Source organism: Passer montanus, unplaced genomic scaffold, assembly GCF_014805655.1.
Source record: "Passer montanus isolate IOZ18808 unplaced genomic scaffold, ASM1480565v1 scaffold17, whole genome shotgun sequence".
Classification (NCBI taxonomy): domain Eukaryota; kingdom Metazoa; phylum Chordata; class Aves; order Passeriformes; family Passeridae; genus Passer; species Passer montanus.
Genome location: NW_024364270.1, coordinates 1,660,513 through 1,732,601, shown reverse-complemented (window position 1 = coordinate 1,732,601; position 72,089 = coordinate 1,660,513). Strand labels below are relative to the sequence as shown.

Below are 72,089 nucleotides of genomic sequence, written 5' to 3'. Positions count from 1 at the left end.
TACAGGGAATTGGTGTATTTATTGCAAGTCTATGAATTTTTCATACTGGACTAAGCACATCACTAGGTACTGTACCTATTCTGTTCCACAGACAAATACAGAAAAGCTCCAAAATACAAGATCAGAGGGCTCTAACTGAATCCTGCACAGCTGCAGGCTCTCAGGTCCCAGAGGTGCTGGCAGTGGCACTAGGTGCATGCCTTGTGATGGTGTCCTCTGTGTGAGTGTGAGAGAAGTAGTGGCAACCTTTCACAGTAGCTCCCATCTAGAGCACTGAGGTCTGGCTGCTCCTAGGTAAAAACCCTGTCCCTATCAGGATTGTTTGACCTTTAAACAGATGCTGGCAAGGTTACTCCACAGTTTTCTGTAGTTCCTTGAAAACCTGCTCTTCTCTCCCCCAAAACACTGTATGCATTTCCTCGCACAAGAAGAGATGTGACTTCTGAGCACACACCACTCAGATGGCTCACAAGTCACCTGAAATATAAAGAGATAGTGTAGCACAAAAGACAATGTCTATCTCTGGGAAAATCTGACTCATGTCGCACATTTCAAACTTAGTTAAGAAAGTGCTCAAAGGGACAGAGATGCAAAATTAAATCTTGATGTAACACAATTAATTGTATTATACCATCTCAATTTCTTTCTTTGTTACCATGATAAATACACCTGATGTGAGAATGGTTGTTCTGCCAGTGATATGATACATGAGCAAAATAAATGATGGTTCACCAAGTAACATCACTGCCTGGATGCTGACCAGTGTCTCCTGTGCCACCCAGATTCCTTCAGTTCTAGTGTACAACAAACTTCACAAGGCATGGCTTGCTATTGCATGCTAAGACTTTTCTGACTTTTCTTTTTTCTTTAGCATTGACAGCAGAATTTATGGAAATTTTTAAAAGAAAGGGATTAGCCTCCTGTGAAACACAGATTATTTCCTCTCTTGTTAATATGCACTGCCCTCTTGTGATAAAATATATTTTTGGTGTTCTCTCAATGTTCCGTTCTTGTTTTCACTTTTTATACTTTTCTGCTTTTTTAATTTTTCTGGTTTGGGTTCCTCCTCCCGTCCCCAGAGCTTTCTTTGAGGCTTTTTTCCTATGGCAGAAATAATTTATCTTAACTTTAGAAGGATGAAAGGAAAACAACACAAAACTTGATCAAAATATTCTTAGCCAATATTTCACTCTTTCATTTAATTTAACTATGCTCTTTAATTTAATTTATCTACACAGTTAATATCTTCCCAGGTTATTTTACTGAACATACAAGAATCAGACAGGTATGTAGGCTGCAAATACTGTAGTATGTAAATGTAGACTGGAAAGGATGAGGAAAATACATAGCAGTTCATTGCAAAAGCAGTCTTGGAAGAAAGAAGTCCAGTGTGCTCTTAATTGCATGATCACTGTCCTAACAACCTGAAGAAATGGCAAGGGAGAGCTACTTACTGCTGCAAACCTGATCTCAAAAACTAAACAGAGGAAAAGGCTGTTTCCCAGAGCTAAGGAGGCAGGCAAAGCCAGCTACTTGAATACGATGGATGAAAGGCCATCACTGCCTGGGAGGGGAGGGAGGAGGCAAAACCCTTCAGAAACAGGAGAAAAGGCAGCATGACACACTACCCCTGGAGCCAAGGAGATGGCACAGAGGAAAGCCCAAAGAGACACTTTCAGTTAAGTGCTGGTTGGAAAAAGTTGCCTCCTCCTGTGTTTTGGACAATGCACATCAAAGATACCCAACCATAATCCTCCTGTCCTCTGTATGGAAACAACGCACAAGGACTGTCAATGATTCCTACCTGCTTACTGTCTGTCTCACTTACTTGCTTACTTACTGTCTTGACACACAGGTATAAATGAATTTGTAGAATTAGCTGCCAGATCAGTGGGAAATCTTCCTACGCAGCTCCACAGAGGAATGGAAAAAAATAGTATGTGGTACTGTGAGATGTGCTGAAGAGAGAAGAAGGGACAGGCTTTGAGAGCACAGAGCTGACAGAAAACCTGAACCTTGGCCTTTTCTAACATCTGATTGATGGACTTCACAGCCTTAAGTATTTCTGGGATTCCTTTAATGCAAAAACTACTTTTATATGAGAACTCTCCCTAAGCTGATTCAAGCCACAAGCTCAGTTTTCATTCTGTACTGCAAATCACAAGACAACAGAACTTGCCAAAGAAAAACTGATTCTTTAATTTACAATGGCAAAATAGAGAATATTTTTCCTGAACTTATTTTCATAAGAGCAAATAATGTTAACAAAAACATCTAAGGATGCAGATCCCAAGGCAAGCATCACACCCAGGAAAATAGCAGCTAAACTGTAACAGAAATTCTCTGAGGGGAAGTATCAGGTTATCACAAATGGAGATCCAGCCGTCAAGAATAAGCAAATAATCCTGTGAAAATCTCCAAGTCTCCATGCTTGAATATAGTGTGCTTGGCTGCTTAGTTTAACCCAAGTTCTCCAAAGCCAAGTGAATGTTACTGTTCAGTTCAGGCCCTTAGATGCTGAAGGGCTCAAAATACATTGGTCAGTGTCAAGAAAAGGAGCAGCAGCCTTAAGCATTTCAGTGCTGTCTATCCCTGATGTATTCTAGCAATCTGCTTGCTAGGCTACAGGTTGGGAAGGGGAGCATGAACTTCTGGGAAAGTGGCTGTGCACAACACTGCACTTCAACCCCAGCACCTGGAGTTAGCTGGCCACACTCAGTCAGTATTTTTCTGTCAGATTTTATTTTCATTCAGGCATTTCTCCTCCCTCTTTTCTGCATTTCTTGGACAAGATCCTCTCAAGGTATTTGCAGGAGTCACTGTTTGGAAACTCCTTATCACAAGTGCTGAGAAAAATGTGGAAGATACCTACATAGTAAGGACTTGAGCATATCATACCTCATAGTCTGCATATTTCCATCCCTCCCACCAGCTGTTACCTTAGGGCTTGTTCAGGACCACAGCATTCTAACTGTGCTGAGGAATGTACTTAAGATGAGCCTGGGAGATCTGCTTTGTTCTTGGCCCCTTGAATCTCCTATGTTTTGGGACTCAATGTCCTTGTAAATGTGAACACGGATCTAGGTTAATGACATAAGGTAGGAGGAACTAAAGAACATAAGAGAAAGAGGCAGCCAACACCCCTTGAGCTATAAAGACTTAACAGTGAGTAAATGACAAATGTTGTGGAGTTTCACTCCAATAAAACATTCAAGAAATACTTGAACTGTGTGTGAACTTCATACTTTTGAATTTTAGAACTGCCCCAGAATGGTCGTGAGAAAAATCTCGCTCCAGAAATTCCTGTTCCTTCCTGCTTTCATTAGTGTAGATAGGCTTTCTGTGGTATTTTGGCACATCAGCAGTTTACTGTGAAGTTAAAGACTCTTGCTTTTGCTCCAAATCCTCAGCAAAGCTGAACTGAAGCAAGATGAAAATAGCTAAATGTGTTTTCCTCCCTAATTTTCAAGGCATGTTGTAAAATAAAACACTCAAACTGGTGAACGCTCAAAATCTCATTCCTGTGAGGTTCTCTAAATGGGAGAAAAATAAGACATAAACAAGAATTTCTCATTCAGGAAGACACACATCTGGGCAGCTGGCCACCAGAAACAACTTCAGTGCAAGGAGCACCAGAAGCAACCACCCCTCTCCCAGTTTGCTCAGCTTTCGGGCTGCCACTGGCCTTGTCTCACCTGCTGCCTCCCAGACTCACTGCAGGAGGGGCAGATCTGGCTGGTAGACAGATCTCTGTGCTGGGGACCTCAACAGTGGGGCTGGCTTTCCCACAGACCCTGGGGTGTTCCATGTTCCCCTGCCCACACACAGCAAGCTGCTTCCTGTCCCCAAAGCCTGGGCATGACGTGCTGTCATGGGAAAGAGAGCTTGGGAGAGGTTGGCCATGCCACCTCAGAAACTGCCCCTGCGTGTGCAGTGGAGCAGAAGGTGCTTCTATTTTAATTTCTCTGACAGCTTATAAAACAAAGCTGCATATTTGACCAGAAATAAATTCAAGAGAAAACTCCCAACTAGCCCCATCAGAGACTGTTTGTGATGTAAATGCAGCCTGGAAACATGGAAATAGGTCCAGGCATTTCCCTTAACACACCTGTTTGCAAGACTCCTGGTAGCTTTTTTCAGTGTCAATATTAGCACTGCCTTGGTATTCCTATAATCAGCAAAGAGTTTATGGCTGATTAAATGGGAAAATACCACTTCCTTCTCTAGAGTGAGCTAGGAAACACTAATTTCTTCCCCATTAATTTCTGATGGCTTTGTAGAAAAGCATGTCTCTTAAGAGCTCAGCTGAGTTCATTATTCTGAGCAGACCTGCAGTGAGGCAGAGCTGCCCAGTGCCAAGCACAGACCTGCCCCAATTACCCTGGCAGATGTCACCTCACAAGAGGAGTTGGGCAGTGATTATGGCCCTGCAGAGGGCACAGGTGCTTTTGTGGGTCAGTTAGAAATTCATAAAGCACAGTTAAATAAGTGAGGCAGCAGGCTTGAGTAAATGAGAGTCTCATGACAAAATCACCCAGTCATTTGGCAGCTCAGTGAGTAAAAATAATGAAAAGTCCTCATCCAAAAGCGCAGAAAGAACATTCTGGCTTCTGTTCAAGTTTTGGTTCTACTTTCCAGAAACACTCTAGCTAAAACATTTGGACAGACATCTGGAAGTTGGGAGAGCTGGTGACTCTTTGCTGCTCTTTGCTGGTTTTGCTGGCGGGGCACAAGCCCTGCAACCCGGGGCACCTGCTTGTGTGCATTGGTGCCAGCCTTGGTGCTCAGAAAGGGCAGCTCACATTCATTCCAACATCTGGACTCAGTTCTCTCTTAAATCCCACCTTCTCTGAGCCATGACACAAGCCTGGGGCTGGGTATGGCCAGGACAGTGGGGTAGGTGGATTGCTGGCCTCCAGGGGCTGTTCCCACCTACGTCCCAGCGTGTTGAATCTTGCTCCCCCATCATTATTGGGTGCTTTTACAGAGCTCTTCCACGCGACATTCACCTGCTGCTCTTCTGGTCTGTGCTTTCTCTTCCCTCCAGCACGAGGCAACAGACCCACCATGCATGGGAGCATCACAACTGTTCAAGTGTCCTCTTTTTCCTCCACAAACACTGTTTTCCTTCCTTGCTTTCTCTACAGCAGACACCCAGAGCACTGGTGCCTTTGAAGAGCAGCAGAGATGCCATTAGGCAGCTGGTGCCATTGCAGCAGGCCGTGTCTGCTCAGCTGCCATGGGCAGCACAGGTATTGCCTGAGCATCAGCCTGCAGGCAGCTTCAGCCAAACACCCAGGCAGGGGCTGGCCCTGGAATTCTGCCTGGTGCAGGGCAGGCAGATCAGATGCCACTGCTGTGTCCAGGGTCAGTTGTGCTTGTTGGGAATGCCAGTGTTCCCCCAGATTACTATGCCCTGCCGTGGGGGAGTGGGTGACAGTTGGCATCCTTGTGCCGTGAAGGGTGACACGGAGGCAGAGTGTGGTGGTGGTTCTCCTGCCCTGCTTGCTCTCATGTGACTGGTGACTTCCCACACCACCTCATCCCACTGCTTTCCTCCAGGCTGCACAAAATGTTGGGTTTGACACGCACAGGCTCCCTGTGCCACCCCCTGGCACACGGGCAAAGTGCGTGTCACGGGGTGAGTCACTGCATGGAGTTTCAAGCAAAACTTTTTTTGTGGTTGGGTGTACGAAGAGACTAACTCAGACCTGGGGTTTTTCTGATGGAGTTCCCTCCCTGGATTTGTGGGCAGAGGGATGCACATATGTCCCACCACACCCGCCTCTCTGGCTGCCTCTGCCCTCCCTTGTCACAGGCTCCACGGTATTTGCATTGACCTTTCCACCAGCCCCAGGGCATGGAGAGTGAAAAATATTTCTTGAGACAGCCTTTCCTTTGCACACTGCAGCGTGCCCTCTGGAGACCTATGATCTTCTCTGAAGCATTTCTCTTCTCCCATGATGAGAAGAGGCAGAGTGACGTGTGGGGTTGCTCACACCTCTTCCGTCATCTTTCCATTTTTTAACGTTGCATGTGTTTCCTGGGCTTGTCGGCATTTTCCTATGAGTAAGCTGTTACCACACACACCCAAGATGTTTTCTGCTCATGCCCAGAATGGAAAAGGGGCACTGACACATAACACATGGGTGCAGTGGCAGGAAGGTGTCAGAGATGGTTTCTAAAAGCTGTGGTGAACGAACTTGCGAACTTTGCATGCCCAAAGCAAGAGGATAAAAGTGAGAAACCCCTGCTGGCCCCAGATAAGTCTTACCAGTACTGAACCACATTGAGCTTTATTCCTATAAATCCGTGTCAAATTATGAGCTGAGCTTACCCCATCACTACCTGTTATCTTCTACTTGTTAACCACTTCAAATATCATGTTTTTTACACAGTAAAAAGCCATGAGCAATCTTTTTTAAAAATAGATGCCCACCGTCAATCTAGGAGCATGTGTCAAGGACACTGTACAGTTTTTAGTGTCCACTTTCACATGGACATAGCTTTCACTGTGATCTGTTTTCTGCTTCTGCTAGAAATCTATGGACTTCAATAAGGATAAACTAGCACCATTAATAAAAAGTGAAGCAAGCAGAGCTGCTTCATTGTCAACTATATTTACATATTTTATTAAAACCTGCAGAATTAAAAATTCTCCCCTAATACATCAGGGAAAAAAAAAGACATACCTTTCAAATACAAAGAGTGACAATCTATGTGCATCCATACCATTATTTCAAATAAGAAAAAAAAAAATTCAAATAAAACCCAACAACAACAACAAGCTGGTTAAATAATTAACAAAGTTTATGTACCAACTGGTGCTCTTACCAAGCAGTGATGATGACCCACAGGTGTCATCAGTTGCTGTCAAGGGTTGTCATCATATGTGCAATTAGCAAGAATTTCCATTAACACCCCTATTCAAGACCAGATTTGGCTGACCCAGGCACTGTCAGAGGCACACAGATTACCTGCTAAGCAAAAACCTTCAGTTCCAGCAGGAGCTGGTGAGCCTGGCTTTTGCACCCTTATGCATCAGGGCAGATTCTGTCCCAAGTGCTGCAGTGGAGACTTCCATGCTCTGTAAGTGTCAGGGCGTCTCATGGTTCTTCAGTTCTGGATAAGGACAGCAATAACCATAAATCAGGATAGAAATGGGTTTCCATTAACTTTTAATTGAGGTTGTGTAACAACAAAAAATATTTTAGGGAAAGTAATACAGTCTCCTGATGAGATTACATATGAAAGTCATCAAAGACTGCACTGCTACACCTTCATTCACATGCTGCTACAGGCTTGTTGCCCCTCAAGACTGTGGGAGGAAAAAGGAAAATATCAGAACAGAAAGTCTTAGAGGCACAAGATAATAATTTATATTCTATTTAAGCTTGAATTCTGGCCAGAAAGAAGTTATCAAAGTGAGGCTTCTGTAATGGTTTTGCAAGCAATGACTATATCAACCACTTCTTAGATCATGAATAAATCATGGTCAGATAGGTGTGTGATGAATCCTTGAGGAAACAGGATTATCCTTAGTGGCTACATTTAGGTTAAGAGAGCACAAGCAAGATTTGTCTTTAGTCTTCTTAAACTTTATTATATTACCTCTTTATATCTTGACAACTTTCTCTGTCCAGATACACCCAATGCAACAATGTGTAATGGTAGAAAAGACAGCTTAAGGGTCCACCTGGAGAGCATCTTGCTTGTGGAAGTGGCCATCAGCAAAAATACAAAGTAGAGTAAAAAAATAGGGAAAGGACAGGAGTGTTTTCCACCCTTGATGTCCACAGGCTTCTGTTGTGGCTGTTGCTTTTCCACACCGAGGAAGCTCTGAGGCTTCAGCTCTCCATCAGTGGAAGCTACTCTTTATCTTTGTAGAGGATGCTTCTAGTCATCCTTTTTATTTTTCTTTCTGGTGTGAGATGACATAACCAGAGCTGCAAAAAGATTTTGAGGTACACATACACTGCGGACTTATTCACAGGTTAAGTGATGAGCTTCCTTTTGTGCTCTGCATTTTCTTAACAACTCCTACCATTTAATTTGCCTTTTAACAGCTTCTGATTGTTGACAGATATTTTTAGACAACTTTCCACACTGGTGACAAAGCTACTTTCCTGAGCAGTAGCAAGGAAGACCTGTCATTTCATACATCTTTTTTTGTCCTAAGCACGTTGTTCTGTGCTTATCAACCTTTTTTATTGCTTATCAGCTTTTTCATTTATTGCCCTGTCACTCAACACCATGAAGTAGTTTTGCAGGTCTCCAAAGTCAGTTTCAGGTTTAAGTATCCTGAATAATTTAGTGTCATCTGCAATTTTTGTCACCCACTCCCCCCCTGTGTCCAGATCAGTTCACATTTCAGAAATGATGTAGTAAATATCTGTAGAGTTGCACAGATAGGACCATTTCCCAATGGTCATTTCATTAGGAAAAATTACCACTCTACCTCCAGCCACCAGTTTCTGAAGTCCTGGGAGACCAATATTTTAGCCCTGAGTAAGGGTTTTGAGGGCAGTGTCTGGGTTGCCTTTATTGCACAGTATGACCCAGGTCATAAGGGTTCCTGCTGGCATGGTGAAATACCTAACTTTGTTGTTTCAGGCAGCTCGAAAGACCCATGGCTCTGTTTGAATTGGGCACAGTGAGAATGGCTGCAGACACATGCCTTTAAAAGCCAGGCTGCCTGCTGCACAGCCCTCCCATGGCTGGAAGCTCACTCATCTCCATCGCGGGATGAATGCACGTACGTGTGCATGTTGGTGCGAGCAGGGTGCAGAGTCATTGATCTGATTTCATACAGAGATCTTGAGCACTGGAAAAATACCTGATCTGAAGTGTCAGGCTGCTTGTTTAAGCGGCAGATTTGCCTGAGTCAGCACAGCAGGCTTGAGTCTTTCATGCACAGCTAAGCAGCTTCTTCTGGTTGCGAATCAATTCCGCTCACCTTCAATAGGAACTGGTGATTTCTATCATTTGTTCTCAGAGCCATGGAGAAGTTGTAGGGGTTTTTTTTTCTTTCTTTTCTTCTGTTTGATTCAGTGTTAGTCTATTTCTCAGGAAGATGCCTATAAAAATGAGGACTTGCATTTTGAGTTATTAGCACTTGTGTTTGCCTTTCACTTTGTAAAAAACAGACTTTCTTTGCAAAATATGGGGAAAAACTGTATAAAAAAACAGGAAGTGCCTTCAGACTGCTCACCCAAACATCACCAGGCAGCGAGGTATCAAGGATCAGAACTTTTCTATCCATTCAAGGCTTTTCCTGACACTGTACATTCAATCTGGCTTTGGTAATCAGGCCAGGTGTGGATTTAGTGCCCTGTGAGCACACTGGGGCAGAGCACAGCACATCCTGCTGGTGGTCCACAGGTGACTGCAAGGTCCCCGTGCAGGAAGGGAGGTGAAGACACAAGTGTGTGCTGCTAATTCAAGGCTGTGAGAGCTTTGTGCACACACTTTGGGCTGGATGGGAAGCAGCCTTCCCGTGGCATCCCGGAAATAAAGCAGGGTGCTCTTGCACGGGGCTGGAAGATGGTTAGTGCTGGGTGGTAGCTCCTGGCCCTACTGCAGTTTACCCTCTCGCTCAGTGTGTGCACAGATGCCTTCTCTGTAATGATGCCCTTTGGGCCTCATTTGGTGAGATGTTTTCACCTCCTCTGACTTCAGGGCCGAGCACCTCTGGAAAAACAAATCATGCATAATATTTTGGCTGTCTTACAGATGATGTAAAATGTGCTTTTATTTCATCATATGGAAAACTTCACTCCTGTTCTCCATCTTTCCTCACTGACTTGTCCTGGCCACCATACCCTGTGAGAAGGGCTGTGTACCCCTGGGAGTACACAGACAGCTCTTGCTCCACACAGCTCCACAGTGGGTAGAGAGAATCTCACAGAGGACAGGTCTGCTACAGTGCTTATACCTTCCTTAGGAGAAAAAATATACTGTTGCTGGAGACCCCCTTTATCTTTAGTTTTACACTTTCATTCTGATAAAGGAATTGGGAATTATATATGCAGCCACTGGCAAATAAGTTAAAGCATGAGCTGAAACATTAACGGAGATGAGGTTCCACTGATAGGCAACTGAAAATAAGCATCCTGACAGATGGTGCCAATTGATTTAACTGCAGCTGCAGTGCTTAACAGGGTAGAAAATGCAAGTAAAAATCTAATGGGAGGCCTGCCCTAGTTAAATCAGCCTCTTATTTAACTTACCAGTAGTAATAATGGAACATCACTGTTAATAAATTCCAATTAAACAAACGGTGGAAAGAATTATCTGTTTTTCAAGCTTTCCAAGCAAAGCTAGTAAAACTGTCATCCTTAAAAATTTTTAAGAATATATGTATGAAAATAAGTGCACACACATTTGTATACACCTAGAATATACATACTGATATGTAATAGATATCAGTATGTTGTATATTTAACATACATATAGCACCTACCATACATATGTTATACTGCCATTATTGTATTATCAATATGCATTGATGTATAGAGATAGATTTCATTCATATTGATTTAAATGTACATAAAAGTCTATCCAAAAATGCAAGAGAAAGCAACATTGCTATTTCAAATCACGTGGAGGGAAGGAACAGAAAGGATGGCAGAGGAAAGGAGGAAAGATGGGGAGAGGCTAGAGGCAGCTGAGGTGAAAGCCTGGCATAGATCCTTGCAGCTTCTCTTCATCCTCTGGAAATGATAACACAAGGTTGTTTTCCTCTCTATGCTTCCCTCCAAGCTGCTATTCTGTCCTGCTCACAGCCAGCTGTGCTGTGATGCATCCTTGAAGGGTGCAGACGGATCATGGTCAGGAGGTGCTGTGAATGGAGTTATCTTCAGTGTGATGCCACAAAGGGACAGGATTTTCATCCCCTTGTGCCACAGTGCCAGTGCTGGGCCTCCACAAGCCCAGAGAGGACAGAGCCATTGGCTCTTCAGCAGCCACTGTGTCTCCATCATGCAGTCCAAGGCATAGAGACCTCCGAGAGCACAGGAGTCCATCACTTTGCTGTACACTGGGATGCATCTTGGCTTGATGATCCCACTAAAGACTGTCTTATGGCAGTTTCATGTGGGTTACCAAGTTCACACGTGCAGCCATTTGAAAGCCTGATTCATTTATCCACAATTCATTCCAGAATGCTCTTTGCTGGAAGGTTATATTTTAGCAGCTCTCTAAAATTAGCCCAACTTGACCGGCCAATAATTCACTCTTAATATCAAGCTCCCAGGTTAGAGGAACTAAGAATATTTTTTCTTTCAGGCAGCTTTGCCCTTCTACACACAGAGCAATTTTTCTATTTGAGCCTGTGATCATGCAAGAAAGATTTCTGATGTCCTGTGAAAATCATATTAATAGAGTAAACTGGGGGGAAAACAATCTTCTTGCCACATCATTGGCTTCAATATTTACATACTACTGTAGCAAGATTCATAAAAGAACAGAGCACAGAGAAGAAAACCCTCACATGATTGCTCTGGCTTTTCCATAGGAGTGCTGCAAGAGGTGATCTGAAAAGCAAGCAACGAGAGCAGAGCCTGGCTCACATGTGTTTCTGGTCTCCTGTGAACAGCAATCCAGTGCCTCTGCTTTGGGTTTTCAGGGGCAAAGCTCCACAGCCATTCATAATGTCAGGAAGCTGCAAAGGAAGTCTAGGGCAAAAATGATTGTTGTTACTAATCGACTGATGTCTATGGCACTCAAAGGAAATCTAATCATTGTGTGTCCAGCAGCACTCCCAAGCAGGGGTGTTTCAGAGGATGTGCCATCACCTGCAGCACATCACAGAGTTTGCTTTAATCTACACCCTCCACTGCTATAGCTTAAAAAATGAACCTATTTAAAGAGAATAAAAGGTAGAAATTTCGCTCTGCCTCACTTTGCAGTGTGCTTTTGCCTTCAGAAAAACATCACCTGCTGGACAGTGACTTCCTCCTGTAGTGAGAGAACATGGGGTCCTGGTGAGGTGCCATGACCTAAGGGTTAGTCTAGAGAGTGTGACCACAAGGCCAGAGGATTTCACAGTACTCGAGAACATGGAGGCCTTTTCCTCTTAATCTTTCTACTTAGTTACAGATTACCACAAATACCACAAAAATCACCAATAATGCCTATGATTAATAATGCAAATATGAATGAATATATATATATTATGTCTCAAGCTATTATGTATTATTAGCATCAATCAATTACAGTGTCAATCAATACCATGGTATCAATCAATGATGGTATGAATTAATAGTGTAGCACAATCAATAACAAGCACAACCAAGTAGTTCTGTACTCTTACCTATTACCACAACCTGTCACTAGAAAACAATGAGTATACATACTGATATATATAACATCAGTAGGAAGCAAATTAGATTCCAGAAGGAAATCTCAAAAGGGGAAGGACAAATCAGTCAGTGGGGGGGGATTACACCCCCAGCTCTCCCCAAAAGAGGGGATGACAGACTGAGCTGAAAGCTTAACAGAGATACTCACTTCCTGGGGTCAGCCAGGGGTCAGCAGAACGTCTGTGGTGACAGCCCAAGATCCTGTAGAAAGTTTGTGTGGGATTCTACTGGAAAGCTTGGAGTGACACAGGACCTCAGTTTTGGATAAAATAAACACATATTTTTAATAACATATGGACATAAGAGGGCATAGGACATCCTACTTCACGCAGTCAATAGATGCTGTTAATGTCTGGTTTCACCTGTAACAGCCAATACATTATGATGTTTTGCTGCTCTTTATTTATGCAATTTTATTTTCCCAGACTGTTTTCCACTGTGTTTTCCCAGACTGTTTTTCTCAGGTGATAAGTTGGTTTTACCCTCATTTTTTCTGCTTATTTACAATATTTCAGGATGTCTTCAGTGCTTAGGCACTCTGGCTGCACTTTTCACAGAGTCTTCTTGTTTACAAGCCCCATCCTTAGAGGGGATCCTGTTCTTCAGTAGTGCCAGGCTGGCTATCCTTTCTCTGTCAGTACTTTTCAGCAGATGATTTCTTCTCTTCAGTAATTTTCCTCTTCTAACCAGACCACCTTTACGACTGATCACATTATGGGGCTGGCCTGGGAGAAGACTGAAATGCTTACCAGGCTGTGAGGTACCTACCAAGCAAGCTGAATGTGGGATAAGGAATACCCTGAGCCATTTCACAGCTGCAGCACTGCTGGTGAAGCCTGGTGGCCAATATTGCTCTCCCTGATACCCAGCTCCTCTGTAGTGGGTTTCTCTTCTCTTCCAAGCCCTCATGCTTCAAAAAGGCCCTGCCCTCCCTTCAAGTCTGGATAAAATTGGTCATGAGTGCTAAAATTACTATGAGAACAAAAGAGAAACTGACCAATGGGATAGATGTAAGCTTTGTTTCCCTAGGAAAGTGAACCTAGGAACAGAGCAGGAGCTATGAGTGACATGCTTAATGGTGGAAAACAGTCTTTAATTTTAAAATTACAATGATGTCAAAAAATACAGCACTCTGTAATTGAGGCTTCCCTAAATTTCAACAAGCCACACCAGCATTTTGTTCTGTGCTTTTATCTCATGACTGTAATTGCTCCTGGTGGAATGTAGTGAGTTCTGTGTGCTGTGAGAAGCCAAAAGAGAGAACTTGGGGCTTTGGGCAAAGAGTTCCACCCTCCATTCCTGGGCCCATTGCAGGCTGTTACTTGCCCTCTCTGTGTCCTCTCTGTGTTTCTCTGAGTGCAAAATTGTCACCAGACCTGATGCTCAGTGCCAATAAACCACATTTCTCTGTAAGAGATTTGTGTAGGGACCAGGACAGGCTCTATGTACACTGCATGAATGGGGAGGATGGGAGTGTGTTGTTTTCTCAGCTCACCAGCAAATGCAGCCAGGCTTTGTGTGAGAAGATCATAACTGACTTTTGGATACAGATTAGGAGGAAAATAGCTCCTTTTAAAAAAGGGGACATCAGGAATGAAGAGTTGGGGGGAGACATCCTAGGCAAAATGCACCCAAGTGACCCTTAGGCAATCAAGTTAAACACATCCCTGATCTGAGGAGCTGAAGATTAGCCTACAGAGATGGTCAACTTATGTTTAGTCAATAAATAATGGCGATGATAAATAATTTTTTGTTATTAATTCAATAAAAAACGTTTTTGTCTGCAGACTTGTATCCTGGCACATCTGAAGCAACCGTGGTGTTTACCTCAAGCAGCCAGAGGAAGTGAGCTGGGTTTTCTTGTCCTTGTCTTTACCCCAAACCATTTCACACCTTCTCAAACACGTCTGCCCGGAGCTGCTGAGGGTGAGCAAGAGGCCATCACTCACACAGGGCAGACTGCAGGAGCACACATGGCCCAGGTTTGGGTAATACCCATGGTGAATGCAGACATCTGAAAATTGCCTGTGGGCTAGGCAGCCCAAATTATGGGGACAAACCCACACTTTGCATGAGCAGGATGAACTGGACAAGGAAGTCCTTGAGTCTGAGCACCCAAAGCACTCAGGCTGTTCTTCTCAAGGTCACCCCAGTGCTGCAGTAGCACAGGGGGTCTTGATGTCAGAGTCTGCAGAATGTGCAGCATTTTATTTGAGATTTCTCCCCCTGGCTGGCTCTGTTTAGTGTGACAGAGGCAAATTTGCCTGTGTTCAGACAAATTTTGAGGATTGTATGTGCTCAGGAACAGCTGGAAAACCAGTGATTTACAGTAACTGGGCATGGTAGCTCACAAAGGAAAACATATCCCTCCTCTGAGTATGTGCTATGGATTTCTGCAAATTAAAAAAAAAACACCCGTCTTGAAGATCATCCAGTGTCCTACAACCAGCACTGAAGAAAACTGGATCCAACAGAGCCCTTCTCCACACTGGTACCCACACTGGTTTTAAGGTACTGTTTTATGTTGTGGACTGTTCAGGCTTGGCCTGTGAGATGTGCAGCCCTTATCAAAATTTTGTGGTCCTCTTGGTAGGGCTTTCAAAAGGATGATACACAGAAAACCTTACAAACATTTAGAGAATGACTTGGAGTGTTTTTGATGGGGTTTCCAGTTCCTAAAAATGTTTTGTACGGGTTTGCTATAAATGACTTGGGGGGATTTACTCTGACAACTTCCAGTGAGATTTATTCTTTGCAAAGGGCAGACCAAAACATTTCCTGCAAAGGCATTATTTTTGAAGATAAACTGGAACTTTATTTAAATAAAATTTCCAAAAAATACATATTTTCTTTGAACATTGCTGTTTTCCTTGAAACAGTGATGCTAGAAAGCCCCCAAATTTTCAGCAGTTTTTGATGAGGAAGACTCGTTACCAGCTGCTAAAAAAACAAATAGCTTTTTAACATTTTGAACGGAGTTTTCATCAAAAGGCAATGTTTCCTATAGAAAATTCTAATTAAAGTGATGTTCATTTTTTGTCAGACCTGTCTGCAGAAACTCTCTCTTTCCTGTATGTCACAATCTCTATATTCCCCAGCTGGGAGAGTGTGTTAGAAAACCCCAGCCAGCACTTTGCAGAGACCCAGCCTCTGCACAGGATTAATCAAGGTGGAGCCCGGCACAGACCTGACAGTTTGTGGTTTTTGTGTGAGTTAGTGGCCTCACAAAGCGACACCTGCAACTTCAACAATCTACCTCATCTCCTTCAAGGCTTTTCTGCTAAATGGAGTTATTTTCAGGGTTATCCCATCCGTTTGGTCACCTCCAAGCCAAGGACTTCAGCCCTGGTACATTCAATAGTCAGGCATCTCTACTTGTGCCATCTTTGCTTCAATCAGTTAATAAAATTAGTAATAATCAGTTAATGTGTATAAAACAACCACAGAAATGAACCTCTGCAAATATACAGGGCATCATTTCCTTTAATTTCTTTATTATAGCTTATTGCAATTTGCATGCATTTTGTCTCCATAAATTAATCTGATATTACTGTCACATGTTGCTCATATTTAGCAACAATGCATCCATTTCCAGCTAGCTGTGTCCAGCTCAGCAGACTTCCAAATTTCTGCCATAAATTAACTGGATGGTAGAATGTATATTGCATCTTACAAGGTGGAGAAAATTCCCCAGGCATTTGTTGGCATGAGTCATGCTTCTCATGGAAAAGTGCAGTATATAGAAAATAATGAAGAAATGAGGATTCAATTAATATTGAATTTTTTGAAAATGCCACTGCTAATGATAATACAAACAGTATCATTAAGGTTGGTAGGATCAAAAGGAGACCTGGAAACACTCCCAACCCCAGGACTGCTACGGAGTTAATAGTCTATAATAGAATCTATTCATGCTCCTAGATTAGTCTGTCAAAGACAATTAATCAAAATACAATAAGCTTTTCTTCCCAAAATAGAAATGTATACACAGTTAATGAGACAGTTGCATCACTGAAATTTCACAGAAGTTTTCGTCTTCTATTTTGCTGAAGTTACAGGTTGAGGCCTGGGACATAAGGCCTGGACAAGCAAATTTATGAAGTGTGAAAGGCCACTTGAAGGAAAAAGCCATAAATCCACTTTTATATGAACCTGAAACCATATACAACCATTCAGTAAAAATACTGATACTTACAGAGGCTGCATTTACTTATACACTTTTTATCCTTTGGAATGTGTTTGACAAAAGCAATAAACATGCAGGGGTGTATTGTACTGCCATCATTCAAACATGTGTAATCTCATTGACTTTATTGGAACTGTATCAATATCATTGAGGGCAGAGTTTTCACCTTTCAGGAATCTCATTTTGAGGATAATTGGAAGTATCTCTGAATAGAAGGAAAGGGTTTTTTCACTAGAATCTATTTTTGATACAAAAGTACTACTTTATAGTCTGTAGCTGGTTTTGCTATTGCTCCCTTTCTTATGCAAAGCAAATTTATAGGCACTTTTTATGAAAAGGAACCACAATGGAGTCAATTTTATAGCAAGAAATAATAGAGATAAATATTTCTTTCAGTGCTGACTCAGAGACAGTATCACCCCATTGGTAGTTAACTTACACAGGTTTGATAAAGAGAGTTTTACCTCACCCTCTCTTAAAAGATCAGGTGAATATGAATCACTTATTTGATCACCTTTATTCCTAATCATGCTTGATTCATTTAACTGGAAGAGACCCCAAAGGCAGGAGTCAGGCTGTGGGGTGGTGCAGCATGGCTGTGCCTCCCTTCCTGGCACCAAGTTTGCAGTTCCATCCTCCTCGGGGTCCCTGTGGTGGCAGTGCCAGATGTGTGGCTTGCAGCTGGAAGCAAGTGCTGCTTCATGTCCCACAGGCAGCTCCATTTCCCAGCGCTGCCTCCTCCGCCTTGTGTTGCTCTCAAACCATGATCTTCTATGCCTTGAAAGCCTGAAATTTACTTTTTGATTTTGTAGTGGAAATGAATGTTTAAATGTCAGGAACACCTCTGGACTGAAAATCATAGATTCTGTCTCTCTGTGGCACAGAAGTTGACTACGAACATAAACGGGCCATGTGCCAGTTTCTGCACTGACGCACATGCCAATAAATTATATGGCTGGATCATGCTTTTGCAGATGATTTTGCATTTAGTTATAGTCCCAGAAGTTCATGTTCATTGTCTGAGGGTTTTGGAACATAAAGAGAGGACTATAATAGAGGGTTTGATCCTGCCAAATTTTAAAGTATGCTTTCTCCCTTTCAAAGGTGCTGCCTTTCCACCAGCTTAACATTTTTTTGGTGCTTGTTCTCTGATGACAGGCAGTCTTACTGCCTCTGAATACTTGTCACTGCCATGCAAAGCCATTTGCCATGCAGCTACATCTCCCCTCTGCCTTTTCTCTTACCTCGCAGGGAAGCACAATGGGAGACACTTGGAGACAGTACAAAATTGCAGTTGAGGCATTTGTTTCTTATTATATTTGCCCTTCCCAGGAACACAAGTGGCAGCTTGCCATGAATTAGGTCTGCTCAATAATTCAGTCCCCGAGTAATCAGAAGACAGCAGTCAGAGCTGTGATGGATAACAACATGTCAGTGCTGGGTCTCCCCAGCCTATCACCAGCCCCTGTGACCATCAGTCACGATATTCTACTTACCTGCATACCTCCACTGACAAACTTGCATTAAACTCATGGTTCATTTCCTGTCAGCAGATCCTCCATGACCTGGGTTCTGCAGAGATGTGCCAATTGGTTCTTCTTAGGCAAGAGCTGACCTAAGGCAAGGTAGGAGTGTTGGGTCAAACTTTCTCAGTTGTAGAAAACTGCAATGACTTCCTTGTAAGCTGAGAAACTTGGCCAAAATTTAACAAAGCTCTGTTGTTTTGATAATAGATAAAGATGTTGTATACTCTGAAAATATCACTGTGTTTGTAACAGTCAGATTTGGTCTCCAGCGGTCTTCAAAATCCATATCATCTCAGTCACAGCACTTCCTAAGTCAGGATTCCCACTGTGGGAAAAGAGATTTGTCAGATCATGAAACTACAAGCAACTGGCTTAAGAATTATACAAGCTTTTGTTATCTTAAACCTCCTGCTTTTGTTGTGCATGCTTTCTCATTGTATTTCTTTAGGAAGAGAGAATACAACCTACAAAGTTAATGAGAGAAGATGCACAGTCAGTTATATCCTCAAACTCTTTTAAAATGAGCATGGTGGTGGTGGGATGACTTTGAGTGCAAGGGCATCAGGCTATGGTTGGTGCCTGGAAGTTCAATACCCAGCTCCCATCAGTGGTGCTTTCTTCCTAGGATCAGCAAGATCCCTGTGACTTTGCTTGCTAACAACTTGTGTGCTACAGTGGATACTTTCTGACTCGCAAGCCTGGTATAGCTCATACTTGAATGTCCTGAAGAGATTATTTTGGATTGTCTGTCCAAAACTACCACGGGGAAACTGCTGGATGAAGGTAAGTTTTAGACATTTCCAAAAACAAAGGATGACAATGTTAAACCACTCTGAGTCACATAGACCTGTTTCAGGAACCTATATTGACATTGTTTGTGGTAATTTCTTCAGTGCATGCTTTTATTTTAATTTTTCATAGGCTTTATGGAATGGGAGTTTAACAAGACTCATGCATTTGGCTCTTAGTTGGACTAGCTGGAAACATGAATTCTACCTTGCAAAACATTTTGCGGTGTTAACAGTTATTTTAGTCACACTGATGATCAAAAGGCTTTTGAAAGTTTCCAGAAAAAATTCAGGGAAAAGAGAAAAAGTGTTTATTAAGGCATTTACTCACCTGGCAAGGGGGAATAAAACTCAAGTGAGGCTCAGTCTTGTGCATTATCAGTCTCATTATCAGCCTCTTTCTCCATCTCATAAGAAATATAAGTCTGAATTCCAAGATGTTACTAAAAAAATTTAGTAAAACTACTGTTATATTTCCTAGAATAGTTTTGGTTTCAGTGAAACAGCATGCAGCTTTTAATAAGATTGTCAGGAAAAAAGGAGGTGCCTTGGTGAGGCTGCATGATGGTTCACAAAATCCTGGAGATTTGATGGTTGTCCATTGATCCATCGCTTTTATAAATGTGCTAAAAAGATGGTAACTTGACTCAAACTCATCAATCCCATTCATGTTTACACCCACTCCCTGGTGCCGGAGTTTTACCTAGCATTTAGCTGAAATTTTTCAGGAATGCAATTATTCAACAGCTTCCTTACTCTAGACTGGCCATCTCCTTATATTCTTGTCCTTTTATTTTTCTTCTAAAATATTCTGACTGCAACACCTTTTTCCTAATATTTCATTGAATGAAACAATGTGACTAAGTAGAGTGATAAGAGAGCCCAAGAATTACACCTTTCTTCTGACCAGCCCTGAGCATATCCTCCTACTGTAATTTCCTCTTTGTCTTGGGAAATTCCCCTTTGGGGGGAATGCTGGGTGTAGACATTTTCAGAAAATGCTGTCAGCACAACTCCTGCAGAGCTGCAGGAGGAAGGGAGGGGACCGGGGGAGTGTGGTAGGGGCCCAAGCATTTTTGGTAAAAGAGTCAAAGCATAGAGTTGCAGTATCAGCAGTGAGGTGATTGTCAACTACAGGAAAAATGTTTCCATTTCCTACCACAGGTCACAACACTTAATAGAATCATCAATACAAACACTACTAAAGACCAAATCAGCCCAATATGCAACGCTAGTCTGGGGTCATCTACAACAAATCCCACTTGCCTGGACCAGCAGAAAGGCCCAGAACTCAATGAGTAAGATTCCTGAACAGAGCAGAAGAGGAGAACTTCCCTATTGAGCGGAAAGGATGCAGGGACAAAAATGCTGAGGTGCAGGCTGAGAGCAGTGCTGTGGGGGATGGCTCTCTCAACACACACCAGTATGAGGAGGTGCAGCAAAGCCTGCTCGTGAAGACTGACTGTGTTAGCTGCCACACAGCTGCCTCATGTAAGATTCAGCTCAGAGCTGGAGTACCTGCACTGAAGGGTTTGCACAGAGATGTCAACACCTGAGCTCAAAGGGTGACTCAGTTGCCTCCACGGAGACTTCTCATGTTGCTTGAGATGCTACAGGAAATCTGAGACACCTACAAGGAGGTGGCAGATGCAACACAGGACCTCCCAGTACAGCACATCGAGACCTGAAATAACATCCTGAAGCATCCAGTTTGGCACTCAGAAACTGGATCATGTCCAAGGTTATTTAACTTCCCAGTACAGTCAAGGGATTCTAGGAAATAATTTGGTTTGCCAAGAATTAAACTAATGTCATGGCCAGGTTGACTGTACTGATAAGATTTCCATTACGGGCACCATAGCATCCAGCTGATATGAAGACGACTAAATGTAGATATTCCAGTCTTCTAGTCCTCAATCAAGAAAAGAAAAATAAAAAATCTGTTCATGTCAAAAGCACACTGCCACCTCAAGCTAAGCTCTTGCTAGTAGCCTGCTCCACAGCAGCAAGGCCAAAAATGTCCTGATGTTTATTACTGTTGCTGTTGACTCCATTGTGCCTCAACAGGCAGGTTGCTACCAGGGTATTTAAAAGTCAAATCAAAGGATAATCAAGGGAAATTAACTCTCTGCAAACAATAGACCTGGGCTGGTCTTCTTGAATGTGCTGAACTACTCTTTTTTCAGTATGGCCCAAGCACTGCATGAGGAGTTGGATAAAATATTAATTTTGAATGGCTGTAGACCTCCTCCAGCAGGACCAGGTTCCAGTGAGCCATCTGAGTGTGGCACAAAGGGGCTCAGTGATGCTCCTAATCCACTCCTTGTGCTGATTGAAGAAAGCACCTGATGGTCTGGAACCCTATCCATGCCTTGTTGGCCAAAGCATGTCTCACTCCACATGTGTTTTGCGCACATCAATGCTATCACTAAGATATTTTCTGAAGGACTACTCCCTCCTCTTAGCCTAGGGCTTCTGAACATGATAACTTCTTTCCACCTTAGAAACTAGATTCTATCCTACTGATACCCTAATTTTCGCTAAGCTACTTCTCACCTTTTCTCCTCTACATGCTTGCCCAGGAGCTGCAGTCTGAACCAGCACAGTGTTTTTTAAACAAGTCTCTGTTTTGGAAGAAGAAGAGAGGATGGAGTACAAGTTGTTCCAGGAAGCATAGGCTTGATTTGAGTCTGCAATGGCAAAATACTAGTTCCCTGTGAAGTAATAAAAGGGTATTTTAAAGAAACTCCTCTTGGCAGGGCTGTAAGCTGATTTATGAAGGCAGGTGTCAAGTGACTGTGAAACTGCTGGAGCCATGGCAAAGCATATTTTATTGTTGCTTTTGTGTTTTTGTATCATTTCTAAAAATCCCCAAACCAGTCTAAGCAGAAGTACTGTGCTAATAGGGTGTTTAAATGGATTTGAGGGAGTTCAGGATTTCTGTGTAATTCCAAGGCGTGACAAGCCAGAAAACTTGCCAGTTTTATATAGTGACTCTGAAAGCCAGTATAAAGTTCAGCAAACAGTGAATGTGCTCAGCAACGGAGATGAAAAATCCATTGTTAAGCAGTTGCTGCACCTGCTGCAGTGACATGTTTTCCTTATAATGTTCTTATGTTGGCTGGGCCCATGACTTATGCACATGAAGAGGGGTCATGGTACCTCTTTCTAAATGTTTGCATGGGATGATGGAGGTTTCTGTGATTCAGGCAGTGAAAACTGACTGTATTACATTTCCAAATGATGTCTGAGCCCCTTTTGCCAAGGTGAAAACAATTCTGCAAAGAGTAGGGCAACACAGCAACCATTCTTAATGTCAGCAATGCCACTTTGTTTATTTATCCTAAATGGAGGTTCTTTACAACATTTTATGCTACTATAACACACATACTTTCCTATAGGTGCTCTGCATGTGTTGGGCATAAATCTGATGCTCTCACCACAGATTCTGCATTCCATGGGCATGTTGTTTACAGCCACACATGTGCCCTTCTCTGGCCAGGACAGATGTGGGAGCCAGCTGCAGACAAGTAAAGCTGCTGTTAGTGCACACTGGGGCTGTTCCCTGTGAGGCTGTGCCATGCCAAGGGGGGCATCCAGTCCTGTGCTGGCAGGCAGAGATGCCCTGGCTGGGCTTGTATGTAACCTTGGGTAAAAGGAATCTGGTCACATGTGCTATCCTTCCTTTACAGATCCCTCCCCTGAGCCAGCATGAGAAAAATCACATCTAAGGTGTATTTTGAGAGTGGGGAGCTTTGTAAGGGGGGAGCTTTGTAAGAGGGGAGCTGTGTAAGCAGCTGACAGTCACCTGTCAGTCACCTGCCTTTGTTCTGCTCACATGGAGTGCAGAGGGGTCTGCCAGGAACACTGCCCAGTCCAGGGTAGTTCAGCCTGCCTGCTAGCTGAGGGGGAATGAAGGCAGGGGATGTGGGGTGAGGTGAGCTGGCTTGCTGCAGGAGGACATTTCTTGCTGCCATCCTGATGAACAATTACAGGCTCTACCCATCACCACACTGGGAGGTAAAACTGGCAACTTGTGACTTTGCAGGAGTATTTCTTAAAGAAGACTGTTGTTCCTGCCTTAGCAAAACTCATCCTATCATTCCACTGGTCTTTCCAAAAAAACATGTGTAAGACAAGGCTGTCAGCTATATAAACTGCTGGACTACTTGCAAAATAAAAAAGCTCTACTTTTTCCTCAGCTCAAGCATAAGCTTTTCCTGCAACCTCTCCCTGCCCTACAAACCATCAGACACTCTGCCTTTTTTCATGAGGTCTACAGCCTGCTTTTTAGAGCTACAAGATCAGCATCATTGGCATGAATATTCAGAAATAAACTAGGCAGGTGTTTGGGTTATGACAATCTCAGCTGCAAAATTTCTGGCCTGTGGCAGTGGAATGATCTCAATCCTCAAATCCTCACTATATTCTGATTGCAGCTTTAAATGTGCTCTTTTTTCTTTATGCAATGGAGTCTTTTTCAAAGGAATGACTCCATAATAAATAATAAATATATAAATTTAAATATTGCGTGCATGCCTGAAAACCATAGCACAGAGGACTGAGAGGAAATATTCTGGGTTGGAAAATCTTTTGCTGCACGAGTCAGCTATCCAGATAATGGATCCTTAGAAGTATGTAGGACAAATAGCTCTATGAACCATCTGGGACTCACTCAGCAGTGGGAAAAAGACTGTTAGGCTTGCAAGATCAGCACGCAAGAGTGATTGCTGATCAGTCACTGCTGCTTTGCAGAGAAAAGAAAGGCTTTAGCATTTAAGCTATTAATAGTTTTTACCTAGTCCAAGTGTTGCAAGATGCATTAATTTCCCCAGACCATAAATTAAAAATTTGTTAGACACTTTTTCAGATTGCGGTTTTATAATAGGCTTAATTTTTATTCACTTGTTCCCGTGTTTTTCATCTGCCAGCATTAAGTTCTGTGAAGTGCCTGGCTGAGCCATATCTGGTTTGAAAACTAACCACGTATAAAACACAGCAAAACTCCTTGTCAGATCATCATTTCCTGACTCAACTCATCCCACAGCTAAAGGGACACTGCTGCAGGAACAAAAGGGTACAAGGGGCTGGCATGAGGTTTTTTGGTGTCAGCATCCACTAAGGCCATTTTATGCTGATTGTGGGAGCTTAACCTAGTTGGGCTGGATGCTTTTCTTCAATTTCATATCACACTGAAATGAAATAATAGTTAAAAAACCAGTTATTATTTTAATTGATTACCAAAGTGTTATTTCAGTCTAAATCTAGTTTGTGATTGCTTCTAGGGAAAAATGCCTATTACTTCCAGAGAAAAAGCAAAGATGACAAAGAACAATAAAATAGTTAATGATTTCACAATCAGGCAGGTGAGATTTTGTACATTGCCCCCATAAGGTTGCAATTTTCAATTACATACTGATATATTTAACAATGGTTAACTAAGTGGCTAACTAGAGGTCTAAAGGCACAGCATCTTGCAGAGACTTTCGTGTCCCATGCTAATTTGGCTCGGTCTGAGAATCAGACTGAAGACATTAATGTTTGGAAACACTTAAAAAAACTCACCTCTGGTAAACTGGGAATGGAATTCAGCTCCAAATAAAGGAACCTGCTTGTGGGTGTAGGTGTGAGTCTATCTGAGCTCTGTATGTCCAGGCTGTCTTCCCACCTTGCAGAGGTGGGTGGTTTGGTTGCAGGAAGGAGTTATCATGTGGAATACACAGGGTGCAGTGAGCTGCCAATGGGTCCAGTGGCTCTGACATAGGATCTTCAGGATCTGTGCCCTCTGCCATGTGGGGACTGGGGTTTATACAGCAGAGCTAGAAACGTCTGCTCACATATCTAAATCCTTCCACTAGCACAAAGTCAGCCTGGTTCAGCTGGCTGCCCACCAGAAGCAGGTTCAGCTGCCCATACACAAGTACCTAGTGCTATTCAAGGCACTTTCTAGCACCCAGAACACTGCATGAGGTTGGCAGATGTGACACAGGACGTCTAGGAAACCTCACTCTACCCCTGAGGTAGCAATGTGACGGTAGGTGAGACTTCACATGGTGCTGAATGTCTTTACTGCTTTGAAGCAGTAAAGGCAACTCCCAGAACTGGCTTTCCCTCCATTCACAGGCTATGATGAGAATACTGTCATGCTAGACTGGATTTTGGCATTGCAGCTCAAATTCAAGCTTCTGGCTACGCTTCTTGGTGTAAGGTGCTTCTTGATGCCAGCCAGGGCATCACAAGCAATTTGTTAGGAAATGGGGATGTTAATGACATGGTAATGATTAGCGTATTAATTAGCTGCTGTCTTGCCTAGGTTCAAAATACCAGGCCTTGCTAGGCTCTGATTCTGCTGTCCTGCATGCCAACGTAATGCCTGGACTTGAGAGGGGTCATTAGACTGGGCAATGAGGTTCAGTGGGGGATGTCACAGGACTGATCTCCCAGCACCCTTCTTCCTGGCAGCACCCAGCCCTTGAGCCAAGCCACCCTCCTCCTGCAGATGTCAGCCAGTGACACACAGCTTTATCTTGAACAATGGTCCTTCCAGAAGTATTTCAACAGCTGGAAGAGCTGACCATCTGCCCATGAAAACTCTCCTTCTGGAAGCAGTAAAGATGGACCAAAAGTAGTATGAGTGCTCTGCTCTCTTTAATGAGTTGCACCACTAATGCAGTGGTGAAAATGCTGTGCAGTGTGTGCCATGCAATGTAGTCCAGTGTGCTCGGAACTGCTCTCTCCGAGGCATGACACAAAAACTCAGGTCACCTTTGGCAGGAGATTAATTAAAAGAGCATGGTATTGAAAAAAAAGGAGAGGGGATAGTTAGCAGAAATACACCTTTTTGCAGGGAAGGCTAATGATTAGCTCACAAATTATTCAAAGCATGTGTATGTCAACTATGAACCAAAAAAGTAAGATGAAAGCACCAAGGAGAGAAATTGGCTGAGCAGAACTGATCAGCATGTGGGAGTAAGATGTGCTTACAAGCCTAGGAAATCTTTAACAAAGCAAAACCCAACACTACAGAAATTTAGTTAGCACAGTCTTCTGATGATTTCTGCCCTTTGCTAAGTGCCTAAAGACCAGTCACGGGATATTCACCTTACTTTAATATGGAAGACAAAGGTATTTTCAGACCCTCTCTTCACAAAGCAAAACCCAACACTACAGAAATTTAGTTAGCACAGTCTTCTGATGCTTTCTGCCCTTTGTAAAGTGCCTAAAGACCAATTGCGGGATATTCACTTCACCTTAATATAGAAATGTATTTTCAGACCCTGAAAATACATTTCTTCATAGAGTTGAAGCAGAAGGAGAGGGAAAGCACAATACTGTGCACAACATGGGAGTAGGGAGAGTAACCAGGGGGAGGTCCTGGGCAGGGATGCACAATGTAGGAACAGGATACTGGAGCATCACCAGTCAGCAGTAAGGCCACAAGGGAGCACTTACACAGCAGCCTCACGTGGGAGCAGAGGAAACTGAGAATCCATAATCACCCCAGACACAGCTCCAGAGGAGCAGAACTGGCTGTGTTGAAAGCCAGCCCAGTTATTGTGAGCCACAGTGACAAAGGCCATTTATTTTAGTGTATCATTAGTGTATCATTTATTTTAGTGTATCATTCTTTACATGACATGGGAGACTCCAGCCAAGATCTGGGGACTGGGCTGCCACAGTGTCAACCACATCATGAGCTCTATCTTGCCTTTCTTCATTGACTTTTAGTTTGTTTTTTGGGGTGGTAGCAGAATTACCAATGATTCCAATACTGAAAATAAATCCTGAATAATTCAGTCATCCTGTTTTTTATTTCTCATTCAACACACAAACACTCCTTTTTTCCAAAATTAGGGACTTTAGAAGACATGCATGCACAGTTGCTCAACTGTGGAGTCCAGACAGTTTATTTTATTCTAGGGGAAAAAGGGTAAGCTCAGTATATCAGATAGAGAAAATGACCTTCATACCAAATGCTGTAGGAATCAGAGCTCAACAGATTTGAGGTAAGTTTATAAACACACTTTCCCAACTGCTCCAGTCTGATGGCTGCACGCTGACCTCTGCTTTTCACTTGTTCTCATAGTGTTGAAGCTAATGGGTAATACAACACATCACACAGGATGCTATGAATCCAGGTTTCTGAATTCTCTCATGACACTGGGACACTGTCACTGTCAGATTTACTGAACCATAAAGAGTAGGGAGACAGGTGTCAGCCCAGGTACTTTTTGATGGAAAACAGTGCTGGAGCAATGCTGGGGAACACAAACACCTGGCTGTGCTGCTTTGTTTTAGTACAACCTGGCACACACTCAGTCTTCATCATGCCCACTTGGACCTCCATTTAAAGCCCCACTTTGGTTTTAATATTTTTCCTGTGTTTGAAATCCCTGTTTTTCCTTTGGTGTTTGAAGTAAGATGCAAGCCAGCACCAATGGCACCTGACCAGTCAAGGAAGTACAAGGCCACTGAAACACAGGCAGGACAGCCTGAAGTGCCTCCCTCAGGCTATGCTTCCTCACAACCTGGGGAGGGAGAGGCTTATCCTGCCCCCAGGATGCCTTGTCCTGCCACCAGCTCCAGTAAGCTCAGCAGCAAAAGTGAGATGCTCTTGGTAAGAACTGAATTGTGCTTAGCTGGGAATGATTGTTTCTCTGGTGGAGCTTGAAGGGAAAGAAGAGGGATTTATATCTGATATTGCTTTGGACTGATACAGTTAACCTCCAGAACTGGCTCAATGCTTCTTGCTCCTACTCACTATTTGTGCTGTGTGAGGAGCTGCATGGTAACTCTGTGCTTTCCCTCTTGTGACTGGGAAACAAACATTTATTGGAAGAGAATAACGAATGGTGAATCATTTCATTTCAGGCATGAATTCTTAGATGAATGATCATTCGTGCTAAAATTAGAAATGCTCACAAGGGCAAAGCAAATGTGCAGGAATTGTCCAAATAGTTTCCAATAAGAAATATAACGAATTGGAATAGCTAAACATTGCACTTTTATTGGTTAAAAATTTATATTAGGTAATATTTTTATGTCATGCAACATTACTATCCTAAAATGATTTAGGTACTAAGTGCTATATATTTCCCTCCTTCTTACAAAAATGATTTATGGTTTGTATAGCAACAGCAGTACTCTTCCAGGTATTAAAGTGTGGGACTCAGCCCATATGTGCTTTTAATTTGGAATTAATAAATAGTATTTATTGCATCTAAAATAGCAGAATTACATTGTTTTGAAATCATCAGCACATTATATCAGGCAGGACAGTCTGGAAGTTCCTGGAGGCAATTCATAGCTCGAGGCTGGCTCTGTTATGCATGCTCCCATTACTTTCAGTGGAGTGGCAGCTAAAGAATACCACACAGCATGTCCTAAGACCACATGAGGGTCATCACAGCATCAAAGTGGTTAAGTATTCATTTATAGCCTCCTTAGAATCTAAGTATTCCCAGACCAGACATATAACATTTTTAGCAGGATACTGTATTCCTCTCCACAGATTATTCTCTTTGCTTTTAAATACCTTAGCCTGCATTTTCAGACAGTATCAAATTATCCTGTGAAACTGTAAGGATGCGAAAACACATAAACTTTTTGGACACCCACAGAAACACACATTTACATATTTTTTCTTGTGTAAGTGGGATGATATTTGCAAATAAGATCCTAATCAGCATTGAGTGGGTCTGCTGTCTCCTTGTTGCAGATGGACCCAAGGCAGGTGTTGCTGCTGTGTCAGGTACCTCAGCCAACTGGCTGAAGACACCAGGAGTTTAGTCTTCAAATTGCATAAAAATATCTTACACATAGAGTGCTGAGAGTCTGGATTCTTGCAGAACAAGCACTTAGGTGGAACACCTTTGTAGGCTGCTGTGCAGAAGAGATAGGAGAGCTGGCTGTGGCTTTTATTAATCAGGATTTTTCCTCCTAGACATTTGACCCTTATGGAATACAGCATGTTCATCCAGAGGGTGTACAATTGCTGGGGGAAAATTCCTTGGCACCCACTGCCATTTAAAGAAAAAAGGCTGTGCTGGATTTGGAAATGTATATGTGTGTAGATCATCCTGCTGGAGCACCAAGGAACCAAAGCTGCAGCATGTGCAACCCAATTCCTCTTGGCAATGGGCCTGACAGATTTTTGTAGCTCGAGAAGACCATACATTCAGATATGATATTTTAGGAGTCAGTCTTTCCTCAGAGCTGTGCTGGCATTAACCTCTTGCCTACAGACGACTCCCCCAATCTCGTAGCTGAATTTAGACCAGTGGCTTGCTCACTCTGACATTCTTGTCTCTATATTAACACTAGGAACCTGCCTGCATAAAAATATGCCTGCTTTGTGTGACAGCCTACTTAATTAAAGTGTTTCACAAAAGATACCTTGCCAATGAAGATCGGGTCAAAGTGGATATTGGAGAAGCAGACATCTTTTCTTCAGCTGAACTTTTCAGCCTCTGCTATGATCTGATAGAGTTAGCTCTTCCTTAGAGCATGCCTATCTCTTTAAATCCCAAATTTCACAGATGAAATCCAGCAGAAGTTCTTTGGTGTCAGGTTCCAGGCACAAGTTATGAAGGCTTCTTTGCAAACTCTTGTGCAGCTTGACCAAACCCTTCGCTTGTGCGGTCCTGCCTGCAGTTACAGAGCTCTTCACTCCCATGGGCAAAATGTGGTAGAATTCCCAGGTTGTGTAGGGCTGGAAGGGATTCCTTCCTGACACACCACAGGTTCAGCTGTGCACTGAGCTCCTCTGCAGAGGAAACATTGCTGGCCTAGGCCAAATGGAAGTGGGGCACTAAAGTCTGTGGCTGAATGGGAGAAAAGGATGGTGAAAGAAATAGCAGTGATGCAAAAACTGTGGTTACTTTGGCAAAGGTATGTTTTGTCTGACACTGATGGTACCTTTTCTCTGGATGAGACACTATGTAAAGGATGGGATTCTGCCTAGATAAAACAGAAATATCCCAACTTCCATGTCAAGACTGCAAAAAGGAGGCTCTTTGAGTGCCTGCTCCACTGTGATGCCTCACTTTGGGAAAAACATCAAGGCCATATTCTGCTGGAAAACCCTCTTCTGGTCTTCTTGCATGGTCTCCCTAAATTACCACTTCACTTAATGTCTTCATCTGTCCATTTAATATTTGTTTGACTGGATACAGTGAAGAGCAGAGACAGGCAGAAGATAGATTGCAAAGACTGAACAAGACACCTCTTCTGGTGCCCAGTTTCCTCAGATGAGTCTGCTGAATCATTTGCTCAGGATTTTTTAAACCAACATAGACGTACCCAAAATAAATTAGACCTCATAAGCCCTTTTGCCCTTTGTATCTCTGCAAAGCTTTCACATGTTACTCATTTGATTTTTCTGCTTTCAGTTTCAGTGTAATTTATAATCATAAGGAATATACAAATGGGTTCTCAGTGGTCAGCAGCGTAATTAAAGGTTGGTGAGATCTGCACTTCACTTTGCTGTGCTACTGTGTGCACTTCCTGTTAAGAGGCAGAGCACACAACATCTCCTGTGTCATCTAAGGCTGAAGAGTGACCTTAAACTCAGAAAAATCCATCAGACTATGGCAGAGTGTAAAAATGGTATTTTTATAAAAGGGATGCCTAAAATTTTCATGAAAGATTTACTTCCAAATTGCTTCTCCACCTGGAAAAGTTGCTAGGGAGATAAACATCCTATAGTTTGGGATTTTGTTAATTACTTTTGAAGCTGGACAATATTCAGGCACCTCTTCTTGTTCCCCCAAGAAGAAATGTGAGTCACATGTCTTCTTGTTGAGTTTAATCTTGAGCACAGTGCAACTGCCACAGGATGTCAATGTTAAAAGTACTTCTATGAAATTGAAGAAGGAACTTCATCAAGGTCACAATAAACTCAGCAAGACTGGCTGAAGCTACTGGGGACAGAGAAGTGATGACAGGGGAGGCTGTGGAGGAGTGAGGATTATTTGACAGAGGAAATTACACCTGAATTACAGGCCTTTTGATTAAATCTCAGGAGTACTCAATGGGAGTTTTTGAATTATCTGATCATGAGAACTTAGCCTGTTTCAAACCATCAAATCTGAGTTTCGTATAATTTTATATCAAAACTATGAGAGTTTCTTCATCAGCACACAAAATCACTAATTGATTAGTTGCTTCACAGAAACGGAAAACATGTTTTGAGAAAAGATGGCATCATTTTTCATTTTCTGGGGTTCATACTTTTCCTTAAAACATTGAATACCTTGCAAATAATGTGATTTTTTCTCTTTTCTTCCATATAACAAAAAGGATTGCTACATAATTTATCTTTGCTTTTCAGTCCTGTTTCCTAGAGCATCCTTCCCAGATGGGTTGAAGAGCATGAAGTTTGGCCCAGCATCACTTCAAACCTTTCCTGAAGTGTCCGGTTTCATGGAATGTTCTGAACTCAACTTCATGATCAATTTTGTTTCTTCTTTTCCATTTACTGTATTACTTAGGTCTGACCAATGTTGTTTATGTTTACATTTCCACAGGGTTTAGTGTACAAAACATAGTGTCCCTAATGCATTGAAAGCCTGTTAGCTGTGTTTTCCCTTCTACCTGTCTATGCTGAAGGCATATAAACAAACACACATTGCACATGCATATACAAGGCCAAAATAATATCATCCTTAATTATGGCTGTAGTGAAGCAAACTTCTCAAAGCTGCCACTGTATTTTTTTTCCTAATCAAATATTAAACAATTTAATTTTGAAGAAGAGGGATCATATTTCAAACTTTGCCTTCTAGAACTGACTCAATAAAATTTTAATAAGCTGCAGGTTTTTTTAAGAGAACAGACTCCAAAGCTGGGTGTGAATTGCATTTGTGTTTTTGTTGGGTCTGTTTTTTCTACAAGTGCAGGTGTCTCCAGCATTCACTTTCTATTTTGCTTTTATCTGCATTTTGTGCTCATTATCAAAATACACCTTAGAATCTTCCCAATTTTCTTTAAAGCCCCATCCCTTGGGTGCACCTGACGAGCCCTCTTCACCCTCTAATTTAGCTGTTTAAATTCATGTTCAGCTTGAAATGCAAGTAAATAAATTCTGGGCACTACTCCTATTTGGCATTGGAAAAGACCCACAGGGCAAACTGGAAATCTCCCAGGTGCCACCAGCTGGGGTTTGCACAGGAGCAGCTCCAGCAAGCTGGAGGTGCCCTGGGAAGAGACGCCAGCAGTTTTCTTGGTGGCTGGGCCACCTCTGTCCATCAGCCACCGATGGATGCAAGGACAGCAGCAGGGGTGTTCCCAGAGCAGTTTGTGCCCAGCTCCCAGGGGCTCAGCCACAGCCGTGCAGCACAAGCAGGATCTCCCTGCAAGGCTCCCCTCTGCCCTGTGGACATCCCCACATCCTCTTCACAGCCCTTAATGATGAGTTGTGCAGCCAGGCTCACACATGGGCACACTTCTGAGCCCCAAATCTTGGCATTACAGGGAGGCCTGGGACAATACCTCTGCGTTTACTCTGCCTTGGAGTAACTGTGGATAATTTGCAAAGTTCCCCTGGAAGAGAAAGTCTTAAAAATTATCTGTTCAATGTAAGGAGTGTCTCAGAAAAACTTGAAATTATATCAAATTGAAGTATTCCTTCTGAAAAGCACACACACACACACACACATCTGCCTTTTAACTTTCTAATGAAATTTTATAAATTCTGGGCACTACTCCTATTTGGCATTGGAAAAGACCCACAGGGCAAACTGGAAATCTCCCAGGTGCCACCAGCTGGGGTTTGCACAGGAGCAGCTCCAGCAAGCTGGAGGTGCCCTGGGAAGAGACGCCAGCAGTTTTCTTGGTGGCTGGGCCACCTCTGTCCATCAGCCACCGATGGATGCAAGGACAGCAGCAGGGGTGTTCCCAGAGCAGTTTGTGCCCAGCTCCCAGGGGCTCAGCCACAGCCGTGCAGCACAAGCAGGATCTCCCTGCAAGGCTCCCCTCTGCCCTGTGGACATCCCCACATCCCCTTCACAGCCCTCAGTGATGAGTTGTGCAGCCAGGCTTACACATGGGCACACTTCTGAGCCCCAAATCTTGGCATTACAGGGAGCCCTGGGACAATACGTCTGCGTTTACTCTGCCTTGGAGTAACTGTGGATAATTTGCAAAGTTCCCCTGGAAGAGAAAGTCTTAAAAATTATCTGTTCAATGTAAGGAGTGTCTCAGAAAAACTTGAAATTATATCAAATTGAAGTATTCCTTCTGAAAAGCACACACACACACATATGCCTTTTAACTTTCTAATGAAATTTTTATATATTTAATAACTTAGAGATGGTTTATTAATGTGCAAGACTTAAAAAAATCATTATGAATGATTCCTGGTTAGTTCTGAGTGGAATAATTTATTTTATTTTCTATATTAAATGTTTAATGCATATTATAGCTGAATAATATTTTAAAGAAAAAATGTAAATAAGCCATTCTTATTTTGTTAGTCAAATTTTCACAGAATTTTCATGTTGTCTCTATGTATTGGAAAACACTATGCTATGTAAAGCAGGTTGTTTTATTCCATGTAAAACAGCAGCTGATTATAATATATTTTAAATAACTGAAGTCAGCAGTAAATTATTCAGATATTTAGACTTAGTTATTACATTATAACAGAATATTGAATTATGCAGTAGTAATTCTGATATCAATAAATAATATAGAAATAGCAATATGAGGTTTTACATTTGGCTGGAATATGAGAAGACACTACAACATGCAAATAGTTTGAACTTAAATTTCTTTTTTTAAAATTTAAATATATATTTTAATTTTAAAACCAAATGCTTTCATGGAATCTCTTTCAAGATGGGTATGATTTTGTGAATAAAACAATAAACAGTGTTTTTGTCAAAAGGGCTTTTCCCCAGAGAGCAGCAATTGGCAGAACCAGTCAGTCAGGTTTCCCCTGAGGTGCCCAGGAGGGCTGGAGCACCAGCAGGCTCAGCTGTGGTCCTGGCCAGGGGAAGCTGCCAAGAAGCAGTCCCATTATTCATCATGCTCCATTACAACCCACAAATGCCTCCTGAGGCAGGACCTTCTTTTGTAAAGATGGTTACAGGCAATGGGTGGACAGTCCAGAATCTGTCAGAATATCATAAGTCTGGGGAGAGAAGTGGAAGGGTGAACAGACATCTGTGGGTTTCAACTAGAATAAAAGTAAGACATAATACAGGGATATTAAAAGCTGACATGGGTCAGTCGTGCCCGTCTGCCAGAGAGCCAAAACAGAGTAATTTACCAGTGTGTGCGTTAAAGTCAAGGAATTTATTTCAGATGGGCACATTTCCACCTGTGCTGAGTGCCTGGTACTGACACTGCACCACCACACACCACGGTGCCCGTGACCCACTGTGGGCTTGTGCTGCCAGGCAGGTGGAGCCCATGAGCCTACTTAGCATTCATCCTTCAGTGCCCACCTTCAGAAAAGGTGCAAGGAGGGGAGCAGCCCAAACCCAAGGGTTAGGTTTCTGAGATCTCTGCTCCTTAGCTGTGTGATGTTGTGTGATGGCCGTGCTCGTGCTCCTCGCTGTTGAAGCCCCAGCACTTGCCAGGCTTTAGACAGCTCCCATGGCAAACACTGACAGTGTGCTTTGGCTCCAGCCCTGCTGGCACACTCAAAGCCCTCCTTCCAAAACAGACAATAGAGATGGCAGGCACAAGCTGGAGATAGCCACAGGTTATTTTTAATACAAGGATCAGCCTGAGCTCTGGCAAGGCCAGGTGAACTGGGAGCGTCCTCCTCCCATCCTCGGCCTTGCGTGAACTGCAGCTCAGCAAAGACAGATCCCAGGAACATGACTGACAGGGTGCACCAGTGGCTGATACTTACAGATGCATGTTCCTTCCCAGTATGAACAGCCTTTAAAGTGTTTGTGCTAGCTGTGAGAACACAGGCACTGAGAACATTGGGTTAGAGAACTCTGCTGAGCAGCACAATATCAGCACAGGATTTATTTCACACTTCTGTCTCCAATACACTCACACTGTACATTGTTAACACTCCTTTCCACAGATATTTGTGCTTATCAATAAGTAAAAGCTCTTCCTAACTTCTTCCATTCTAAAATTATTAGTTTTCATTAATAACTCAGTTCACTGAAAAAAAAAAAATGTATTGCCCTCACCTCTTATTTCTTGAAATTACAGGACTATAGAGCTAATATTCTGGGCTTGTTATATTTCTAACTTGGTAGACACAGAGAAGGTGAAGTCTGTAGGTCTCATTTCTATAGCAATACTTTTTCTAATTCTGAAGAACTGTGAAATAACAGCCTGGCAATGTCATGTCTCTTACAAAAGCACATGTCCAGCAAGACAGACATTTAATCTCAGGTCACCATTCATTTACTCTTCAGCATCCACCATATAAAAGTAGTGTCAGAGAAGATGTGATATATGGTCCTCACCCCGATGAGCTGTGCAATGGTTGTCCGTCACAAGTGCAAAGCCTGTTCTCAGGCCTATATGAAATGCTGTTTGGACAGCTCTCCTCCTGGACACCCTCCCAGACACCTCTCCCAGAGGTGCCGACCCAGCAGTGAGGAGCAGGGCAGCAGCATCTGCAGCTCTTCTTGTTCCCCTGGCTCCTACTTCCATCAGTGGGAGAAGGGGGAAGTGCTTTTGAAAGCACTGGTAGCTAATAGCAATCAGGAGGGGAACATATATTTAGCAGGCAGAATATCATCAGTCCACCCAAGGCAGCCAACACTTCCAGTCTCTTGGACATTTGTAGCCAGGCTGTAATTTTCTATTGCGGTCAGTGGTGAAGGAAAATACAAAAGACAAATATTCCTCTGCAAGTGATGCGCTCAATTCTCATTGGAATGAGAAGAATAATGTGCAGCCTGGGGCCATTCATGACTGCAGGGATCTAATTAACCCCAGTGATTAACTGGCTTGCTTTGACACCTAGGCTGCTCTTCTTTGCCGCAGTCATCCAGCATAACATGTAAAAATTTTAAGGTCTGTTTAGAAATGCTCTCCTTCTGCTACAATCAAAAGAGAAAGGATGCTTTCTGACACTTTGCCAAGAAAAGAGTTTTCAGGGACTTTCATCTGCAGCACTAGAAATGCCAGACCTCTCCATTCCCCTCCCAGCTGCATTAACTGTCCATTTCTTCTCAATTAGGAAGAAGGAATCAGTTGGCATTGTCTGTTCCCTGTGCAATAGACTGAGAAAGATCACATTATTTATTCCCTACAAGCTGAATGAGGCTGGAAAGATTCATTTCTTCTCAGTCTGCTTTGACAATGTAATTTGTTATATGGCATTTAATTCTACAAGCCAGAATTAAGCTAGGAAAATGCAGCTATCAGAAACTCTGTCTGCAAGAGAGTTCTGTGCCCGAGAAGGACTCGGTGCCCTGGAGCCCCATGGGGCTGTGCTGGCCCCATGCACAGCACCAGTGAGTGCATGAACCAGCGAGCCTGGGACTGCAGGGTGTGAGCTGCACCCCTTGTTTTGTGAGCAGACATGCCTTACCGCTATATGATAATCTTATGGGTCTTTCTGTAGTTCTTCACACTTGTAGCACCAGTGATCAGAGATTTGAGTGGTGCAGAACGTACATGCCAAGCGTGCGCTGAATTCAATGGCAGCCTACACCTCCATCAGTCCAAAGCAATCCACCAATACACAAAAGGAGAAACAAACTACCTATAAGCACAAAGGTGAAGCAACACACAAAAGGTCTGGAGACCTGGCTAATGTTTTGGGCCTTGTCCTCAGGCAGGCTCATTTTCATACTTGTCAGCTACTCTCTATCTTCTGCATCAACTGTAGTAGGTATGGGGAAGGATTATCCCTAGGAAGGGTCTGTAAAGCACCTGGAACACTCTTCTCCTCTCCCCAGTCTGTAGTGCAAGTGTTTGTCCTTCCACCATGGGCAACGAAAGTAGTGCTTTATATATTTTAGGTGCAGGAGAGGAGAAAACTTGGTTGATCTTTTTCTCTGACTTTGCTTGCCCAATCTATTTTTATGGTATAGAATTGATGCAGAAAAGTCAAGTTCATGACAGGGAACTGCCCTTTACATAACATTACTTTAATAATTTCCTAATTCCTTCATGTTTTACTGGAATATATTGAACAAAACTGTTTTATCTGTTGTTCTTTCTCTATACTTGGATTTCCTATTTTCTAGTCCAGTTGGAGTTGATCCACGCTAAATGTTTTGGGCTGAATTTTGTGAGGATTTACATGGAAAAACACAAGTCACTTTCAAATGGTGCCGAATACTCTTCACTGTCTCTCTTAAAATCTGCTCAATTTAGGCAATATTACAAAGTATCCTCAAAAAGATTGACTGCAGTTGCTAGGATCAGACACAGCTCAAGAAAGCACAAAAGCCTTCATACTGCTTTTCCATTTCCTTTGTTTTTTTTCTATACAAAAATATCTTCTTACTGAAAACAAAAACCTGACCAGGATGCTGGTACATCACCTGGACATCCCTAAAGGCCCCAATCAACCTCTGCATAAAACATCGCTGACACGTGCTTATCTGACTTTGCACTTCTTCTAGAACTGCTTCCTACTTTTCCAGACCATTTCTCCCATTTGTCATGCTCACATTAAAGTCCAAGGCTTGCCTTCAAATTGCTTGCAGCTCCTCCTGGCCCTGCACCAGCTACCTATTTGTAAACTTCACCTCTCAAACACTGTGGAAAACACTGACATGCCCTGGACCATGGACAGACCTCTGGGTCCTCATGTGATCTGCTTTTCTGGATTGACATGAAACATTTGCCAATTATTTCTTGAGAGTAGATTTTCAAAAATTCGAGCAGCAACCTTTCAGTTTCTCCAAGAACATGTTACTATAGTCTGCTTTTAAAAATACCAGGGTCAAACCCTCTGATGCACTCATGCTATCAGACGTCTTTTGCTTTTGTCCTTTTCATCAGGCTTTTGATATTGTCTGGGAAAAAACACAGTCACTTGGGTTGTTTAATTCTTGAAAAATACCAATTCACTGTGGCTTCTTTGTGCTTATAGATTGTTTATTTCTCCTTTTCCTCTACAAGGCAAATCTAGGCTGGTAATCTATAGTTTGTGCAGATTTTCTTTTCCTTTAAGTGTATAGAATAATTTTTCGGCTTTCCAGTTTCAGCAACCAATTCTGTCCACCACAATTTTTCAACAACAACATTTATTCCTCTGAAACACCCTGTGTTTTACTGTGTCAGGTTTGACAGAAAGTAGTATGAGAAATTCCTGCCACCACTGCTCCTAATGCCTTCCTTATCTCTCTCCATTCTGTCTCTTCATCACTTTTCCTAGTCCTGAAACCACCCCTTGCCCCCAGTCCCCATCTGTGTGAGTAAAATTGTACTGTGATTTTGTCACTTAGAAAATAATGCTCTCCCTCTTCAACTTTGAAGGATTATTGCCATCCAAGGTACATCCAGTCCAGTCTGTAGCTCATTCCTAAGGGAAGGCTGTACAGGGGGCAGAAGTGAAGACGAGTATGCAAGAGATTCTGCCACTGGGCATCTTCAAAGCTGTGCTAAGGTGCTGTGGAAATGCAGCTACCTCCAAGCACTGTGAGGGCCTGGAGGTGAACATTGTCAGGACAACACAATCCCAAAGAAGTTAATTACACTAATCTTTTAAAATCCAAGTTCTTCCTCTTTTGTATGATGGTTTTATTTGTCCTCAAATCATGATTAGTGAAGACTGCTAGATATTTTAATTATTTGCTTCATTCTTGTGAAAAGCACAAATACTAGTTTGTTCATTTTAGCTGCATTTTGCTTCCAAGATAATATCTTGCTCCTTAAGTCAGAACTCAATTTTAAAAAGTGGATGAATAATGCATATATTACATTGATGGAACATATTCCTTTGGGAATCTCAAAATATTTTGCAAACACTAAAGGATAAATCTTTCCAATTGACCTCAGAAGGAGATAATTATAAAATCATAGGTATTTTATAGATGGAAAACCAGAGGGACCAGTTTTGTTCTAGGACCCACAGGACAATCTGCACAAAGCTGAAAATGCACACAAGGCTGCTCAGATTTCCAGCATTTTCTGCCTTGCTTCAGTTTGACACGCTGCTTCTCTGACATATTTACATTGCCATATAATACTTTTTTTCCAGATGATAAAGAGCTCATTCTCATTTAAACAAACTGCATTTTTTATAAATCAGGAAGCAGGCAGCATTTCCTCCAGCTGTCATTCAGCAATTACACCATTTGGAAACGGTACCCAGTGATTTGTGATAGTGTAAGCCCTTTGGAGTACAAAAGTAGCTCCAGAGTCAGGCATGATTAGAAATGCCCAGCTGACTGCCAGGGACACATTTCAACAGGCTTATGCTGGATTGCTGCTATAGTTGTACACATGAATCAAACAGTCAAACATACAAATGACCCAATCTGCATTTACAAAAGTAAACTGTGCAGCTCCATTTTCTGGCCTAAAGGGTGCTACATGTTAAGTACATAACCAGAAAAACAGCTCCTCATGTGCCCTCAGAACAGTGAGCAATATTAATCCGTGCAGCTCATCTGTATCTGCAGACTGTCAGCTCTAAACCCAGGGCATTATTGTACCAGGAGCACACCTCAAACGTTTTGAAACTTACAGACATCAAGTGTTTTGCATACCCACAACATGAACTCATTCAGAGGACAAAACTAGTATTTAAAACCTGTGCCAGGGCACCTCAAAGTCTCTCCACTGACTTGAAATCAGGCTTTGAACTACAGAGCTTTTTTTACCACCCTTGTTTAACATGAGACAAAGCCCAACCAGACTGAGAAAGTGACAACAGAAGAATCTCCTTTTGTTATCATTCAAAATCTTATTTGTAACATAGCCATTTTCTTCTTAGAGGGAGAAACCTGAGAGGTATTTTTAAGACTGAAATCAAACTTGTTGCACATGTGAGCAGCTGAGAAATGAAGCAGATTCCTTGTCAGACAATTGGCCTGGGGACACTGAACCTGATGAGTGTGATTTCTCTCCTGAGTTGAACTCTGCTTTCCCAGGTGCTCTCCAGCAGAAAATCACACCAGGTGCCTTCCAAAAATCTGTGTGCAGCTGATGTAAAACCCTCTGGCCAGACAGCAAAGAACACAGCTTGCTGAAAATAAACCAATTATAAGCTGCTGCTCTATCCTGGCAAGCAGATACACAAGATACCTCTCTGCAGAGCTATAAAATTGATTGGACGTGTTTGGAAATCTGGAGCAAGAGGACAGTAAACTTCACCAAAATCTCACTGAAAGAACATGAGGGAGAGATGGATACAGAAATATGAATTTAAAAAAGGCAATTTAGAAATAAGTGTTTATTCATTTTGCTTGTGCAGACATTACCTTTCTACCTCCATTAGAGGGATCAGTGTGACTGGGGAACACAGGAGAAAGGAATGCTGGATGTCTGGGTCACATGTGAAGCGTGGTTCTGTGCTGTCCAGCAGTGATGCTGAGCCAAGGACCCTGAGCAGACTGTGCCAGTACCAAAGCCCATCTCGACGCCCAGTGAGAGCCCTTGTGCACAGGAAAGCAGCTGATTTCACATAGCTCCACAGCAGTGCACAGATACCCACAGGCCCTGTGGCGGTGGCACAGCTGTTGCTGCCTGTGCTGCCTCCCTCCCTGGATGACCAGCAAGGGCTGTGATCCCAGGGTCCCAACAGCTATTTGGTTATGACAAGAAATGCCTTTTAAAAGCAGGGCAGCTCTGAAGGTCCTATGGCAAACTCAGTGAGGAAAAAAATAAAAGGAAGGATTTTGTTCCATGTCAATAAGCAGTGCAATACATTACCACTAATAATAATGCCTGGATCATTGAATTATTACCTTACGCCTGGCTTTAATTTCCATTTCAAGTTTTCATTTATTTTTCACTTCACTAACTCTACAAAATTAATATGGCATCAGACACATCCATTAGAAAACTAATTCTGACTCTGAGGGACTTTTGGGAGGGGCAGGTTATATCTCCTTAACCTTGGTCTACAGGTATGTCAGTACCCTGTCAACTTTACTTTCAACAGCATTATGTGCCTGATGAGCATCACTCTTGGAAATTGCCCCAGCTATCACACTACCTACTCACACTCACTCATTTAGAGTAATTTCTTTGGAGAGCTGACTTCTGAGTTGGCAGATATTTCAAAGGGCTGCTTTGATTCAGTCTTCCGTCTTCAAAACTGTGTTATTTTTGTTTAATCATTCTTGGAGGTAGGAGGCAGAGGCAGGTTTTGCCCCTTAAAGGGTGTGTTGCGTGTCTGATAGAGCAACACAAGGGCCCTGGGTTGAGTTATTCCAGGGCGAGTCAGGTTAATCAAAAGAGAATTTTCCACTGTGAAGGTGAAAGAGGTATTTGTAATCCATTAGGATGCTAGTTATGATTACTAGATGAAACAAATAATCTCCTCTGTCAGAGCTTCAAACAATGTGCTGGGCAGCCCAGACCTTAGTCTTGGTAAAGCTGGATGCATTTCTTCACATGCAAATAAACTTTGTTTATCTTTTGATGAAGCTCCTCATATTTTCATCTTAATCCCTTTCAGAGGTGCAATTATTCAGAGCCTTGTTTACCAAGTTCCTTACCTGAAACAAGCAACAGCTTTGCCAAGGGTGTTCTCCCTCTCGCCTCCACATCAGGAGGATTTGGTCTTTCCCTGCTGAGCCACAGCGAGTTTTCCAGGGGCTTTTCATGGAAAGTATCTTTGGTCCAACCCCAAGGGCAGTTCTGTTGAAAATGTGTATTATGTACATGAAAGTCACTCATCTTTGAGGAATCCAGCCCAGCCCAGCTTCCTATCAGGCTGCCATTTAGTGATGAACAAAAGTGAAGCTCAGACTTCTCTGCCCCACAGTGAGCAGCTCAGGACCACATACCGCTTCCAGTCCTGCTCAGGCTTGAAACTTGGAGCTGGATGCATCATCTGCACATGTCCTGAAACCATAATAGATAAACATCTTCCTGATACTGCATAGCAAAGGTACTACTACATCAGGGAGGCCTTGAAACCTCTCAGACTGAAAAAGGGAGAGTGTATTTACTCAGATTTCATGCATAGAAAGTGTCAGCCCTCTTGCCATTCCATCTACAAACATATCTCAAATTGAACCTGCCACCGGATGGAGAAGTATTGCAGCTGCAGGACTGATCTCTCACATCTCTCTTTGCAAACAAGAGATGTTATTCTGCTTATTTTTCTACTGCTAAAATTTACAGCCCACTTAAAGAGATCACCTTCTGAGAACCCTTACACTTGGAGTGAATTGAGCACAGATGAAATAAAGAAAGGAATTTTGCTTGTATGGCAAGTGATTTTTTCGTTCTGGTTTGCTTTTTTGATTATCACCCTATTCCTGCTTTACATTTTCATTCCCTTTCTTTGTTTTTCTGTTTCTCCTCACTCTTCCTTATCACTTTGGTAGCAGTCCCTTTCTATAGATTTTCAGGTTAAATTTCACTCCTTAAACACAAACACAAGTAACCATGGATTCCTCCTGGTCTTGATACTACTTGAAGGGTAGACTGGAGCTGCTGCTTGTTCCTCGGGGTTTCAGGATCTCTCTGCTTTGCTTGAGCAGGATGTTGGTGAGGAAGAGAAGAACCAGCAGCAGCTGATGGTACTGCTGTGGTCACGGCACACAGCTGAAGCTATGTTGAAGTAGGGTCAACGTGGGAACACTTTTTGGCATGTGCTTCAAGGTATTTCTAGTTGTCAAGTTCAATTAATGTACCTTTATTTATTCTTATTGCTCATTTTGCCTACAATACATTCTGATAAACTAGTGAAATGACGGGGCAGACAAAAGCACATCCCTAAACTAAACACAGCTGATCTTCCCACATACACTCACACAAAGTCACTTTCCCCCTTGCCCAGGTCTTGCTGAACATGGCCAGTAGCAATCCAAGGGAAAAGAGAAGAGCAGACCTCTCACAACTAAAACCTCTTTCTCCTATGCCCTGGGGAGGGAACTCTAGAGCCACAGATAGCTGCTTACTGCACAGCACACTGGTTTCCAGAGACTTGGTGGTAGTAGTGAGCAAAAGGTTCAGGTACCAAGTACTTAGCTGGTATTCATAGCTAGAAAAACTTCTTTTCCCTGTAACTCTGTCCCCAGTGCCTAGCCCTCCAGCAAGAGCAACTTCCACAGGTACACTGGGATGTGTCAGCACAGGGAAAAGGAGATGTAGAGGAACAATGCTAGCTCAGACACATTTTGCTTCAGGGCACACAGCCAAATGGGAGCACTGGAGGAGACTGCAGGGCCCAGCCTGTCCTAGGGCTTCACCCCTGCCTGTCTACCCTTGCTGTTCCTGTATAGCTCCTAAAAGAGCTCCAAGAACAGGATGCTGGTGATGCTCGGGTTATTTAACCCCTAGCAAGGCACTTCAGATGCCAGAGACCACTGGTGTGAAGTTTGGTGACACCTGCTCTCCTGCCAGCACACCACCCCTGTGCAGAGCAAACACTGCAGTGCAGACTGCCATCAGCACTCGGGTGCAGCTGGAACCTTTCTTGTTTCAGTTTGCACACCTCACACCTCCAGAAAGCTACTTGCCAGTTGGTATAGACTGTTTTTACAGCTTCAAAACCTCAAACTGCAACTGCTCTGAACCTATTGGCTTCAAAGGGTTACCTGATCTCATGTCAAAACCATGTGAAAGTGCTGAACTTTGTCAGGTCCCTCCAAACACCAAAAAAACCCCCAATAACAACAAGAAGCAAAACCCCCAAAATAAAACCCCCCAAACCCAAACAAAACAAAAAGCAAAACCCAAATTTCTAATTCATGATGGAACAGAGTTTCAACTGAAGTTAATAAATTTTATTGTGAAACTTGAAATGAGATGACTTTCTCATGGGTTCATTCAAAAATATCTGTACAGCACCAATTACTTGTAGTTCTATAAAGTACATCTTTATACTTTGGATTTATCGACTGCTGTGTGAAGGGTATGTGAAGTAAAAATGCACTATTAAGTCTAGCTTTTTAAATATCTTCTTAGAAATTTAGCTACTCATTATGGATTTTTGGACAAGTAGGATAAGGAAGAACAACATCAAAAGAGGCAGCTGGCAGCTGCCTGGGGCGGAGCTGCAAAGCTGGGAGGAGCATTAATGAAAGTTGGGGCAAAGAAGGAAGGGCCAGACTGCACCAGGAGAAGGAATGAGAAGATGAAAATACAGGATGCTACTGCACAGTAGCCTTTGACCAGACAAAAGCCAAAACTCTTCTGCATCTAGCACAAAAGACAGGCTGGAAGATTTTCTTTCTGCACTTCTAATGAAATCAGTGATTCCTTCATTCAATTGAAAGAAAAGAGGCAGCAGGATAAAGAGTGTAAATGAAATGATATCCTGCAGAACCTCAGCAGCTTCATTATTCATGGCTTTACACCCTGCTTTCCTTGGAAAACATGGCCAGTGGCTCAATTTTTATTGAAACTACTCTGTAAATGGAGGTCAGCACAAAAAGAGAAATCTCCTGATGGAACCTAATGCATTTTAGATGACAGCATCTTCCTTCATTTTGACTGAGAGGCATTGTAAAGGAGTGGAGGCTTTCTTCTTGCTCATGTAACACTTGTTGATCCTGCAGTGGAGGGTATCTTGTGCAGCAGTACATCACCAAGGGGTACTATTCAGAGACACAACAGAAATATTTTTGGCAAAAAGCAGCAAGGAGGTGGTTCATGGTGCCTGCTCATTTTCCTGGGCTGACCGTGTGCCTCATTGTGCCATGCTCAAGCTGCCTGGCAGAGAGGCTGCTGTACAGCAAGGAATGGGGGAGGAGAGGGAGAGAAGACGTGATGCTGATGTGGAGTTTGCTTTCCAAGTGGCAGAGCTGGGGCCTGGAGGCAGGGATCAGGACCATGTCCCCACAGGGAGCTGCACTGGTACCACCTGGTTACACTGACATGAAAGGAGCCCTGCCACCGTGTCCAGTTCCCTCTGTGGAGGCAACCCATGAGATTCCCCTCATGTGAGAACAGGCAGCAGTTTCACCTCAGCAGGCACAGCCCTGTATGTGTTTCTGAGGCCTGAAGGCTGTGCCAGGCTCTCAGCTGCTGTTCCATGCCCTCACAGCCAGCTCCAGCCAGCAGCTCCATTTGTCCAGGTGGCACTTGCTGTGCTGCAGCCCTGCTAGCCAGATGTTAGCTTTCAGGAGGTGTCCTGGAAGACAGCCGTGCTCTGTCTTGCATGCAGTGGAGTGATCAACATGCCTTTCCACAGGCGTGCCCAGGGAGTGTGATTTCGCAGCAGATCTGTGCCCTGCCAGCTCGCTCAGCTTCAGCAGTGCTGTGCCATGGCCCTCCTCCACTCAGCCTCCAGGGAAAGGCAGGAGACATGAGAAACTCCCAGAGGATGGGCACAAAACTCCTTAATGGCTTTATGATGGCACTATCAGGGGCCATAAGCAAGACAGAGTTCTGGGCTGTGCAGAGAGTCCTACAGGTGGGGTAAAGGCAACCCCCAAATGTGTGGCAGCTGAATTTTGGCAATGGTTCCCTGTATAAACATGTGTTTCATCTCAGACACAGCCAGCAGATAGGAGAGCACAATGGCAAATGTGTCTAACCCAAGAAGGCACATTCTTCATTTGAGACCTCGCACAGACAGACACACACTGATCTGTAGCCCCTGCTCCTCTGCCAGCATGGTTCATGCCACCAGCCATGGGCAGACACAGCTTCCACTAGACCAGGTTGCTCACTCTTCTTACTGTCCTCCTGCACAACCACCATCCATGGCATTTGGGAAATGCAGCAACAAGACTCATCTGGAATAACCTGTTAGGTCTTTATATGGCTCGGCTACTTCAAAAATAGAAGCTTTCTGGAATAAGCTGCTGCCTGAACTTGATTTGCCATATCTGAGCCCTTCTAACTCATTAGCACTGAGCCGATTATATGCTGAAGGATCAGCATTAGCCACACAAGCCAGCACCCAAACTCACTGATTTCCACATCGAAACATCGAAGCTTTATGGTCTCTAATGGATGAGTGGGAGTTCGTGAAGGGTGTCAGGAGTTACTTTTGTTTTACTGTGAGTCACTATCAATGTTGGCAAGCATGACAAAAGCAGAGGAATGTATTAGGCACCAAATATTGTACTTGTAGTAAAAGACACTCCTCACTGGGACAGAGATGTTACGCTGCCTGTGCAGACTGGTGTGCTGGCAATTTGATCACTTCACTGCTAAGAGCTGTACCTCAGATGTCTCACTTGGTCATGCATTTTTGGGGGCAATATTTAGTATTACAAGTAAGAGAATCATATTGATTTTCTACTTGCCTCCAGATGAGGATAGTAAAGCCATACACCTATATTTTGAAGATTCTATGAGATCAGAGGTACCTACCTCTCTCCTCTACAGTGAGTAGACTGCAGTGGTTTCCTTGTTACAACAGAAAGCCATTCAAGGAACTTACCTCCCTAAAATGTATTACACAACTAAATATGAGCCTTTTGCTACTGCAGGGTTTTGTCTATGACATGACTGGATTGGTGGTGTCTGGAAGAATCTATAAGGCTTATGCCAAGCTCTCACCTGTGTTCAATGTGACTCCAGCCATGCACAGCTGAACTGGCAAAACTCCTGCAGGCACAACCCCTGCGCTCATTAGATATCCTGATCCACTTAACCACAAACAGCATTTTCTTCAAATATTTTTTAATTATTATTTCTCTGTGAGCTGAATTTGCTAGACACCTACTGACTCCCAAAGAAAACTCCTTAGCTTTCCTTTACAAACCCTGCTTACAATGAATGTCCTGCTGCCAGGAAGCCTGACCCAACTGCCTCCCTCTGAATAGCCAGTGCTCATGCAAAACGACTAATCAGTGATTCTGTGGCTGTTTTCCACTGAGTGTCTGAAGTCCTGAACAGTTGATTGAGTAGGTTCTGCTTGTAATAAATTTTTCTCCTCACGAATGGAGAGTCTAATAAGTAATAAAGCACTGAAGATAAATCATCTTCAGCCAAAGCATTAATGTTTGAGTTAAAATTTTCTTTTTAAAAGGCAATGGAAGTAAGCTAGAGGTCGAATGCTTTAAAATTGTTCATTTTTAAAGGAAGAGGATGTCGCATTCAGAGAAAGAGGTGTTTTGATCAAATCATAGTCAGCTGTCAGGGGCACTTAGGGACATACAGAAGAGTTGAGGTTTGTTTTTTAAAGGAAGCTACAAAGATTTGACATGAATGAATGAGTTGATTAAAATCCCCATGCTCTCTTTGCACACACTAGTGCTGAGTTGCCAGTACAGTGATAGTAGTTAATCCCTAGTTACATCTATTTCAAAAGTCAATTTTAAACATATGTTCAGTGCTGATATATTTCTCTGTAGGTGGCTTTCTTTTAGCACAGTCTGTAGTTTACAGCATTTCAGCCAATTTCCCTCTGGGATATCAGTTTTCAAGCTTCTTATCTTGGTTGGGAAATTAAAACTCAAACGAACCAGCTGACATCCAGAAAACATGTCTGGATCATTTTTAGTATAATGCAAACCCACGTGAAAGCACGAGCTAGACAAGGAAAAATCAGGTGCCGCTATATCCTACCTAGTTATAAGTACCAGGAGAAAAATTATTTCTATACCAAATAAGTGCAAACAAATCTGTCCTTTAGCTGCATTTCAGAAACTGTGTTTTTTGCAGATCTGGATCCCTTTGTAGTAGTAAATATCTTTCTGGACACAGGTAGCACCTACTTGGTGAAAGATGGGAGCTACCAGCCAGCTGGTCTTTGATTGTCCCCTCCCCATCTTCCCTTCTCTCCCTGCACCCAATTCCCAGACATTTTGGCATTTGTGTGAGGGTAAAAAGGGGCAAGTGCTGGGGACAGCTCAAGTGCAAGGTTTTTTAAGATGGGTTGGAGCAGGGGTCCAACACAGTAGCGCGGGAGTAGCTGGATCTGGCTGAGAGATGTCAAGGAGCTCTTCTCCTGTCATGAATTGCTGGGTTTGCCAAGACCAACAAGGGCAGTGATTAACAAACTGCAGAATGGACTTTGGAGGAGCTCAGGGGGCTGGGAGCGGGACATATGTGCCCATGAAAGGGCAACAAAGTGTTAAAACTGAAAGTATCAAAACCCATGGAGTATTTCTTGAGAACCACCATCCTCATGGAGTCTCCTGCAGAATGAGAGCTGCAGACACCACAGAGAAACTAAACATTTTGAACCTCTGTTTTCTGGCACTTAACCCAGACAGCAAGGAGCAGAGCATTAAACAAGTTCTTAAATTCTAGATATTCTTAAAGATAGTGATATCAAGACCTTGATTTTAACTGAGCATTTCTTAGGCAACTTTTTATCAAGGCAGCTCAGCACCCAGCCCAACTGAGCTGTGAACCACAGTTACCTAAAATAATCTTATGGCCCATTTTCTGTGGGTGTTACGGTTTCTACCACGCCTCTTCATTTTTACACCTTGCCTGTTTGTGTTGTACCCAGCACAACAGTTTTAGGCTGCTGCCATCTCTCTGATTAGGTTTTCATTCACATTATGTTTTGCCTAAGCAGGAGAAGTGTGATTTAATCTCCCACATATACAAGTAAATTAGATTAAAAGGAGCGAATAAATAAGACATCAATTGCAGATGATAAGTCATGAATGATTCATGTTCTCAACTGTGCTCTTTGAGAAAGCCATCACAGAAGCTGTCCCATTGTACTTTCAAGTGAATCTACTCCAAAGCAGTAAACTGCTTTCCCATTAAAACATGTTCATTATAAAATGAAGCCTGGTTCATGAATGCTTTTATTATTATTATCCTTTTAAGAAGTAGGAATTACATTTTATATAACCAACACCAAGACACGAAGACAAGACTGGATAACTTTTTGCTCTTAGATACTTTTGAGGATTTCCATTTTCCATTTTGATGCCTGAAATGCTGTACTACAGTCCATGACTAGTAGTGGATCCTGCCTCCATTTTCCAGGACTACTTTAAAAGAAATTTTAAAAAAAATTAGTTTGTTTTAGGAGAAGTCAGATGAAGATAAGATAGAAATGAAGAAGAAATGCTGATAAACCTGATTTTTTTTCTTGTCACAAAAGTAGAGAAACAAAGAAGCACATTTTTACTGGGCATGGGCACAGAACTGGGTCAGTGCACTTGTCCTGCAAAGGACCTGCCATGTTTGTGATGTTGAGCAAATCCTTCCTTGCCTGCAATTGTTTCCCTGCCAGCATCACACTTCTTGCCTATTTATTCTGTACATTCCCTGGAGCTGGGGCTCTCTCTTGTCTTTTTCTTTTTTTTTTTTTTTTTTTTTTTTTTTTTTTTTTGTGCATAGCAGGACATTTTTAAACACCAATAAGTGCCTTTACTTTTCCTTGAGTTCAGCATTGGCTCTCTGCCTGTGAAAGCCTCGTGTCAAGGTATGAATTTGCTGCTAAAATTAAAAGATAGGTTTTGCTCATCTCAAAATTAAATTCGCATCTCAACCCATCCTTCTATCTTCAGTGGTGAAAAGAGACAAATTACTAAAGCTCCTCTAAACTGCTTTTTTATCTTAGCTCTGCCAACAACTGTGTGTGTGACCCTTTCAGGGCTCCTTTCTGGAAGGAGGTGAAGAGAGGGACATGGATTCTAGTGGGGGAGTATATCAGAACACGGGTGTTGTAGGTGTTGTATACACTCTGCTTTTATTGTCTTGCCAGGAATCAAGTCAGGGAAGACAGATCCCAATTAATAGCTGTAGAACAACCTTTACCAATGAAACTGTTATCATTAATGGAATCCAATTACTACTTTTAATAGCAGGCACTTATTCAGGCAGTACACTCAATTTTTACACCCCCCAGGCTGGAGCCCCAGCAGGGAGGCCCAACATTTCACTCAGGAGTGGGCAATCATCCTGGTGTGCCACAGCTTCTGGATGGGGGTTTGAGCAACCCCTCCAGGGCTGCCCACTCACACCAGGTCTGTACATGGTCTTTGCACCTTCCTGGTGGTGTCCTGAGTGTGGGGTGCCCTTAGACACTGTCAGGCAGCTCTGGCTGTCCTGAGTTTCTCAGCTCTCGGAGATTAAGCAGGACCACCAGTGTGCAGGATGTTCACACCCTCCCAATCCCATATTTTTTCTCTCCTGGCCCTGCTGTTTTCTGGTGCCCATTCCCCACGCACACCCACAGGTACCTACAGGTTCTCCTCACACAAGCTCACACAGAAGAGGTGCCTAGGATGCTTTATGCTTCAGTGCTTCCCCAGTTCATACAGCTGCTAAAAACTCTAAGGACCTCTAAAATGAAGTGACACACACTTTTATTTGAAGAAACACTTCTAATTTTAACTCCTTTTCTAGAAGTAGAACATGTCCTGAGGTGGAATTTATAACATATTCATTATGGTATCTTTGCTTTATCTCCTCTGGGGAATGAGATTCTGCCTACAACAGGAAGGTGGAGAGAAAAGAGGAATTCTTCTGCTGTAGGAAACAAACAAAAGAAATACTATGATTTTCCCAGTCCTTCTGCAGAAAATATGGAGTGAAATTTTATATGCAAAAGAGAATATGTTGGGTATTTGTAAAAAAAAAATAAATTATATATACTTTTCTTATTAATATAAATGTGACCAAATGCAATCATATGAGTGTAAATTTTTTTAAAAAACAGTTTTTTAAAATTTTGCCTTTTCCATTTAGAGTTTTTATTTAATTTCAATTAATCCAGTTTCTGAACATCCTGGCAACCAGAACCCTGGAGAAGTGTAAATCAAGGGTATGTGATTATAATGACAAACCTACCGGTTTATTACCTGTTTGTGATTTTTGACCTTCCCTGGACTGTGTCTGTGGTTTACTTGCCCTTGTCCACTCCTTCCCCATCTTGGGCCCCTGGGCTGCTCGTGGAGGGCAGGGCTGTAATCTGCCCTGTACTTGCAAGCCTTGGGTTTATTTAGGAAAGTACCAAGGCAACCAGCACGTGTTTTTCTGAAAAACAGGTGGAACTGAAGAGCTCTAGAAAATAAGGCTACATGCATGGAGCCAGTGCCAGCAACACACACATTCACAATCCATCTGTGCTAGAGAGAGAAGATCCCCACACTCTCTTGATGTCCCAGTACTGCTGAGCTCCCAGGGCTCTGCTTTCCTCTCTGCTTTTTCATTCCCCTGCTTTGGCCCTTCTCAGAAGAGCCTCTACCCACAGCCATGCAGGGAAGGGGGAAGGGAATGGCAAAAAACCATTTGTGTCAGCCATCCTGCCTCATGTGTTCCACCAGAGGCTTGTCATTCCAAAATGAGGAATGACTAGGAGTAGTATCTCACAGGAGTGATCTAAGAAGGATAGAAAGAAATGGCAATTCTCACAGATGGACATTTTTTATGGTGGTGACTTCACAACAGGCACTTTTTTCCCCTTTCAAACCTAGTCATGGGGAAAAATTATGTGCTAAGAATAATAGGGGATTTATTTGTATCAGATTAATTCAGGAAATCATCAGTGACTTGAAAGTGTGACTCATAATGATGCCCAGGAACTACTGTCAACAGAAGACCATCATCTTCAAAAACAAGTGGGTCAGTAATAAACTCATCTTTGCTGGGCAATTTCCCTCAGGCTTTCCCATCTGAAATTTTAAAGTATAAAAGTTTCTACTAAATAAATGAAGATAAAAGCATATGAAACTATATATGCTTATATGGAAGGAGAGAATATGTTACAATGAAAGGAAGAAAAAGGCTACCCAGATTCTCCTAAAAGCTGGAACAGGACTGTAAATTCAAGTGTTTGTTAAGTATCAACAAAATAATTAATTAGGCTGACAAATTAGAAATAATTAGTGTATAGGGACATCCAGGTGCAGAGGTCTTGGTTTCACAAAACTCTTGCTTACATTTAAGAGAAAGACCATGTAGAGAAAGTATAAATTAAGAAAATATAGAAAATGTAAAGGAATTCTGCCAAGATGACTCTACTCAGATGTTTATGGGGCTTTCCAGTAGCCTCATGTGTTGGGCTGAAGCTATTCATTTGCTTAAGCACATTTGAATTTAAGCACATTTGAACTTAAACACATGTTAAAATCCTTGCCAAATGGAGGCCTAAATAGCATTGACTCAATATTGCCTGGAGCTTAAAAACTCTTGTCTATGTGGAAAAAATTCCTGTACCTTTCTTTCTCCCTTTTCCCTTCGTGTAACCAGTGTTGGCTATAGGGAGCCTTGAGCCTGAAAATCCATTGGCTGACCACAATAAATAGGCTGTGTGCATCAGTGGGTCTCTGCAGGTTTTTATTCATCCCCAGAAAGAGCTTTGCTGCTCAATTGCTATTGATAAGTAATCACCAGACTCACTGATAAATGGGAGGTGGATAGCTTTACAACCACTGCAAAGCATTACAGTACATAATATTTCTATAAGCCATTATTTCCTTTTCAATGGCTTGCTCAATGTTTTATCACAATGAAAAGGTTCACCACCCAGCAATAATGAGATCTAACTGACTCTTGTTACTAGTGTGGCACAGACTATAAATATATATTATAATATATAAATATTGTGTGATGTCCAGGCCTTTCTAGACAACAAGCAGATTTAGAGATTTGAGCTGATGAAATACTGTTTCTGCCTCTGATTGCATTAGTTTAAAGTCCTGGAAGATGTATTCCAGATGTGTTATGCTAATAGGATTATTTCATAAAAGTGCAGACAGATTTTAGGAGCAACACCCTGATTAAGAAGCTTGCAGTCTCCACAAAGCTTTTTTTTTTTTTTTTTAATTTCCATCTGGATTAATAATTCTTTGGTCTTACATTAATTTCATCCAGTTTTCATAGATCACAAGAGAGTTGTCATTTACAGACAAGTGGTCATTTACTCTTTCAGATTTCCAGGCATCCTTACACTGATGCAAAGGAAACATAATGAATGCTTTAGGTGGAATCTTGGTACACTCAGTGAAGATTGATTTATAAATTAGCATGTCAAAAGTGCCCAATACAGTTTGCAACTCCCAATTTTCACACACGTGTACACATATATACAAGAAATACATTTTTATATATTTGTGATTTATGTGTGCATGCATTTTTACAACTGTAAAGAACACGCTAATATTAAAGATTCAGAATAAAGTCGAACAGTGTAAAGGCTGCCATTTCTTGTTTATACTTCATTTTAAAACTGATGGCTGAATGAGCATGATTTTTCCTTTTCGTTTGTATTTATCCCCAAAGCATATTAAAAGAGTTTGCCTTCATTTCTACTTTGAGTGTATCTGGTGCCCTCAAGTGAAACCACTGACTCATGCTTCTTCAAAAACCCCCTGGTGATCATTAAGTCAGGAAACTAGACATAAGAGAAAATACTTGGCTTTGCTGTCTTGGAGCATGTTAATATAAAAATCCTCAGCCATAGGACTGTCTTACAAGGACTGACTTTCTTTCTTTCTTTCTTTATTGGTTGGCCTGTAACATGTTGCAGACAAATATCTTTCTCTACATCTACTTTGTGGAATTATGACAAAACTGTTGTTTCTTGCACACCACGTCAAACACAACTCAGTGGTGGCTGCTGCAAAGCACTTCTGCAGGGAAGCCAGGCAGACCATGTCTTCCAAGTCATACTTGCCTTTCATAATCCAAGATTACTCTAAGAAAAAAAAAAAAAAAAGATAGGAAATGAAAATCATAGACTCATAGAACATACTGAATTAGAAAAGACCCATCCGGATCATTGAGTCCAACCCCTGGCCCTACACACGGCACCCCAAGAGTCACACTGCGTTCCTGAGAGCATTGTCCAAACACTTCTTGGCCTCTGTCAGGCTTGGGGATGCGACCACTTCCCTGGGGAGCCTGTTCCAGTGCCCAACCACCCTCTGGGTAAAAATCCTTGTACTGATATCCAACCTAAACCTCCCCTGGCACAGTTTCATACTGTTTTCTTGAATTCTGTCCCTGGTCACAAGAGTGAAGAGATCTGTACCTGCCTCTCTGCTTTCCCTCATGAAGAAGTTGCAGATGGCAATAAGCCTTCTCTTCTCCAGGCTGAACACACCAAGTGACCTCAGCTGATCCTCATACAGCTTCTCGTCAAGGCCCTTCACCATCCTCATGGCTCTTCTTTGGATACTCTCCAATAGCTTTCTATCTTTTTGGTATTGTGGCTCCCAAAACTGCCCCAAGGACTTGGGGTGAGGCCGCACCAATGCAGACTGAGCAGGACAATCCCCTCCCTTGACTGGCTGCTAGGGCATGCTGCAGACTCACATGGAAGTAAAATGAAATTTTGTTAAATTCCTGTCTTTTATACTAGTAACAATCACTTGGTGGTTTAAGTGTTGCAGTGGCTTTCACTGTGACCTGTAGTTTTCAGTTTGTCTTGTCCTTCTGTATATGAAAAAAAGACATTAATGAGGAACAAGACAGAATTATCCTTGGTTTATTATCCTAAAGTTTTTGCCCATCATTTTCATGAAATACTTCCTTCAGTGCCAGAACCAGAATTAGAAGAAGGTTTCCCACATAAATTCTGCACCACCTACTACTTACTGGTGACAGAAGCACCTTATCCTCTCCTGCTTAGGCTAGTAATATAAAAGCGGCAATTCAGAATTCGCCCCTAAACTAAAATCCCTGATTATCCCATCCTATTTATTATCATATGTAAGTTTGTTACAAAAAAACAGAACAGCTTGGATTAAGAAAAATATTTTTTTTCTTTTTCTCCACCTTTTTTTTAAATTGTGTGTATTTGTTGAACTTCAGTATGTAGACAGTTGTGCATATGTTGGCTGATCCTTCAGAGAGAGCTGATAGAAAACAGCATTTCAGCTCATTATTTTTAATTCAATTAATATAAACCAGACATCAGGCTTGAAGTATCCCTTCTGCCTTTCATCATGAAAACAAGTGTCTAAAGCAGAGGTGGGCCTTTACATATTCTCTATGCATAGACCAGAATGCCAAAAAATACCTTGAATAGAGAATCATAACTGGAAAGCCTCATTTCTTTCAGGCTATGTTTGTTTATTGGATAACAACCTGCTCTGTAGAGTAGATTGCTGCCAGTCCACAAGCCCTAAAACAAGACCAATAAAAATGAACCTCTGTTGGTTGTCAGGGCACAGACACAGCAGTATGCAGCAAAGGTCTCCGAAACCTACATCTTATATATTTAAGACACAGGATTTCAGAGAGTGTAAGAAGAATAACCAACACAGTCATGGCAACAATGTTAATTTCAAATCTTTTTATGCATTTATTATTTTTACTCAAATAATATTCCAGTTTTCCTTTATTTATTCCCTCCTGAGAGGGAGCCCTGAGAAAACCTGAGGTTTTGTCTTGAAACATTGTGTGATCATTGCCTGACTTTCAGAAAGTAATAATCAAGATGTGAACAGCTGACCTTCTCAACCCAGCTCCTTCATGCTCCAGTGACAGAAAAAGACACATTTTAGGCAGCTATTCATTAGCCCTATTTTAAGCATTTGCTTTAGGGTAGGTGAATCAAACATTCACATGGGTGGCAGTTTTTCTCCAGAGGGAACCTAAATGACAAACTCCAATGGAAATGCCTATACTGGACGCAGTTATTTCTCTCTGTTGGCATCTGCTGCTGTGAAAATCCCCAGTCTTGGGTCAGGTCCCCTTTGGTCTGATGCAGAGGGGACATTCCCGTCTTTTGGGTGGCTCCTGGGCAGGGAGCTCAAGCATGGACTCATGACATAGACACAGCATGTGTCACTTGTTCCATTTTCTGCTAACCAGAAAAATGTTTTGGGTGGAGAGAGGATTAGCTACAATGAGAGGCAGGGGAGGTGGTGGGTGAAGGAGAAACAAGCTGGTGATGTCCACCTGGTGTTCTTCCCTAGAAATTCAGACTTGTCATGTTTGTCTCCCTAGGCTACCTTGATTGTTGGAGAAGAGATTACAAAGTAAATAGTGAAACAACTGGAAGTATCCATGAAACAGCTGCAATGGCAAAGTGGGTTACTTCCCAAGGGCTACTTGGGAAATGCAAAGGAAAACCTTGTATTGCACTGCCAAATCTAGGAGAACACTTCTGTGAGACTGAAGCCATGATAGCTTACCCTGGTCTTATAATCACATCTTTTCCTTCACTTACTCTTATTACACTAGGTATGGATTTGATTATTCTGTCAGCAAATACCCTATATCCTTGAAATGGATGAGTATGACATGTTTGGAAATATGGAGAACCAATAGGTTAAACATAATTCACATAAAGCTAATAAAAAGAACAAAAATAATTTACATATTAATCACAGAATTCCAATCTTTCAGGAGACAGCTGGAAAATTGATCTCTCATAAGTATAGACTGAAAAAGTAGGTTGAAGAGGGAATTAAGCTTAAAGACAGGACATGGCATGACTTTCATCACAGGCAGGCTGAATTTAAAAGCTACCAATTTGGTAGGGAGAAATCCATTATTCACAGTGCATCAGCTCGTGCCGAGCACGTGGGGATTCCATAGTTGCTCTGAAGAAATTCACATTGGTGGGACAAAGAGCTGCTTATACCCTGGTAAGCATGAGAAATCCCATATAACCTTAGTGAGACAGACACACACTATGGTAATTTAAAAATTACTAGATAAATTACAGAGTGAGAAGTTAAAGAGCAGCTCAGAAATACTTGTTGGTCTTGTTCCTGGGCTTAATGGCTATTGTGTTCTGCTCTTAAAACAGTTGTCAACTCAGACACACAGTTCTGGCAGCTGAACATTTTGTTTGTGTATGTGTGTTTGCACATGTGTACATACACTGGAGAAGAGAGAGCTGAAATTACTAACCTTGCTTATGAAATTAAGACTCTAGGGAGGCTAATTACAACATACTATTGCTAGTGAGAAGGTATAACACATAGAAGTATACACAGAAGTATAGTTAATACACCAACACTAACTGATATGTGCCATGCACACCTCTGCAGATTATTTAGGCTTCATTGTGGAGAGATGTCTATCAGTAGAATATTAATTGTACCATCATTTCATGAAAAAGGAGGAATCCTTGTTTGCAAAAGACTGGAATTGGCTGTGGAATCTGCCCCACAAAAATTCCCCTAATGCCAACAAGTGTCCAGAAATTTGTCTTCTGAAATCTTAAAAATTTAATCAGATCCTGCCCTTGAAAACTTCTTACTCTATTATTTGACCATGTGCTGTTACTAGTTTATGAACCTCACCTGGGTTTTTAGCTGAAGTTTTCCATGTAAGTATCAAACCACACAGCCTCTTGGTTTATAACATTTATTGAGAACAGTCTGGCTGTTTTTGAGAGGATGGGTTTATTACAATAATATTGCTAATTTCAGAGGGGAAGAAAAAAGATTAGGATGACTTTTTCAAAGTGGGCCCATGCCTTACAGAAGACTATGAAACTTAGCAAGGTGACATTTCCCCCTCCAGATTTAAGCATATGTAATTTTAAAACTTAGGGCCATTGTATGGTTACCACTAAGATTTTTTTTTTTTTGACAGAAGTATGATTTCAGCCTATCACTGAAATGAAAATATCAAAATAAAATAAGGCAACAGTCAGCCAAGGAAAAATGAGTCTACCTTTGTTTTCTTTTGTCCAGGCATTCATTGTTTGTGCAATGTGGTCTCTGCAGCCAGTACACTGGGAAGCAAAAATGCTGAGAAGAGGCAAACACTACAACAAATCCAATACCCTTGGTATAAACATCTAGATCCTCTGGTACAAGCAATGTACAAAGGCAGAAGTTAGAGCTTTTATTTTGCATTGACTAATATAACCAATTATTTTTTTAGCCATCTCAGAAACTTGAGATGCCCAGAGAGCTGGCCTTTTCATCTGAAGACCAGCTATTTACAATCACAACCTATGATACATGCAATATGCATTTTTATTTTTAGCAGATTTTTGAGGCACATCTACCATTATCTCACGTCCAGTCATAGTAACAAAGAGGCACTTTAAAACCATTTCAAAAGCCAATCCTGATGATTCTTTCCTGGTATTTCTTCACCTGATCAAATAACAACGAATGGGAACAGGCAGTCTGGAAGGCTCACTTTCTAATTATCACACATAGGAGTAGGCTGGGACCCCACACATAATGAAAGTGGTTTTAGAAGGTCTACAGACATTGACACAGATGGGGGTTAGAAAACAACATGTATTTCTTTTGTTGCCTGCACCATGACTAAGTAAATACACGTATTGGCAGAGATCAAAGGAGACTATTACAGATCCACTTGCTCTGTAATGGGATGTATTTTACAGGAAGAGGCTCAGTTAAAGCTCTCCAGATTTATTCAGGCTTCTTTATGTGAAGAATGTCACACTGGCAGGTTTTCTCCTGCCTCCTTCTGTGGTCTGTGATTTGGACCTATAATACAAGATAAGCCATGGTACTTCTAGTTACCATATGAAAATAGGAGCTGCTTCAGGCACTGTTGACAGAGATAACTGTGAGGCAGCATGAGCTTTATTTAGTCAAATTAGGTCTGCCTGGTGCTGCATAAAATCCCATTGAGACAGTTCATTCAGCATAAGCCAGGTGAGTGATTTTGGCTAAACATGCACAAGGAAGGTAACAGCAGAAAAGATCAAAGTGCATCATAACCCAGAGGTTACAGCCAGGACTGGCTGTTTGAGGACATTTAGAAAAGCGTTCAAAAACCAGCTTGGCCAAGGTGATCCTTTCCCTAAAATATCTTTCAGCCTAAGCAGTTAGCCACTTCTTGAGCCAATATGAGGCTTGAAATTGCAGAGACAACATTGCACTGTATTGGAGACGTCTAAGAGATCAATGTTCTTCTAAGAAAGTGAACAAAATTCTGTAGGAATAGAAATACATACATTTCACTACAATTTACTTACTTAACTCACATTAGGGTGGGGGCTACCATAGGATTTTACACTACTCCCAAATTAAGCCCCTGAAGTAAATTTTATTACTACTTAGACCAATTAAAAAGACATGTTCTAATACTTCCAACTCTGTGTTGTCTCTCAGAAGCCCTGAAGGTGGGAAGAAGTGTGGCTGACCCTAGGAAATATTTTATCTCTCAAAATGTAGACAAACATTTTGTATCAATGCTGATGCAGCCTAAAAAGGGATGAGGACTGTCTTTTTGTGCCTGTGGAGCACAAAAAGTGCAGTGTGAGGTTATTTAGCATAAAGGGGACAAATGGTCCAGCCCTTTAGATCTCTTGATCTCAACACATCTCCAAGGCTAAGCACTGCAAACTGACTCCTCTGTCAGTCAGCAAGCTGGCCAGTGAAAGCCATCAGGTCTCTGAAACTGCCTGGGGAGCAGAGAGATTGTTTCAGAGGAAGAAAGCTTGATGGTGTTTGTGCTGTTCCAGAGGAAGAATGTTCCATGGTGTTTGTGTTGGCTGTGGGATCTGGTTACTCAGCTCTAGCGACATTGGTGCTGAGTCTAGAAAAGCTGGAGGTGAGAAGGCAGGAAGATGGATGGACACACTTGGCATTTCTCTTGAAAGAGCTGAACCAGACAGAGACTTGGACCACATCTTACCATAAGCAATCCTGTATCTTTTTATGCTGTCTTTCTGAGCATTTGGCTCATAAAGCAATGCAGCCCTCAGGCAGGGTCAGCCAAGGCAGGCTCTGTTTCTGGAAACGGGAAAGGCATGCTCTGCTTCTCCAAAGACTTCTCTACACCTGTCACTCATGGGGGATGCAAGAAGCCAACTTGCACCAGGCACTAGAGATTTTTTGAATAGTTTTTCAACAGCTGGTGGTTTCTGTTCACACTCAGGCTGTCAGAGCCGGTCTATTTCAGGTCTATATTTGCCCCTAGTCTGACTCTGGTGGACTCAAAAGCAGGGAGTTCAGTTCTGCCCACATGTCTTTGAAGTCAGGAGAAACATATTCCCAAACCAACCAGGAAATGGAGCAAGTAGTCAAACACAATAATCTTCCATGTGCACCGCTCTTCCCTGAAAACAATCACCTGGAGATTTCCCAGGGTTATCTCTGAGCCCTGTCCTGTTTTCAGGACCTGTACTTGGAGCTTGTTTGTTCATGACTGAAAAGGTCAGCAGAATTCAAGTGTTACAGATTTCACCTCAATAGGTAAAACAGAAATGAGACTTGACTGAACTTTCTCCTTCCTTTCCATCCTGGTGTGCAGGTGAAAGTTACTCCCTCCTGTGTTTTATGTTGGCTTTAGCTGCCAGTAATGACACTGAACAGACTCAGAGAAGAGATGTGGATGGAGTAGCACTGCAGCATACCCTGCATTATAAAATTATAAGATTTTGTAGTAAGGTCACTTTGTCCATGGGAGAAGATTGAAAAACCTTCCTCCAGCCTCACACAATCATATAACTATGTTACTTTCTCAAAAACAAGACACTTTCCTGTTTTGGACACCCAGAGACACACACCAAACAGAAAAGGCATGGTCCAGTACAGCCCACATGCAGCCACGATATGGGAAAGCAGGGTGGATACTCAATCCTGCAAAAACAAGAACTATTCTGACATTTCTGAAAAAGATAAAGCACATTTCTGAGTATTTTTAAACTTGTTTAGTTGGAGATTTGTCTGTTTGTAGTCTGGTCTTATCCTTTCAGCTGTGCTTGTTTTGAACTGTTGCACCTTTAACAAGCCCTTGTACAGAGTGAAGCCCAAGTCTGCAGTTTGCATGGAATTACACAGCAGACAGCTGCAGCTTTCTTTGGCTGTATGAGTGCCTTAAAATCTGAGATGGGAACATGAAACAAGTCTCAGGCAGCACACACAATTGTTCCAGTCTAAACTGGGGTGATTCATTTCCAGAGATGAATGGGTTTGATTTAATTTGACAAGGCTCTTTTTCAACACCAGTGGCTTTATCTTTCTAAACTTAACAGAATGAGACTGGCATTGCCTGAACTAGGGTTTTCTGAGAACATCTGGGCCCTTATTTCTATCATGCTTCCTTGCCAAACAAGAAGTTTTCTTCTGCAAATAAATACAGGAGGTCTAGCCAAGGGGATACCAGGAAGAAGTCAAGCTGCAGGGAAGCCAAATTTCAGCTCTAGCCAGCCAACCCACGTGCCAGGAGCTGTGGGAGATGATGGGACCTGCAGGACACAGGTCCTGTTCCTCTCCATTCAGCTTCCACAGGGCTCTCAGGCAATGCAGACCACGGCCATAGGGGACTCAGACCCTCAGGTGACCCCTCCTCTCCTGCTCTGAGCAGGACTCAGCCACAGGCAGGTGCTGGGCGTTGGCCTAGGGACTGGCACGTGTGACATTATATCAATTACCACGTAAGATGCTTTAAGAAAGGCAGACCCCTGCAGGAAGGTTTTGCCCTAGAACAGGAACACTTGTGATTTTGTGTCTGTCTGGTTCATACCATGACACCTGTGTATTGCACAGGGTATAAGGCTATGAGCCTTATATATGGGGCTGTAATGGTTCCCCTCTGCTCTCTGTTCCTGAGCCTACTTTCTCCCTGACCCTCACATCTCAAGAGTGGATGCAGCTATGACAGCACTGCTGTGGTGACCAAGCTCCTCCTCCAAATCTGACAACAGATGGACAGAGGCATGCAGGCAAGGGGCTTAGGGAGGTGGTAAAATGGCTGGTGTCTGCCTGCTCTGCTAGCCTTTTTCTGTCTCCCTTTTGCTTGGGCAGCTTAGATGGCATTGAATCATTTATTTGTTATTTCACAATTTTCCTGGCTATTGGCACCAAAAACTGACCCATGTCGTGCTCTGCCAGGATTTTTGGGGGAGCACACATCTGAAGATGGGACTTTAAGAAATGCAGGTGGGTGTTGCCATTGAGATTTCTAATCCACTCCTACGTAACAAGATATAAAAAAACCTATATTTTTTGCTCTACAAAGACAGTGAGACAATTCCACCTTTGTGGCACCTGAGAGACAGGAGTCAGAAGGCCTGACTCCAGGTAGGGATGCAGAAGAGACAAGAAGCTCCAGCCCCAGACCAGCATCTGCCAGGAAGGAGGTGTCTGAGGAAGTGGAAATGGGATCACCTTCTCGTGGTAGCCTAGGAGGCCCAAGAATTTAGTTCAGTTGTTACCAGAAGAAGTGCAGGAAGCTGCTGGCCCTTCTCCAGTTGACCTAAGCCAGGCCCTTGTACTAGGGTGGCAGTTTTAAAAACAAAACATTCTGATCAAGGACATAGTCATACAAAAAATGTGCAAGACCTGGCAACATTGTGTGCATGTTTCTTATAAAACTCAAATAAAATCCCCAAGAAATCATCTGAGAAACCTGTCTGGTACTTCAAAACATCATGTCTGAGTACTTATAACTGTGGGTCATCCTGCAGAAGCTCCCCTCCTGGCAGCATCCCTCCCACCTTGGGGCAGAGGGCAGAGCAGCACCACTTGCCATGTCCTCTGAGCGAGGCAGTGGTGCAGACAGGCAGCCATCCTCCTCCTCATCTGCTGCTAAGGGAACATGGGGAGAGGAGCTGTAATTATACCAATAAAGAGTGAGAGACAGACAGAGAGGAGGAGATGTGAAATGGGCATTTGTGATGGTTCCCTCTTCAGTTTTATTTAATTTATTGTTTTGTAAATCACCAAGAGAAGGCATTCAAAACACTTAATGTGTTAGCAAATGATTGAAATGTGAGGCCTTTTGACCAGTACTGTCAGCTTCTTACTAAATACAATGGGATGAGCAAAAGTGGTAAACTGCAAAATTTAACCTAGTCACCAGTCACAATTTCAGCTGAAATTCACAGAATTAGAGCATTTAAATAATAAGGGGGAAGATACGGAAAGTTCATGGAATATGGCAGTATTTAAAGCTAAACTGCCTTTTGGAGAAGGGAAGTCCTCTACTGTGTCAGCTTATGCAGCTTGACAGTGGGAATCACACTGTTTCAGCCAGGAGTTTCCTAGGAAGAAAAACTCCCAGAATAGCAAAGCAGCCTGGAGATGCTGTGGCACTTCCCACCCCTCTGTGGCAGTTCACATTCACCCATCCTGGCCTGGCTATGGGAGCCTGGGACAATCTCACACCATGGCCCTGGCTGGTGCTTGGGCTTTAGGAGAAAGAGAGCAACTGCATCACAACACAGTGCCTCAGCCTGTTGCCAGGGAATCCAGCACAGCCTTACAGTTCATTGAATAAACAGTTAATTTCCTGATGGTTCTAATCACTATTCAACAGTCTTTACAATAACATGCTTATCCTTTGACCTTAAACACACCCTTTTTGGAAGAATACAGACTGTTACTGTAAGCCTTACCCTTCTGAACCACTAAATGTAAGTCACAGGGAGATGCTCAATCCAGGAGCAAACTGAGTGACTCCCATGTGGGGAGGTGCCTGGATTAGTAGGACAGTAGCAAAGAATGTACTAAAGGAAGTGGGTTAAAAGAGGGAGAGAGAGGTTAGAAGGTAATTACAGATATTTAACAATTAGAACAATGCCTTCTGCTGACTCAAAAGGCATTTTGCCTCACAGAAGTGATGCTGTGATCTGCACATCAGGGGGGACAAGGAAGCACTTGCAGGGTTTTAAAGCCAAACACAATCCCCCCCTGTGTTTGTACCTGCAAGGAAGGGAACAGACCACCACAATGCTTATTCCCTGTACCCAGAAGTGGGATAAGAGCCAGTTAATGCCACTCCTATGGCCTGAGATCTGCTCCAGCCCTGACTGTGTGCGAGGACAGCCTGGAACAGTCTTCTCTGTGCAGCAAAGGGCAATGGCCACAGTCCATCAAAATTACTGGCTGGCATACACTTTTTTTCATAAATTTTGTTTAGTTTGCTTTGGTAAAATGGATATACTTCATCATTACCATTCTGATGCTACAAGGGAGAGGGCAATGTCAGGGTACAGTTACACTTTGGAAAAATTAAAAAATAAGTATATACACACACACTCATGTTAGTATGAAATATCTATTGAATATCTGGCCAGACCAAATCTCAGATGAACAGACATAGCACTACTCATTTCACCCAAACTGTAGATAGCTGTGCATCGTTGCAGGCTGGCACTGTGCTCAGTATAAGCATATATGTCTGCCATCACTACAGGAAACAAAAAAGGGCAGCTCTGCTCTAACTCTGCCAAAGCAGGCAGCTCTGCAGGGAGGAATTTGGCCCTACATGGCCACACACCCCTGGGAGCCAGGGTGCTTGCTACCATCCATTTCTCCTACTGTCTTATATGTGCTAGTGCACACACATTACTTAATTACTGACCTTAATGTAACATGTCAGTACAATGCAATTCTCTCAAGTTCCTTTTAACTTGCCCATGCTGAATGCTTGAGGTGAAGCTATTCTAAACAGTTTGCATAATTTCATATGTGCCATTCCCAAGAAACACTGTGCATTTAAACAATATGAACGGGCCACAGCACTAATGAAGTTAAATGAAACGGGCAAATGATAGTGAACTGGACATGATTTAGCAAATATGTCCTGAAAGGACAATATTTATAAAGGCAAAAATCTAACCGTGTGCTGAGGGAAAGCTTTCTGCAAAAAGATGGCTGTGGTTCCCAGGATTTCAGCTATCAATCATGCCTCTCAAAAAAAAAAAAGACCTTTCCACCTGGATTATTCCTCTACACTTTCAGTCCTAAAATTCCCCATCTCAACATGCAGGGTACTGAAGACTCCCAGTCAAAATTTATGCAACCTCCACAGGAAAGAAAATGTTTAGCCTCGTTTGTAATTTCTGAGACCGAACAGTTCACATCCACTCAAGTGTGTGACATAAAATCACCTTTTTTCTCTGGCAAGTCCTCCTTCTCTCCCCCATGTCCTCAACCTCCATGTTTTTTTACAGATCACTAGTTTCTGAAAAACTTTAATTTTGGTTGGGAATCCAGATCCCACCTTAATACTCACCAGTTTGAATTTTCCACACCAATTTGACTTTTCAACATGTTGCTGCTCAAAGCAAGACAAGCAGCCCATGGCTGAACAAATGAAAATCCAACCTGGAGCCAGACCAAGTTCTGGGTGAGGCAGTTTTTTTGGCATTTGGAGAAAACTTTGGCTATGGTGGTTTTGTGAGCAGGTGCCTGTGCCACTCTGCACACCCCAGCAAGGGGCTCAGCAAGGGGGGCAGTGGGGATCATTGCTCTCAAGGAAAGCCCATGGGAGGCTGTCAAAGAGATTATTTAACTTGACAGAAGACAAGCACAGAACAGCTATTGAGTGTTTCTCATACTTTCACATGCAAAACTTTTGAGCAGGCTTAATTCAAATGCTGTAGAGGAAACAATGGAGTTGCAGGCTGCCTAATGAGATGTCTGTGGACTGCAGGCTTCAGGCCTGGCCTAGAAACCCTGGAACAGCTGGAATAGGACTGCAAGCAAAGGCTCTGTCAGGGTGCCAAGGCATGGTTAAATGCCAGCAGCAATGACTGCATAAGTGCAACATCAATCCAGGCATGAGGAAGACTGATGTAGAGGGGGACCAAGGTGAGGACACCCTCCCTGCCACCCCAGAGAAGGGTGATTGTTCAGGAATGGAGAACCCTACACAGGAAAAAAGAACCAACTGTTATCTAGACCTAAAGACTTCTTGTGCCTGCTAGAGCAGCTGGGTTTATTTGCTTTACTTTTCATAGAAGCATCATTCATAAATTAAACTAGGGATGATAAATCTTCAGTGCCCTCTTACTTGCTGATGGAAGGTGTGTTTATTGTCTCTTTCAGCCCAGATACAGAGGGGGAAATTCCCATGTTTTCCAATATGAAACTTACAGCTATATCTGAAGCCCACTGGAAATAATAACTTTCCCTCAATCTCTCAGTTTTTCTAAAACAAATGGCCAAGAATAATATCTCAAAGGCTCCTATTTTCTCAGCAAGTGTTTCTATTATCTGTCTTCCCAGTCACAAATACAATAAAATGTACAAAGTAAAAACTGGTTTAAAAGATACTGAGCCATTTTGAGCAAAGTAGGACTAACATCATTGAAAAAAGTCATAGAGGAGAGCGATCAGTGATGTACAATTCTTTCAGAGCTAAGAAGCATTCCTGCCTGAAGTGGAAGTGAACATTGCTCAGTATGGCCCTTTCCAACAGTTCTTTCAGTGGCAGTCATTAGACAAGGAGAAATTTTGGATTTTATTTCCTTGGGAGAGAGGTGGAAGTTGTGATTGTGTTTGTTCATTTAGTATTGATAATATCAATGGAAGTGATACAGGAACCCAGACAGATACAGATGGAGATCAGAAGCACAGCCGGATACCTGACACAAACAAATGCCTCTGAACAGTGCAATTTCTGATCTTTTGAGTCAATACTCTGAGGGAAAGGACAGCTGAACAGTGACAAAGGAAGGAAACATTTCTAACATCACTGAAACATCCTTCCCTAGCTTTCATATCCCACTGATGAAGGCCTCCAAACCAGTAAATTACCCTGTGCCAACTTAAGGGTTTTCCTGCTCAGAAAATTGTTATTCCTCTGTTATGTTATGTCAGGTAGATTGTTATGTTCAGTCAGGTGGATCAACACAGTTATTTTGAAAGTCAGCTTGACATGATGGTTAGACTTCCGAGACTGCTAGAAGTGTTCATCATTCCATCCGTTTGTTTCCAGTTACAGGCAATCAACAGACACGGGACACCAACAATGAGCTAAGCAGAATGACCCAGTCACAGGAAAACACAAAGATGCTTGTCCATAGGGATTTCCTCCACAAAGTGATTTACTCCTTCCTTTTAGGTTATTTTAAGCATTTGTTCTTACAGTGCATAAGAGCTGCATTCAGACACTGTTTTTAAATCACCTGCAGTACAAAGGAGGTGAAGAGAAGGGGCTGCACTGATATATCTGCCCTTCACTGCACTGAACATAGCTGCACTAACCCTCTGTGTGGCACTGTGTTCTGCCAGAGATCCATCCTGCTTACTCAGGATCCATCCAGCTGCCCAGATCTGTTGACTCGGAATGGTGAGCCCCCACTGTGGGGAGGTGGCTCTTGAGCAGCAGTGAGCCCTGCCACAGAGCGTGCATCTCCGTGGTACACACCCATGGGCGAGAGCTACTAATTATTGCTGGACCTCAAAGACCCAGGATGTAAGCTCGTGGCATGACTCACCCTCTGCATCCACCCACTTCCTACCCCTGCCGTGCATTCATTCTAGAGGTCTGGCTGCTAACAACTGTATTTGATGCTTGCTAAATAACCATAAACCAAAGATAAACACCTGCTTGCCTACCGTGACGCATGTGTTGGAGACCTGTGGATGGAGAGGGCAGCGTTTAATGCGTGCTTTAGTGCATCACAGCCTCTGTTTTGAGGCAGGGAGATCCAGAATCCCCAGATTCCCCATGTCAGTTAATGCTGTTCGTATCCTAGACAGAGACACACTTGTTTGGCAACAGTATGAAAAATTTCAGGACACTCTCTGGGTATGTATTGCATATTTACAAACTGTACTAATGATTGTTTATCTATACACACAATATGCATCCGGTTATTCACAGAGTGCTGTGTGATTTGGAAAAAAAGCCCCTAATTAATGGAAAAAACCATCATTTTCTGTGCTGTATTCCTCAGCAGCAGCTCAGACAGAAAGAAAGTGGATGACTTCTCCTAAGGAAAACGAAACATTAATGAAACTCCTTAGATACTGACTTAAGCCAAGTCAAAGGTCAGCAACTGAGGTAACTCCCTTTGAAGCTGTGGTGTCTCCTCATTGTTTTGCTGTATTTACCTTCTGTTTTTTAGAAAAACTCCAGGCTGATATAGCAGTATGTACATGAAATGTTGGTCAAGTAGTGGTTTTAGAACAAAAACAGTTTTCCATCATAAAGCTGGAGCATCTGTTATGAGTAGAGGGACAAAGAGAGTCCAATAAAAAAGCAGAACTTCTGTGGTGGTTCTGGACCCAGGAGTTAATAATTGCACTTCCAAGAGTGGATGGGAAGTACCATAATTTCCAGTAATTTCCAAATTACTGTAATTCTGTATGCCTCAGGAGGCAGGTTTTCATAAATTACCTGACCTGGGCTGTACAATTCTGCCTGCAGGAGGCTGAGCAGGAGTGCTTCCTGGCATTGCAGGCTTGGGTCACAATGTCATCATGGAAATATTGCTCAGACAATACTGTTATCAAATCATATGCTCATTAAGAGTTGTGGGTTTTTTAATGAAAAATGAAGAAAACACAAAAATAGGCAAAGCTTATCAAAGATCACTAATGGCTATAAGTACAATGTAGATGTAGATGTATACCACAATACTGTTATCAAATCATATGCTCATTAAGAGTTGTGGTTTTTTTAATGAAAAATGAAGAAAGCACAAAAATAGGCAAATCTTATCAAGATCAATAATGGCTATAAGTACAATGTGGATGTATATGTATACTTTCAAAAGATAAAAACATATAAACCTCTATGGATCCTGCAAGTATCTTGCATGGAGCAGCTAGATTGCACTAGACAATGCTAAACAAAGGCAGATAGGGTTTTTTTGGAGAAAGAATGTTCAGTCATGTTCATGTGTAGAGAGAAGCGGATCAGCCCCAGAAGAAAAACAAGGAATATTATCTGTCTTGAGCTGCATCAGGTGTTCCAGGCTCTGCCATGCTCACTGCCTACCGGGCTGGAGAGTGAAGCTGTGGCAGAATGGGTCTAACACTGCAGTACTGCAGAGAGCCAGGGCAATGGGTTCAGGCATTCAAAACCCACAGCTTGGTCACAGAGCTCTGACACTCTCCTTTTTTCCTAGTTCAGACAAAAAGACAAAAACCACCCAACCAAAAAAAACCCAAACCCAAACAAACAAAAAACCCCCCACAAAACAGAATAAAAAACCCTCAACAAACAAACAAAAATACCAAACCAAACCAAACAAACAAAAACAAAAACAAAAACAAACTCCCAAAACAAAACAAAAAACCAAAACAAAACAAAAAAATCAACCCCTCCATGGGTCATTTAATGCCAAACTTCTACCCTTCTCTGGATGCAGAAATAAATTTCTGCAAGGTGATTTAACTAAATTCCCTCCCTCAGCCTTCCTGATGGTGATTTGGCCCTACAAGCTTTTCCTGGAGATTAAGCAGATGAGTGACTCAAAGATGAGTAGGAAGTTGGGGAATCCTGGTTCCATGTTTAGCTATTGACTCAGTGTCAGACCGTAGGGGAGTCACTTGACCTTCACAAGACAGCACTTAGCCAAGGAGACAATGGAAAGAAAACCACAAAACATTGCTCTTTGCTGAAAACACAGAAACCTGCTTTTCTGGGTGAAGAATAGCTGTACATTTCTGTTAAAGCGTGGTTCATCAGATGCATCATACTGCTACCACACTAAATCCTTTATGATTTAATAATTTAGGAGGGTCTCTCTTGTCCTGTAAAGACAGGACTAGATGTAAAGGTGGGAGGGTCATTTGTTTACAGTGAGGAAATTGTGCTAAGGGCTTCCTGCTCCTAACAGTACTATCTCAATTTCCTATTTGAGCATTTCAAACACAAGGTGCATCTTTCACTCATCTTCATGATTGCATGAAAATAAGGGAAAAGAAAAAATAACCATCACAACTAAGTTGTTTACATTATAATGGCTGCCATAATTGCATTTAAATGCAATACACTTTTGCTGATTAGTTTGCATGCAACTGAAACAAGAGGGTAAATAAACATTTAACAAGGTCTTTATTTTGCTCTGCTGTAATTGGTCTTCATCAGAACTATTGTGGTGGAGGTATATGGCAACTAAATTCCTTTTCTTTTTATTGAAAAAAAAATAGGGAAATGTAATTTATTTCTGTACAAGACCCTCTAAAGATAGCACAGTCTGAGAGTTTCCATCAAGAGTCAAGTGGATTCAAACACATTTGGGCATTCCAGCAGCCCCCTCCCACATTTAAGCTGCTATTCCCATGTGTCTGTTACTAAATATAGCAGCAGCTCTTCAGATTGACAGGAGAGGTGCTGATCCAGGCTGCTGGGCCTTGCTCCATACACTCCTAATATGGTCGAGCGCTGCAGCCAAGCAAATGCTCAGGAAGGACTGCAGAGGGTAAACTGGGACCACAGGATCATCCCTCCCCATGCCCTGGGAAACTGAGCAGCAGCAGCAGCAGGCACAGAGAAGCTGTGACTTAACCTTTTGGTGTCTTGGCTCCAGATCAGCTGTCAGCGAAGCCGAGCGACTTCTCACGAAAGGGCACGGCTGTGCAATAACGAGTGACGCCAGCTCCAGTTGACACCAGCACTCCCAATTCCCACTTGGCCCCTCCATCTCCCACAGCAGCCAACCAGGTTGCAGAAACATCTGGCTAGGGCAAGAAGGGACCAAATGCAGACAATGTGCGTTGTGAATGTTTTAGGCTCATAAATGGACATGTAAAGCAACACGGGGGTCATTTTAGTCACGCTCCCCCCCCTAGTTTTATGAGCAAGATAAAGCTTGGATGCAGTGCTGGCATGTACATCTCTGCAGGGTATTGTGCTATGGAGGGGATAGAGCCCAAGAGATTATTACACAGAGCAATAGCTGATTTCATCTACAACTATCTGCCAATATTTGTATAACTAATTTAAAAACCTTTCCTGCATGATTCTATGAGTTTTGCAGGAGTCCCTGAAAACAGATCCTGAAAATCAACCAGCAGAGCTACATGGAAAAATTTGCCTCCCTGCAGAATGTCAACAGATTTGAACAAAAAGAAGGTACAAATATGGTACAGGCCTTTTTCTGCCCCTCAGCCTCACAATGACTATTTTTGCTCCAAAGTCTCAAGCATCTCTATCTTATTAAACACCTCTGCTCCTTTCACCACCATTCTGTAAACACCATGGTACTCTGAGAATACGTCATTTGGGACTTTGAGCTGCAGGCCTATGGTTTTCCAAACTATAAAAGCACCCTCTGGGCATGAAACAGAAGTGTTCATTTAGACACCTCCAGCTCTTTGGAGGTTTATAAGGACATATACATTATAAATCAGTGCTGTACAAGAGCCAGATGAAACAGAATTCATTATGGAAAAGGCATGGTGAAGGAAACTTGAAGGCAGCAACAAAGTGTAACCAGTGTAACCAGTACAAAAGTGCAAAAGAGAAGAAGGAAAAATTCCTTTGACACAAAATGTACTATTTAGAAGTGTATAATTTACAGTACATTGCATCCATTCTTAAATGGTCATGAAAACCACTCCTTGCTTTTTACTGGTGGGAGGAAGAGGAAACAATGCACAGAAAATCAAACAAATTTATTGCGTTTGGAGGGTAGGAGACCAAACATCCCAAATTCTAAAATCTTAGGATAAAGGTCATCTCTAGCAGGGTCTAATGCTCAGGAAAGCTTTTACATTTTGAAAGCATTTCTTTGTGGTTGCTGGGTGGATAAGCTCCTGTAGCCCCAGTAGGTAAAGGCAGATGGAAAATCCCTGCAGGAACTTCTTGCAATATGTTAAAGCTCCACTGAAGCTTGTAGAAGAGGTTTCGTTTTTTTTTTTTTTGGTCTGTGTTTCATTTCCATTTTCAGTGATGCATGAAGGAAGCTAAAACTGTAAATAAATTGAGGTTCCTGTTCCTCAGGTTCTCTCAGTACTGCAAGTGACAACTACAAATTATTTATAGTCAGAATAAGCTGGTAGCTACTGTGTATTTCTAGCACTATAAATTGAACAAACAGATTGTCCTTTGCCACCTTGTTAAGCCCCAATGCAGCAAATTCCTCTACACATTGATCTAACCTACCAGCTAGAGATCATCTACAATAAATCAAAAGTGTGATCTAAAATACCTGTCTTCATAAGGCAAACAGTAGTGGTCCACCAGAAAAAAGGTACAGACTGGAGGTATTCCTCTGAAATACTCTACCAGTGGCTCTTGAAAATGCTCATTTTCAAGGGAAGATAATAATCTCATCTTCTTCAATATACTTTAGGTATGCATTTAGGCAACTCAGAGCTTGAGAGTATCAACATGCCCTCACACTGGAGGTGTTTGTCAGTCCCCATTTCAGCTGACTTGTGCTGTACATCATTAATCTTTTGATTCAAATGCCTGTTTACTCAGGAAAACCATAATTATGCGTAGCTATCAAAACTGTACATATAATACATAATTTCGTCTCAAAAAAACAATTTGTTGGTTTTTGAATGTTTGTCCTCTTCAGACAAGATCTCCACAAATACAAAAATCAATTCAACTTTTTGGAATGTTTAAGCAGAAACTGTGAGTTTCCAAGCATTTATTTTCATTCTTTCTTCCTCAAAACAAAAGTTAGGCAATAATACTAAAA

The 72,089-nt window shown here is 42.4% G+C and overlaps 1 long non-coding RNA gene across 2 annotated transcripts; it reads right to left on the bottom strand.

Moving 5' to 3' along the window:
* Window positions 1-17,800: 17,800 nt before the first annotated feature.
* Window positions 17,801-28,773, bottom strand: LOC120499906. 2 transcript variants are annotated; one of them, XR_005626993.1, is made up of 3 exons: window positions 28,679-28,773; window positions 18,045-18,163; window positions 17,801-17,959 (listed from the first exon to the last, which is right to left on the bottom strand). It is a non-coding gene; the product is annotated as an uncharacterized LOC120499906 (long non-coding RNA). The 2 variants fall into 2 exon arrangements; XR_005626992.1 differs by having other exon boundaries at window positions 18,045-18,399; window positions 28,679-28,745.
* Between the last annotated feature and the right edge of the window lie 43,316 nt (window positions 28,774-72,089).